We start from the raw sequence: 69,473 nt of genomic DNA on the forward strand, positions 1-69,473 counted from the left end.
GTGATGGGGACCCCTTTGGATCCTCGGTGTCGACGTCGCTGCCCACTGCGCTAACCTGAAACACAGGACTGGGCCCGCAGGCGAGCCCTTCACTGGCTCAGCGCGGCTCGGCGCCCGCGCCCCCCTCGCTCTCAGTCTTCGCTCTCTGGAGGGGCCAGAATAAGAAGAGAGATGCGGTTTTCGACGCGGATATCATGATTAGATACTTCGTCACAAGGCACAAGAGTGCTACGGGAAATTGTTTTAATTTGACCCCGAGTTAAAGGTTTGACCCGAAGAAAACTACACGAGCTGAAAATTGCATATCGGCACTGTGTCTTGTTTTTTTACCAAAGCTGAATCTATTTAGTGACTAGATTGGCGACGTGGCATTAGTATTTTACTGGCAGATTTTATCAGCAGCATTTAAAACTGTCGGATTACTTTTACCATGATTTTAAACTACGGTAGAGACATAGGCTACGTAGTTAAAAGGGGGCCCCAATATCCCCCTTGGCAACCCTCTTCGCACAGGGTACCTAGGGCAAGAGAATGTGCGGCCTCTAAGACGAGGGCAGTGCGTGTGGCCCTCGGAGGCGCACTGGGTCGCTAAAGGTTCGCGTTCGTGGGGGGTCGTTTTTTGGTCCCCGGGCAGAGCGCACCATACGCAATAGTACCCGTCCAGGGCGGACTGGGGCGTGATGGGGCCGCGTTTCGCGTACTCCGAGCGAACTAGTCCGCTCTCCCGGGTGACCAAAAGCGACCTAGTCCCTTCGCACGCGAACCTTTAGCAAACTAGTACGCCTCCGACGGGCCAACGACGCGTCCTTTCACGCCCCAGCCCCGGCAAAGCGCCCCCTTCGCGAACCAGTCCTCTTTGTTTCGATGCCCAAAAAGCGTACTAGTCTCACTGCGCGCGCACCAAAAGCGACCTAGTCGACAGGGGAGCGACCTAAAAGCGTCCCGAAAACGACCCAAAAGCGTACTGAATTTTTCTGTACGGGTAGTTATTCCCCCCTCGGTATTTTTGGAATCGGGGCGACGAGAAAAAACCAATGGTGCCAGTTTCAAGCGAATCGGAGAAGTTTGGACCCGGGTTCAAATCCCAGTGAGGTGCATAGGCTAAATTCGCAGATTTCTAAATCTACGGGACGGGCCAAAGTTGCCGATGTGTATCGCTACTTTTCCTGTTATTTTCTCTAACTTTGTTTTGCAAAATTTGTTCCATATTATTTTTCTTTTTGAACAATTGATTTGCAAATTGTAAAAAAAAAGTAACTGGTGGAAGATGTTTAATAAAGAAAAAGCTAGCTACTCACAGGATTTTTCTTATTACCCTTCTCCAAACGACAGTCTTTACACTGCAAAACCGATAAATTAGCAAACTTCAATATATCCGCAATCACTAGACACCTTTTGTCGTTTGCCCGAGAAACGGCTCTCCGTTTGTGAGAGCATGTATGCGTGTCCGAATTCCTTGACTTTATCTTGCAAATACGAAAGGTGCTAACGGGATTTATTTTAACTATTTTCCCACAACTCAAGTACACTGCAAATCGTAAACGTCTACGTGTCCTATGTTGCAAATAAGACAAATGCAAAATGAATCTTCATTTAAAAGTACTGCAAAGTGCAACTTGGTGCAACCAGGAATCATTGACACAGACAGATTAATTTGTGGTCAAAATTCAACCAGTATTAGATGAATTCATTCCCAAAGTTGGGGGCCCTTACTCCTACTAGTTTCTGAGTTATACAGGTTTACGTTAACTTTTAGTCGTTTCTCCCATTTTGGGTTTTCAGGGAAACTATGGCAGATATGAAAAAACAGCCAACGCTACCTTTTTTCCCATTCGAAAAGAAATCAGATTGCCAGAACATGAAGACTGGGTATCTTATCGTTTGTCGTGAACACAATTTGGGAGAAACAGCTCAGATAATACGCAAACCTCCATAACTCAGAAACTCAGGGAGTTGGGGCACGAGTCTCAGTGTTAGAGTTTATGTAATAAAAAAGAATTTTATTGCGACTTAGAACTAAATACAAAAAGTAACCTTGATACAAAATGAAGACCTCCATTTCATTTCTAAGTATAAAATGTTAACGGAGATTCTATAATTTTAGCGTTAACATTTGTAACTTCAGAACGAATAGGAGTTGATCAGTCATAGATGAAAATAACAAATCTTAGAACAATTAGTATTTCAATATACAATAGAGCAAAGTATATCTGATGCGTTGACATTTCCATTAGTCAAAGATCAAAATACGAAGTCACATCAAAGTACAAATAGAATTTCAATACAGAATAAAGAATAGAGAAAAGTATTTATCTGATGCGTTGACATTTCCATTAGTCAAAGATCAAAAAACGAAGGAACAACAAGATATCAAATAGAATATCAATTTGGTATAGACCTAAGTACTGTAGATCAATATCAGTCTTCGGTTTCAGATTCTTCATCGCTCTCTTCGGTTTCCTGCTCATCTTCGGAGTTTTCTTCGTCACTGGCCTGCTGATCTTCACCGGAGCCTTGGACTTCCGCGGCATCTCCGTCGTCTCCGACATGCTGAACGTCCTCCTCGTCGTCCGAGCTCTCCTCCTCCTCGTAGGTCCCGCACGTCCTGACAAGATGAAGGAGAAAACGGGTAAGTTCAAGAGAAGCATCTTTCAGATGGTCGAAAAACTTACTTTTTCTCCACATTGCATCAAATCTTTCATTCTTGATATTTACAGTTGTCTACTATTTGAAGAAAAAGTAACATTTCCAACACAACCATGACAACTAATGTATGTAATTGAAACAAGAGATGCTCTTTGCTTACTCTAGCAGCTTGTTGTACGCCGCCCGCAGCACGTCCACCTTCTGCTCTTCGTAGACGTCTGCCTCGCCTATGATGACTAGCGCTTCCAGCAGCAGGCACCTTATGACGTCCAGCGTGAACTTGAAGACGTCCTTCGACATCTTGGGCTTGAGGCGACGTGTGTGCGCCTTGAAGACACCTTTGCAAAGCACGCGTACGCCTCGGCACGAATTGTTCTCGAGGCGGACCTGGACCCCATCCATGCCGAAGCGCTCCCGATTAATTGCATCTCCGTGTTCATCCTGGATATGCTTAACTGCCTTGCTTCTCTGGGTCTCGAGAAAGAGGCAATAAGGACATCTATACGTCTGAGGGGCTCGAAACTGAAACACAATATGCAGACAGAAATAATAAATTGTGAAATCTTTTCAGCATTCACGCCGAATTTTCAAAAAGGGCATTTAAATAAATCAATGACAAAATGAAGAAAAGCGCTATTTACATTGGACGATGCGTTGATCACAGACGACAGTTTGAAGCGGCCGCCACGGCTGGACTTCTGCTTCTCAGGGCCCTTCTTGGTGGTGGTGGCCTTGGACCCGAGCGGCGCAAGAGGTTTATTGAGGGTTGAGTTTTAAAGTGCGTCCGGCGTTACCTGGCACAGAGGTTAACCGTGATCACCAAGGCGGTTCCTCCAGGCCGAGGCCCTCCCATTGCACTTCGGTTGGGCTGAATCCTGCGAGTATCTCAAATGTGGATACCTCGGGTGTATAATTTTTGATAGTCGGTAACCTGCCTCTCACTGCCCTCATCAAAGTACATGGTGTCGAGCGCTACCGGATTTTCGAATTCCCGGAGTTTACCCGGATTTCCCGGCCTATTTTCGTCCAAATTCCCGGATATTTTCAACCAAATAAAGACTTTGGGGTATAACATAAGGAAAATTAACTAAAAAACCTGATTAACTCGCTTTTATTGCAAATCAAATTTACTGGTTAACACAGTAGCAACAGCGGCGGTCACAAAATAAAAACTCTAGGAACAAAAAACACAGTTAAACATAACTGACAAGAAAATAAAACAATAAAAATATGGCACATAATAATCGTATAAATGGACTAGCGCTTAGGAAACATAAAAATTAAACTGCTAGCAACAATTTTAAGAAATACCAGATCTTAAAATACAAAGTATTAACCAAAGTCAACTAACTTTTGTTAATACTTTGTACAGTATTTTAAGATCTATTACAGATGCTTCATCTTGAGCATTTTTCATTATCTTTTCTCTTCTTTGAACCAATTCCTTTAACTCAGCAGCAGCTTTTCTCTTTGCAGCGACTTTTTCAGCTTCTTTAGCTTCCTTGAAGCGCGCGTGAGCGTTTCTTGCAGCATGAATCATTGGTTTGGTGGCTTCAACTTCAAGGACGCCGCCTGCTGCAACCACAGCATCCTGCACGACGCGATGTGCAATCAAGCTATTTTCCTTCTGATTTACCACCAAACAGTCCCTGTTTAAGGAGAAGCTCGTTACAAGGGCAGCGTTGCCGTGGAACAAAATAAGTATCATTCTGACAAAATCCAACAAGTCCTCCTTATTGGGCACAGAGGACGGTGCAGCGTCTATGATTTCTGTCCACAGGTTATCAAGTCTTGGTGGCTTTTTGGCCTTGAACTGCTCTAGGCGGACTTTAGTTGAAGGAAGGCTAATTAGAGAATTGAAGCCACTCTTCATGCGATCGGCCTTAGCTCCAGAAATCCTGCCCTTGCTGGTCAATATTTCCAGAGTCTGGTGGACCCTGTCCTTGGCCAAGACTGGGGTCTCCAAACCCACGATAGGATCTAAACAAGATATTACTCTTGTCAACTTGTAGGTTAGTGGAGACCTTTCTTGAATCTTTTCAATCATACGAACAGGGAACGTGCGAGCTTCCTTTCTGAATTTGAGCACATCTGCATCTGGTATTTTTCCAGACTTTGAGGCTTCTCTGATGGCTCCCATAGTGAAGAACCCTAAGTCATCAAGTCCTGGATCGGATTTACCAATATCTCGAAACTGACCCCTAACATTCCTTACAAGATACTTAACATCAATGAGACAGAGCACGCCCAGTATGGGCCAGGACAGCAAGAAGTGGAGGTTACAATTACCTGGAAAGTATCGTGTTCAATTGAGCGATGAGGATATCGCAGTTATGAAGAAGGATGTCCTGGATGGCAAGAACGTGTTCCTAGTGTATAGGGAAAAGATGTTAGACAACTTTTATCGCATTGATATATCTGTAAGTGAGTTCAAAGCTATTTTCATTTTCTTCCGAAGTAGTGTTGCTTGTTGTGTTTAACTTACTGTGGTGTCATATTTTCAGATGATCTCTGGGTTCATAGTTGGAAGAAGCAGCTTGAAGCTGGAAGTGTCTTTAGAAGAATCTGTAAATGATAGTAACAATGAGAAAGTTGATGCCAATGGTGGTGACAAAGAACGTAATGGAGGAAACAATGGTACTGGTAACCTGGGACAGGGCGAAGATATTGGCAATGGTAATAATGAAGGTGATGACAATTGATGGCATGCTTTCATTCTGATGCAAAACTAGACCAACTGTGGTGAACACTTAGTCGTGTATTAATGAATCTTAATTAGTTTGTTTTTTATTTTTTTTATGGCGACATTTTGTGAAAGGGAAATGTGTAAGTGTTTTTAAAGTTGTGATTGTTTTGTATTGTTTTGTCTTGTGCCATTGATATTATCTGATAAGAGAAATGAGTAAGTGTTTTCTTCATTTGTAATTGTTTCATCTTGTCTCATTGACAATTTTTAAGTATCAAGCTGTTGATTTGTCTGTTTCATGTTAGTTTCCTAGTCTTGTTTGAACCCGTAACTTAATGGAAGAACTCATGTGGTCAGTAGTCATTTGAAACCTTGATCTTTTTAAGATTCTGTATTTTTGGTTTTCACTCTCAACTTGCTGGACGAATGTATGTATAGGGGTCGTCCACATATTACGTAATCACGAGTTTTGGATTTTTCACCTCCCCCTCCCCCTTGTAATCAAACGTAATCAACGGTTAGGCCCCCTCCCCCCTCGCGTATGATTACGTAATCTGCAAAATATTCAAAAAAATGAGAGGAATCCAGATCCAGCAGTTATATGTTTCCAAACACGGTATGAGTGATAAAAAAATTATTTCAACCTATGGGTGAGACTTAGTCGTTTTCCGGGGAGATCCTGGAACAGCCAGGAACCGTTTTAACCATGCAGTAGAGGGGGTGACTATCCCGCTGAAATAATTTCCTATGATCAATGATACTACCGAGCGGTGACCTAGTTAAAGCGTCTCTGCCAGCACCCGAACTTGTGTGTACCTTGTCTCGAAACGATCACTGAGAAGAATTTCAGGAGTTTTCCATTTAATCCTCTTTTACGGCATTGACGGTTGTTCTCATTAATGTACAGATTTTCATTCATTTTATAAACCTCCTAAATCCATTTCGCCTTGACAAAGGAGCTTCTTAGTGAAATGATAAATGCTCGAAATCATCAATGTGTCTTTTCGAGGATGTGAAAGTGAGTTCGGTATCGGTGTATCTACTGCGCGATACTGCATGCAGTATTTCGTAGATGTTTAGATCAACAACATTGCATTGAGTGACCAAAAAATTTGATTACGTAATCAAGATGGTCTGGTCACCCCCCTCTCCCCTCTGTAATCAAGCGTAAGCCTCAGCTCTACCTCCCCCTCCCCCCAAGGTGATTACGTAATATGTGGACGACCCCATATTATTTGTGGATCAGTATTCAATTGTAACTTGGATCTCATTGAGTACCTGTGTGGTGAAGCTCGTATGTGGGTTTGTGACACTTGTATTTCAGCAGGGCAAGAGAGTCAGCTCGTTCACAGAGAGTCCAGCCAGTAGTCTGGTTACTAGTGTGCGGCGCGACAATCAACGGCGGCGGGGGTGGGGGGCGCCCACACTGCACTCTTTATTTTTGTTACTAAATTTTAATAATAAAATAATGTTCAACATTTCAGATTATATGCAATTGCTGTATCCTCACATCTACTTCGATACATCGATTCTCTTCTGTCGATATGGCACCTCCCCCCCCTCCTCGCTGGCCCACTCTAGACAGAATCTCGCCAGTTCCAAACCAGACTCCTTCGTGTTGACTTGTTCTTTGGCCCTACTCTCCAACTCACGTAGCGACTACAGCATTTGGCGACGAGGTGAATTCACGGCAAGACGTCAACGGCGCACCGACTTCAGCTACGAACCAGCTTGATTTAACCTCAACAAGGTACGGATTTTCAAGTGTGTGTTCCCGCTTGAATGAATTGGTCGGTGTGGGACACCGACCATTTGCGTTTGTTATTCCCTGACATGGTAATCGAAAGGGCAGCCCCCGAGGTTCTTCGGGCTTTTAAACACGATAAGTTCGATTTAAATGGAACCGTTGAGTGGGAGGTCTTCAAATGGAGTTTCGAGTTCACGCTCGACGCCGCTGGCATCGCCCATGACGATGATAAAAAGGCTTTGTTATTGCCGCGGCTCGGGCCGGAGGGAATCCAGCTTTTGCTGGCGTTGGTGTTTCCAGCCAAAGTGCAGGATTCGACTTATTCAGACCTCGTGACTAAACTCGATTCCCATTTGGCCCCAGTGGAAACTCAAGTCGTGGCAATTGAGCGGTTCCGCAATCGAAACCAAGGGGGCGATTCTGTACGCACGTGGATCGCAGACTTGCGTAGGTTAGGGTCACGCTCAGGGGCGGACTGGGACCCAAACGGCCCGAGCGGGAAATTCATCGGACGGCCCCTACCCACAAGCGCCCCCCCCCCCTCCCCGGCCGGTCTTCCCCATGTTTTCATGCCAAAGCAGCGTTCTGCTGAGAGGTGGTTTGGATGTGCCCCTTATTTTGGTATACATTATATAAATATGTATTTTAAGGGCATAAAGAGAGAGATCACACATTACAATGGTACATATTGCATATTAACCCACCCTCGCTCAGCACAGTATAATAGAGGTCCGAAAATGCAAAAAAAAAAAGAATTTTCTGTGCTTAAACTACTTTTTCTCAGATGTAACGATAAAAAATGAAGTTTCACGAAATGTGAGGTAAAGGGGGCAGCTTAAACCTTACCAAAGTTACAAAACACGGCCTTTTTTTCGGACTAGTTCGAGTTAATTTCCTTCAAATATGGATTTGGGCGGCCCAACTCTTTTCGGCACAGTTTAGAGTATTCTGTACAAAATGAGACCTCTCCGGGCCGACCTGTTTACGGTGGGGAAAAGAAAGATATGTGCCTTCAAAGATAAAAAGACAACAAAAACGTTACAGCATGTTTTTTTTTTCGACTAAATTCAATTAGGAAGTTGAATTTTTGATTTGTTGAAATTGTTTTGCCGTTTTTCGATCCATTAGCACTATATCATCAGTTCCAGGTCGGACAACGGCTCAAAACGAAAGTTTTGAAAAGAATTTTACAATATTCAAAGTTTGCCGAAAACATAGGCCTACTGAAACTATTCGAATGAAAAGTCGTCTTTTGATCTTGTCTACATTTCCTCCGTTCTGCAGGTCGGAGAGGTCTCTTTTTGTAGAGAATACTCCAAACAAAAGTGTCGATAAGAGCTTCACTGAGAATGAATGGGTCACCACCATCACCCTTTACATGGGTGATGCAACTTCGTTGCTCAATTTTGAGTGACGAAAAATTCATCACCCGAAATTTGGTAACAGGCGTTTGGTCGCCCAAATTTGGGTAACGCCGTCGACGACGCCGTGAGGTCCGCGATAGACGTCCCCGGGGCACCACGTTGACCAGAGGCCTCAACGGCACATTGGGGCATCGTGGTGGCCCCGGAAGAGCGTCATCGGGGACCTCAGCGCGTCGCCGACGACGTTACCCAAATTTGGGCGACGATTTTATGACTGCCCAAAATTTGGTCACCGTGGCCTCGTCACCCAAGGGCTACGATGCGTGCATTACCCAATGAAAGGGCGATGGTGGTGACTCTTTCATTCTCAGTGTTGGCTGCCCAAACTCATAATTGCTGGAATTAAACTCTAACAGTCGAAAAAAAGCGTGTGTTGTCTGAGGTGGCTGCCCACCTTTACTCCCTTAACCCCAAATCTTCAAAAACTTCATTTTGCATCGTTTTAAATTGATAACAGTGGTTTGAGAACTAAGTCTTTTTTCTCGCACTTTCTCGGCCTGTTTTTACACTGTGCCGCTGTCTTTACACCCTCCCAAGTGAGGCTGAAGCTAACGGCCGTGGCCCGAGCTGTTGACTAATTCCTCTGAGGAGCGAAAGCCCACTCGGAGAGACCGATGGCCTGTCATAGTGCACAGTGCGGAACCGGAATCACTCTCAGGACACGCAGGCCGAGACGCAGGCAGCCCGCGGCATGCCCTTCTCGTGCCCACGGCCGACCCGACCCTGCAGCCCTGCTTTGGCCCGCGGCGGCCCACGGCGGCCCACGACGGCCCACGGCTTGCGGCCCGCGGCCCTTCCGGGCCTGCGGCCCGGGCGGGAATACTAAACCCGCCCGCCCGGGCCAGTCCGCCCCTGCAAGGTCCCACTCGTAGTGTGACCAGTATGTGACGAGGTGTACAGCGGCCCGCTCGCGGTGCGGTCTACTTAGCCCTCCTGGAAGCATATCTGGCACCCACGTTTACTAACCTATATTTTCGGAAAGATTTCTCTTTGAGTTTGAGGAACAGATTGCTGCAATTTATTCGATAAACTGGGTCTTAGCATTCGAACGGCAAGCTTAGGAAAGACGTCATGTTGCTTAACATATCGGTCAGGTTAAGTCCACCGCAAGTCTTAAATGGTCAGCTAGATCACAAAATACAGCGAGCCTATTTTTCGCAAGACATTAAGCTTTCGGTTAAGCTTTCCGATCTGAATAATCAACGTTGAACGGTTTCACTGACTCGCAGTCACAACTGTCAAGGCAGTATGCCGGCCGCGCCGAACAAAGCAGCATAAAACCGCTTGGTTGTCCAGAAAATACAATGTTTGACCAATCTGATGAGTGGAGTCGAAAGCTTAGACTCTTGCAAAAAGTCGGCTCGCTGCTCGTTTGGGTCCATTTTGTGACTTGCGGCGGGTTTAACCTGATGGATGTTGTGTTAAACTACGCCACGACTTTCCTCAGCTTGCCTTCCCATTCCCCATGCCCATTTCCCTCCAGGATGGCATTCCCTCCATAAGAGAGGTTTAAAACATAAAAATATCGTCATACTTTAGAGCTGAGGCCCCTTGCGAGGCCAAAATCACGTGAAACGCAACGAAAACCTCATTTTGTCCACGGAAATTACAGTCCACGGAAATTACATTATTGCATAAAATGGGGTGTACAAGCCAAACCAGAAGTGCCACCGGAACCAAAATTTTACTGGAACAACTTGTCCACAAGGCAAACACACAAGGATTGGTTCGCAATCAAAATTTTGAATGGTCTGCAAGCAATGGGTGGAACGGAAATTACACTTATTGCTTGCTAGGTCAATTTTTTCGCCGCTTTGGAACTTATTTAACTTTATATTTTCCGTTCTAATGGTGCCACATTACTCCGCCACTTTGCAAATTGTGTAGAACGAATGCACCAACAATATGAGAAAAGTTTCAGAACGGTCGCACATAAGGTAGAAAAACCGTCCCAAAAAAACCGATTTTAGACTTTTTGAATTTTAGTTGTGGAAGACAATTTTCGGAATCATCTTGTGTCTGCAAATTTTACCCGAGAGATACGTTCTACACGTCAAAACGTAGCCTCACTTGCGTAGAACAAAATGCACTTAGCGAAAGTGGTTTCTCATACTCCCTTGGGCTGTAGTATAGGCGGGAAGCCCCAAATCTGGAGCGTAGGACATCAAAAAGTGTCCACGGAAATTACATTCTAGGGTAAAACTTGCAATTTAACGGTGGAAGGAGGCAAAATTTCATCTTGATGAGAGTTGTACCTTGTCCGCAAGGTCAAAAAACATAAAGGTAGGAAAAGACCCGGTTAAAATCGACTTTAGGTTGGAAGAACCAGAGAGAGGACACGAAATTATCACATCTCGCGAGAACTGCTCACGCACCAAGGGTTGTTTAAGATGAACCGAATGCCGTACGGCATTTCCAGGGCCCCGCCAATTTTCCAAAGGATTATTGACAAGCTAGTAGCATCAATAAACGGGGTCGTGGTTCTATTGGACGACATTTTGGTCGCAGGCAGCACACTAGCAGAACTACAAGCTAGGGAAAAGCAGGTCCTACACCAGCTTAGCGAAGCGGGGTTTAGGCTTAAAGCGGAAAAATGTGAATTTAATGTTCCTCAAATCCAGTATTTGGGACACACAATTTCCGCGGAGGGTTTGGCCCCACGCAACGATCGGGTCGACGCGTTGCTTTTGTGCCCTGCCCCCCAGAACGTCACCCAGCTGCAATCATTTCTGGGCAAGTTGGCGTTCTACGAACGATTCTTGCCACAGCGCGCCGAAGTGGCGGGCCCGCTGTACCACTTGTTGCGGAAAGACGTACCCTGGGTTTGGGGGGAAAAGGAGCAGAAGGCGTTCGACAAAGCGAAAGAGCTGCTATGCCGGTTTCCCGTGCTCTCGCACTACGACGCCAACCTTCCGTTGCTGTTGTGTGCAGATGCTAGTAGTTTTGGGGTTGGAGCGTTAATCGCCCATGAATACCCGGACATGACAGAGAGGCCGATAGCGTCTGCGTCCCGTACGATGAGTCCGGCCGAATGCAATTATTCACAATTGGATAAGGAAACCCTGGCTATTATTTTTGGCCTTTGTCGTTTCCATGAGTATATTGCATACCGGCCAATCACAATTTTTACGGACCATAGGCCGTTGGTGCCTCTCCTGGCGAACAAAATGCCCCCCGTGACCAGTGCACGCATGACACGCTGGATGCTGTTGCTAAGTGCTTATGATTTCACCATCAAGTACAGGCCTGGCAAAAAGCACAGTAATGTCGATGCGCTGTCGCGGCTCCCTTGCGCGGTCGGGGCTGCGCCAGACCCCCCCACTCCTCCGGAGGTTTATATGCTGACCCTGTCCGTGGCGCGGGCGGGCGCGTTGAACCACAAGGACGTGGCCACGGCCACAGCCAAAGACGCGGTTTTGAGGGATGTCCTGAAATGGACAAGGGAAGGATGGCCGGAGAAATGCCCTAGCGGTGAGCTCCAGCCATATTTCCGCCGAAAAACCGAATTGTCTGAGGTAGCCAATACACTGATTTGGGGGGATAGGTTGGTCATTCCCTCGGCGCTGCGGCCGTATGCAATTGCCAAATTGCACGAGCCCCACCAGGGAGTGACCAAAACCAAACGCTTGGCGCGATCAATCCTTTGGTGGCCGAAGATTGACGATGACATAGAGAAGGCGGTCGGCAGCTGCAACATTTGCCAAAAGGACAGGCCCATGTCGCCTTTGGTGCCATACAAGCCTTGGCCCAAAGCGGAACCGTGGGAAAGGCTCCACGCCGATTACGCCGGGCCGCTTGACGGCCAATACTTTTTTGTCGTCGTCGATTCGGCCACGAATTGGATTGAAGCTTGGCAGGTGTCCAGGCCGAGCACCAAAGTGGCGCTCGAGAAGCTCGACGAGGCCTTCGCGCAGCACGGGCTGCCGGACCTTGTCGTTACAGATAACGCCACGGCGTTTTCATCCTCGCTTTTTTCCGACCACCTTGCCAGTAGGGGCGTGCGGCACATAATGCCTGCGCCGTACTGTCCCTACAGCAACGGGCCGGCGGAAAAAGCAGTTCAAACGATTAAGGGCGTACGGGTGGCAAAAAATTTTTTTTGGCATTTGATAGTGCTGGGTGTGTTCTCTAATCCTGCAGAGCGGTTTTTCCCTGCGACGCATAGTTTAAGCGTGGCGATGCTTACAAGTTCGAAAATTTAGCGTTTTTAGCCCTTTTCGGAAAAGTATCCCGGGAGAACCAATGGAAGAAGCTCAATAAAATTTTGCACCCAGGTTAATGAAGGTTGTAGGTATGTTGCGAAGAATTTTCACGGCGATCGGGTTCAAGGGAAAGCTCCTGGAACGCCTTGAAAAAGGCCATTTTTCCAAAGTGCGCAGCGACAAAAGTGCAAGAGTGAGGAGGTTGAAAAACCTTTACCACACAGCCAGGACCTTCCTCTATTGATTGCAAAAAGTTCCGTGTCGCTAGAACAAACGGTTTATCCAGGAGGTTTTTCCGAAAGGCGGCTAGTTTTGCAGGTCCTTCAACAGAAGAGAGAGACAAGCGATGTCTTGTCTTTCTCGCGCCGAGTTGTTTCCGAAGCAGCCCCCGCTGCAGGTAGCCGGGCGAGGCCCTCGCCGGGGAACAATGCGAGCCCCAGACCCTTGCCACCGCGCGCCGTCTGGGACCGGACTGCAGCCAGTGCGGAGCCATCTCCAACTTTTGCAAAACGGAAGGTCGAAGCTTCGGTCAAAATTGTCGCAGGACTATTTTTCAAAGTATCATTGGAACCGCGATTTTGCGAGGAGACCATTTCTGTCCGATTAGACGCTGAAAAACGGGCCGTTCAAAAAATTTCTGTCTGGGGTTGAGGGGCAATAAATCCTCCTGTCACCATCCTCGCTTCAGTGCGACGAGCCGCCGGCAGTGAATGAGGCCCTCGACACAATAGACAGGGGGCGACTACCTGGCCTAGTCCAGAGAGTCAAATTTCTAACGCGTCGCTTGACATGTTTGCAACGATGACCAATGCACGCGGGACAAAATTCTGGATCTATTCATGCAAAATTTGAATTCGAGCGATCAGCAGGACAAACTGCATTTCACACCTACACTGAAATGTGAACCGTTTCGTGACAAGCATTTTGGTAGCGTTGTCAAAAATTGTCATTTTACTATGAACACGGACTTAGAAAAATTCCAGCCGATTGGCCGGACAAGCAAAACTGCTCGGCTGCTCATCGGAGCCCAGCTCCGGAGGCGAGGTGCCGTTGCCCCTCCCCGGTCGGGGGGCAATAAAAGCTATTGTGCTAGTGTCTGCGTGGCCCTGCCTGACCTGGCTGCAGTCTGGCGACGCCTGACGGGGCCAACGCTTATTCGGAAAAGCCTTCTCGAAATGGACCGCCACCCTTACGTCCTTAAGTCGCTCATGCGCAAATTTAAAGGTCCGGTAAAAAATCGCCTTCAGCAGGCACTCATTAGCCACCGTTTCACCCCAAATGACCAAGGCTTAACTCCGGCAGAACGCTTGAACAATCGCCGGGCCAGCACGGTCCTGCATAAGCTGCGACCCAAAACTCTAAACGCTCGATCTTTTGAGGTCGGGCAAAACGTATGGGTCGCGGCTTACAAGGCCGGAAAACACGCTGGGTGGGTGAAAGGGGTTGTCAAGGAGCGACGTGGGTCAGTAATTTATGTTGTCGATTTGCAGGACAATTCAGGCTGGGTCATTCGTCGCCGCAGTCAACTTCGTCGAATGGACAGTGACTCGGGGGACGAATTACTGCTCAACGACGACGAGTCCTTGCTCCTGGACGAGACAAACGCCCAGGGCAGCAGGGCGTCATGGTGGGAACTCGTCGAAGACCTGGATCCCTGGACCTCGGTGGCCGAGGACGCAGTGGAACAGGCAGCGCGCATCGCCCCACCACCCCCAGTCCAGCCAGTATGTCCGACTCCGCGAGTCGCTCAACCCACGCCGCCGCCAACGCCGACGCCGCCAGTGGACCAGCCGGAGCCGGCCAGGCCGGAGTACCCGCCCCCCGTGGCAGGGTCTCCGTCCAGTCGTCCGCCACGGCCACCGTCACCAACAGCTCGTTCGCCACCACGGCAACAACCTCAACCTCAGTTACGATCAGTGGCGACTTCGCCAATTGCCTGGCCGGCGCCGCCCCCTGTGACACCGCCGGGCCGCCGCGCGCAGGTCGACGCCGCGACCAGCCCCGTCGTCGTGGTCGCGAGCCAGCCTCCAAGGACCGCCGGGTATGCCCCCCTGCTCACGCCGGAAGGACACCCCCAGCCAGCACGGACTTCAGCCCCGCAAACAACGCCGACAGCACTGAAAAAACAAACGTGGTCTAGACCGCACCAAACGTGGCCAAACGTGGTCTAGACCACACCAACTGATGTGGTCAAAATGACACCAACTGATGTGGTCAAAATGGCATCCATTTGACCACACCAATGGTGCGGTCTGGACCACGTTTGGTTTTTCAGTGAGGGAGGCCACAGTCCATCATAATCCGGGTGCCGCAGCAGGACTCCGTGAGGTCGCGGTCCGCCCCGGGCCGAACTGTATCCACTGCCCCTGCTGCCGCGGGACAGGCTTCCAACAGTGGCAGCCGCGGCCACGGCCCCAATCACCAACAGGAGAGCGGCGCGACAGGCCGCAAGGATCGCACCCCCGAAGAGCGCAAGATAAGAAATCAGCTAAGGAATGTGAGGAGGAGGCACAAACCCTTATCCCAGCCTGGCTCTTCAAATGACAAGTCCAGTCACTCCAGGGGGGAGGAGGCGGGGACAGCCAGGGCGGGACCCCGCGGAGGGTCCGCCTGGGGCGCTTCTGCTGAACGTCAAAGAAACCTCCGTCAAGACGGCCCGGGGGGGCGTAACAGCAGGCCCGGTGGGCGGCCGAGCCAGGCGGGACCCCGCGGAGGGTCCGCCAGGACTCGGCCACCACCAGAGGCGGAACCAGAGAGAAGACCGGAACGCAAGAAGACGCTACCCGCAAAACTACGCCTGGACCACGCTCAATACCTACCTATGGACCTCAGCTTGCATTAAGCTTCATTATCTGACTTGAATCAGTTTCATATTTAGTTCTAATTACTGATTTGTAAAAAAAGTATTATTTTTGTTAAATAAACGTGGGATTTAGGGTCGTCCAGTAAAGGGGGAGGGGTGCTGTATCCTCACATCTACTTCGATACATCGATTCTCTTCTGTCGATATGGCACCTCCCCCCCCCCCTCCTCGCTGGCCCATTCTAGACAGAATCTCGCCAGTTCCAAACCAGACTCCTTCGTGTTGACTTGTTCTTTGGCCCTACTCTCCAACTCACGTAGCGACTACAGCAGCAATTTAATTTCTCCTTATCTTTCCTTGCTTTTTAGTGGTCTTGCCGATCTCAATTTCTTCTATTTATCTTGACTAGGGCTAATTGAAAAGTTAAAGGAAGTATGAGTTCAAACAACTTGAACAGAGCATTCTAGTCGTCGCCGATCGAAGAACATAAAGAAGAGCGAAAGAAGAACAAAACCGGAAGCCGGGAAGAAACGGAGTAGGTATCAAGCCCGGTTCCAACGAGAAATGTCGACAAATATTTTTATTTCCTGAGCCAAAAAGTGTTTATAACATACGAAAGTGCTTTTGAAAGAGATTCGACACAGAAAACTCAGAAACTGGCACACTCAGAGAAGTCTGGGAGGTTATGTTGCCGGGGCCAGTTCCGGCTTTGTTCTTCTTCTTGTTCTTCGATCGGCGACGACTAGAATACTCTATTAACAAGGTAGGTGTACGCCAGACCGTGCCTTGTCGTAACAGGCTTCGCGATGTTACGACTGTTTCGACAGTACACCTACCTTGACCTGCGGTGCTAGCCTGCCTTCGGCATGCTGCTTTCCAAGACCAACCGTAAAAATTGGCGTGATCCCCACAAAAAAAATAGCGTTTGGTGATCAACATCTACGCTAATGGGACTTAACTTTGGGTCAGGGGTCAGAATGGGTTGTATTTTCGGCATCAACACACTCATAAACATGGGATGAAACTTAACAAAAAGTTGAAAGAACCTAAAAAGTTGCCTTTTTTTCTGCTGTTTTTAAGTGTTATTTGGTTATTATGACCGAATGGATTGAGATAGACAGCTGAATTTTGGTGAGGGGTGAACTACGGATGTACCTAATGATCCTGCAAAATCTCAGCCGAATCGGCCGAGCCGTTCAGGAGGAGTAGTGCGGACAAACACACAGACATGAAAAATTTTCCAACCCCAGCCGAGTAACGGGCTTCGCTATCGCTGAGCTAAAAGCATTTGCAAATGCCAAGGAAACTGCTATGGGAACTGAAAAAAAAGTTTTATTTTAGTGTGAGACTCCAAACTACAATTCCATTCCTGTACACTTACCCTCATATCCCGGATAACTCGCTTCGCATTGCTGGGTGTTTGAGTGTCCACGTTGACCTCCACCACTGTGGCAAAAAGCTACGGAAAATTGACCACATCAATTTGAAGTTGGCATTCTTGAAAACAACAATAAACACAATAAGGTAGCGGTGCGGGACACTCTTGTCAATGACCGGCCGGCCGGCCGATCCAAATGGCCACGTTCGAAAACAACGTCAACGCTGTTGTTGGATCTCAGTGAAAGACAATTTTGATTTTGTCTATGGAAACAGTGATTTTGACGGCAAATTTCTCTGTACATGTCGCTACTTTTCAACCATATTTGAACATTATCACCGTTATAAGTTCTCCTAGTCTGCAAAATCCCATCAAAAAGCTATTGTATTTCAAAATGCATAAGGGGCCGCACGTGAGCGATTCTCACGTTTCGGGGTAGTTTTGGCGTCTCTGATTTGCCGAAAGTGAGAAGTATCCAATTAAGTTTTTCTGATTATTGGGGTCCTGGATGATACTAGAGTTATGGCAATGGTATTTATAGTAAAGACCTTGTACTATCTTCCTAAAAACATGAGCCATAAGGTATTCCCATACGTTTTAGTGGGTGTTTTGATCACGGAAATTACGTTATCACGGAAGTTACAAAGTGTGAAAATCGGCTTTAAAGGCTGACTCGGGCTTGCTGTGGCTTAAAAGTCGTTCCAGGGTCAAATGATACTCTAAGCCACTGTGAGAAAAAAGTACGGAACATGTCTGGTCAATAATTTGCCTGGACCGTCCGTACTTCCAAACTACGGAACGTTCCGTACCTATTTTCCGTACCTATTTTCCGTACCTATTTACATGGGTTTATATGGAGCTAGTACGGAACGTTCCGTACTTTTCTCCGTACCTCCGTACTATATTTTTCTGCACCATTTCCGTACAAAAGTACGGAATTTTTTACAGTGGCCCGACATTTAAGCGGAAATTTTTTTCACGTAGTGCTGCTGCAACATTGGGTAAAGGGTGCCACGGAAGTTACAGGTAATTGTTGATACACGCCATTTTATAATGCTCTAGCCCGCTTTGAGACCGTGTACAGCATCTTAGATTTCCGCGACCCATGCAATTATATCCCAGGGACTCCACTTTGATGGCTTGTGTCATGGAAAGTTAAAAGTTTGGCTTAGGGAGAAGTCCAGAGCTGCCTTTTCGAAATTTGTGTAGTGAAATTGAATATACGGTGGACATTTTTCGTTGCAGCATAAGTACCTTTGAAAGAAGTCTGGCCTATTGGTCTTCGGTTGAAATTAGCTCGAGACATGCCAAGCTTCGAATCCCCATCGACAGTTGGCAGCATTTTCGAACCACACCGCCACACTAGGGGCGGAAAGTTCGAGTATGTTCTCTTTGGACAATCACGGAAGTTACATTTAGGGCATTCCAAACGCTACGTAGACCAATCCAACGAACGTGAACTATTCGAAATGTGTGCGTTTAGTGGACAATGGCCCTCCTTAACATCAGAAACAAACCCCATGTCGATATCTGCACTCGTTTGGGCACAGGAGTCAGAAGAAACGAAACTACCCCGAAACGTGAGAATCGCTCACGAATTGAATATCGGTCCCGCTGAATCTTGGGCATACTATAAGGCTACTTCGTGCTTAATAATTGGGGGCCAAATCTGCAGGGGTCGGGATGAAGCCGGGACGATTCGGCCTGGATCCGCCCTTTGCACGTGTCCAGGCACGTGAACGGGGGGCAGTGAAGGGTTTAGTGTGTACGTACATTTTCTAAACGTCTCGTCTCTGGGGGGACAAGACCGAAAAATGTTCGTTTATGGTCAAAACTCTGAAATTGATTTTCCATGAAAACGCCTTTGAAGATTGGTGGGCTATCCGGCACAACTCACGTTTCCCCTAAAATAAATGTTTTAAGACTAGTCGATGCGGGAGGAAAGCAGCGGGGACAGGTTCTCGGGCCAGTTTTCGACGCGGGTGAGCCGAAGTGCTGACGCCTGCCTAAATCCACCATGCGTCCCGAGCTTCGTATGTTGTTGGCCTTGCTGGCAGGCGGGTGCCCTAATCCGTCCCCCTTTCTGGGACCAGCCCAGGCGGACCCGTGCCGCCACCGAGTCACTCTACACCGCGATGGGCACGGTAACAAGATAAGCGAGAATCGGCGTTACCTCAGCGCAATCTTTGGTAAGCCATGGCGTGCTATTTGAGCCGCGATCCACGCTATGGCGCGCCACTTTCGCGCAGCGCCTTCTCGACGGAAGATCTGTGGGCTGTGCTGAAAGTCACAGCGATCAGCTGTTGTCAGCGTCTTCTCAGCAGGTAGGTGTTTGAGACTTTCCATCCTCGTTTTCACTGTTTTCTTACACGGACTCTCTCATACTTCATGATTGGGTTCATCTTTGCTACGAAATATTTTAACAACTTTACTCAGCCTTTTTGCCCCAAGAAACCACAACAAAATTGAACTTAGAAATTTCAACTTTTGGTCTATGGTTGGACTTGTTCCGGATTGTAGTATTATCTCACAGAAGAAGAAATTGACGGCACCATAATATTTCATTCAGGCACTTACCGGCGAAAGGCATATTTCAATGGTGGACCACCCACTTATTACTGTTTCTCATTTAAAAGATCGTTCCGTGGCGAAGTATATTTTTCTATCTGTTCGTTTCCGAGTAAATGCACTGCACCTCGCATGCGAGTGAATTTCTCAAAGTTTGATGGTTTGAGGCAGCTTGGAGACATATCAAATCCACTTGCACTCCACTCCGACCTGACGAGGAAACGATCAGAGGAAACCAGTCGTGCCTTTAGAAAAGGTTATGTCCGTTGTCTCTCCAATCGATGCCAAATGAACGCACATTGGAAAATTCGCCTTCATTTGACATCCTAGGAAACAACAAGATTAGAGTTTGAACCGTGAAATGCCACCAATTCAAGCGTGACTTGCTGCTGGTCTCGGGTTAGTTTTACTAGAGACTAAAGCGAGATATTTAAGGCACAGCACACTATGTGACCGTCGTTGAGCCGAACTGAATGTAATTTGATCGGTCGGCCCCACAGACGATGCAGCTCACCGGTTCCGTCACCCACCCCGCGGTGCCGTACCCGGCGGCATGCGTGGGCACGCCCCTGGTGACGTTCCTCACGCTGCTGGTGAACGTGACGAACCAGCGCCTGGAGAAGGAGTTCCGGCAGCGGTAGGGCTCTGCGACGTCCAATCAACCGTATATTGAACGAGGTCAACGACAATAGACCCTTTGACCCCTTGATAACCGCCTGCGAGGTAGAAAACGGCAACATTTTGTCCCTGCAAGTAGGCAGCAAGTGCTACTTTGTGCCCCCTCCTCCCCTCAGGCTGCCGCTTAGGGTGATATTGACTTCGATATGTCGTGATATTGTTTTGGTATTGGATTATTCGATATATCGCGATACCGATCTCGATATATGGTGGTGGACCTCCACACAGTAGTGTTGGCCTCTATACATCGTAAGATCAACCTCGATACAGGCATCGCGATATTGGTATCTTGATATCGGCTTTATTGACATACCGTTAGACCTCGATATATCATGCACTCTCAGCACGTTACTGACTTTTTGCTCACTTATGCATGTAATTTGTGCAACCATAATACGTGTTTTATCTTTTTCAAGGAACTACTTAAGAAATGTCAAACACTATATACTGACTAAATACTGACATTATGGTTTTGTACATAATTTTACAAACGAAATTAGTCAAACCTTCTCAGAAAATGCCAAGTATAATTGTAACTTAAACGAATACGTAATTAATGAGAAACAAGTCAGTAACGTGCTGAGAGTGTGATATCAACCTCGATACATCGTGATGTCGACCTTGATACATCTTGTTGACCTCGATATACCGTGATATCAACCTCGAGATATCGTGATATCGACCTATATACTATATCATGATATTGACCTCGATGTATCGTTATATCAACCTCGATATATCGAACAACCCCAGGCAGCGACAAGCCGAGCAGCTCACAGTCACGGGCGACGAGGAGTACGACTTCGTGTTGGTCGGCGGCGGCTCCTCGGGCTGCGTCCTGGCGGAGCGTCTGTCCCAGAACCCCGACGTCAAGGTGCTGCTGCTGGAGCGCGGTGGCACGGAGCCCTTCGCTTCCAGAGTGCCCGCCTTCATGACCGCCAACATCAGAGCGAACATCGCGGAGTACATCACGGTAAGAAAACGCTGTTCCTTGACGTGTTGGTAACTCCGATTCACTTCAAGATAAAATACTTTAAAATACCAATACTCCTGTCAGTTGAAATCCTTTTCTGGAGCTTGCATAACTGATACTGAAACCATATCACAGTATCGAAGGAAAAGGAACCAGCCGCGTGGCCTGAGAAGCACTTCGAAGTGGGACAGTATCCCCCTCCCCCCTCCCTTTCTTCCCCGCACTTTTGCACGCCCCTGACCCAAGACTACATAATAGTCCGCGATTCTGTTTCAATGCAATGTTTCAACATAGCACCCAAATTTGCTGCAGCCTGGTCTGTGGGCAAACAACACGAAACACTTAACCTGCCGTTTCGACGCTACCAGTAGTGCTTTTTGTGCAATGAATAATGGTCGCATGCGGGTTGGCACCTCGTTCCAGGGAGTGCCGGAAGCCGCGAACTGCAACGGGACGGGCTGTCAGCTCACAGTGCCGCAGGTGCTCGGTGGCGGCAGCACCATCAACGCCGTCATGTACGTGCGTGGAAGCTCAGTGGACTATGACGATTGGGCCACCATGGTAGGGGACCCAAGCTGGAACTACGAGAACGTGCTGCCGTACTTCAAGAGAGCCGAGAAAAACATGGACGCGAGCATCGCCGCAGATACAAGTGAGTTGTTCAGGTCGCAAGATAGTTACGCTGCTTGTTTGCGGTCCAGAAAAAATATTTAAAACGGTTCCAACCGTGCACGTTAGCGTTAGGTGCCATAACTTCCTGATAATCAAATAACACTTTTGCTTTTGGAATGTTAAAAACGTGTTATTCCGTAACTGTAACCACGCCAAAAAGAAACCTTTCTTTTATATGCATCTACAACTTTGAATTTGTTTTAAGGAAATCTCCTGTGCTGTAAACCGTTTATTAGAATACACAACATTGTTTCTTTGGTGCGCACAGTTCCTACGACAACCACGATGTGCTTCGTTAAATACCACAATTTGTTTATTGAATACTCTTCCTTTTTTGTGAGGGCCACAATTTGTTTTTACAGTTCCACAATTTGCTTTTTAGAGTACCACTCAACCAGCGGCCACCTGCGCGTGTCCTGGCAGCCGTACCGACACCCGGTCATCCCGCTGCTGGCCGAGGCCATGGAAGCCGCCGGTGAGCCTAAAGATTACAATTTTCCGGGAACTTGCCGGGAGACTGTCTGAAAATAAGGACAAGCTGGGGTCCGCCCTTCCGTCAAACACAGAAAAACCCTGTTGCTTTTATCCAATTTAATCGGAAACTATATCCCGGCATTTCCATCCCTAGGTGAGCCGTTCCGGTTGGATATCAACGCGGAGGGGCAGTTGGGCTACTCCTTGATCCAGACCACCACCTCGGGCGGCGAACGGTGGAGCGCGTACCGAGGCTACCTCCAGCCCGCCCTGGGTCGCCCCAACCTGAAAGTCCTCACCTACGCCACCGCCACCAGGGTCGTGCTGGAAGGGCCGGAGCGGAGGGCTGCGGGGGTGGAGTACCGGGACGCCGCGGGCAAAGTGAGGAACGGGCGCCACAAACGGTTCCTAGTTTTCCCACACTGTGCCAAAGCTACGGAAAATTCTGTAAACAGCTTGTGGTAATTCTCCGTAGCCCCCTTGTCAGTATTCTCCGTAGGACTGTGCAGTCTTCCAGGTCGGTCCTACACTGTGGGAAAAAATTCACAATAAATCCTGTAGTACAGCTGTCACTGTAGTTCAGAGTACAGGATTTACTGTACTTTTTAACGAGATCTACTCTAGTTTGTACGGGAGGGGAGTACGGAATATCCTGTACCAGGTACAGTAAATACTGTGGCCAGGCACAGTAAATCCTGTGTTCTGAACTACAGTAAACACTGAAAATCAAATAGTGATACATCTCACTCTCTGAGGAATGAGACATAACTGTCTCACCGAAAAAATGGTGATACTAACATGTATCACCGAAAAAATAGTCGTACACGCATGTATCACCGAAAAACAGGTCGTACACGCATGTATCACCGAAAAAAAGGTCGTACACTAATGTGTCACCGAAAAAAGGTTGATACTTCCCCAGGAAAACAAGGTCCAATCTCGCTGATGTCTCACCGTTTTTTCGGTGATACTATTTTGTACGACCCTTTTTTCGGTGATGCATGCGTGTACGACCATTTTTTCGGTGATACATTCGTGTACGACCTTTTTTTCGGTGATACATTTTGTATCGCCGAAACTTGGTGAGATGTCTCACCCTTTGAATTTCAGTGAATCCCGGCAAAAAAAATAACGGGATTCACTGTTTTTTTCGCACAGTGTACGGAGAGGACTGTGCGGTCCTACGGAGAAAGCTGTAAGAGCCTGCGGAGAATATTGATAAGAGGGCTACGGAGAATCCTGGCAAAAAAATTTACAGAATTTTCCGTACCTTTTTGCCAGTGGCAGGAACACCGCAAATGTGTGAGACAAACTCACACTGTTAAGTGCGAACCAGGGTAATCCTGAAAAATAATTTGATCGTAACCGGAGCCAACTGGTTTCAACCACTGGCATTCTAGGTATAATCCGTAATCCAGCTGTCACGAAATCAGTCTCTTGCCCCTCGGCGAAAATGCAATCATTCACCCGCCGCTTCCTCACACGAAGCCGAACTGACGTGCTTTGTTTTAATGTTCGATCGTGGGCACCAAGTAGAGCCGCACAGCACACACTAATGCTTATGGACTTCATGTCCATAACTATGGCCGTTTTTGTGCATACTGAAGTTAGGAACAAATTTGTTCATAACTTAGGTACAATTTTTAAAATACTTGCGTACTATATAGAAATATTGTCCCTAATTGTGAAAACTTGTACAAAACTTCCGTATGCACAAAAACGGCCATAGCTATGGACAATAAAAGTACATAAGTAGTTTTTTCGATTGATGCGTGCTCTGTTTTGACTCTATGATAAACTGATACACTGTCGCACACCAGGTCCGTTTCGCGAGAGCCAACAGGGAGGTCATCTTGACGGCCGGAGCCATCGGCACACCTCACCTGCTGATGTTGTCCGGCATCGGGCCGGCAGACGAACTGAAAGTGAGTAATCGATAACCACCCTCTTAGCGACCCTCATCACCTTGCCTGGCAAGATTTATGCACCATTTAAAGAAAGAACCAACACGTGCTAGGAATTATGAGTGCTCATTTTGTCAGTACTTGTGCAAGTAATTTGTATGCAGCCCTAATACGTACATCTACGCGTCCTAGTAGAATAATCCTAACTGCGAGAAAAGATCCAAGACAATCCTAACTATAAGAGCATATCCAAGAGAATCCTAACTGTTAGTGTCAATGCAAAACTATCCAAACTATACATCACGTGAAAAGAGACCTTTTCTGAAAGTCCGTGACGGCAACGTACTCCATAAAATTACTCTCCGACCGACTTGTCACAAAGTTTCGTCCTTATATAAATACGAGGACATGGTGTATATCAAAGATATCGAGATTCACTGATTTGCAGTGAAGATAGTTCATGGATGGACACGGTTAGGCACCTCTGCAGTTAGGTAGGATTGTCTTGGATCTGCTCTGAGAATTAGGATTATTCTATTTGGAATGCGTCGACATGTCGTTCCTTGAATAACAACCTACGACTTATTGAACATTGTACTAAAAATTCGTTTTTCGGAAAAATTTTACAAAGGAAATCATACTTACTTACAAAATACTAAGTATTATCCTGGCTTATACGAATACGTACTTCGACAAAAAGAACGAAAAGAAGTCAGTTACGTGCTGAGAGCGTGTTGAGTGCCAACTCTATGAAAACGGTACCTGGTTTTCCCACGAACCTCCTGAAAATTGCCTAGGTCTTTACCATAAGCTCTCTGGGAAAACCAGGTACCGTATCGTGAGCGCGTCGGTTCCAGGCTGCCAACATCCCGGTCCTCGTGGACCTGCCGGTCGGCGAGGGGCTCCAGGACCACCCCCGCGTGCCCGGCCTCGAGTTCGAGTGCGCCCCTCCGCTCTGCGAGGTGGACTGGAAGCTGCGGCGCAGGGACCTCTTGCAGTACGCTGCGCTGCGGCAGGGACCGCTCTCCGAGACCAGCTTGGTGCAGATCGGGGCCTTCCTCCGGACGGGGCTGGACCCGCCGCCACCGGAAGGCACAGGGAAGCCCGCCAAACAGCCCGACGTGCAGGTCGTCTTCATGGGCGTCGACGAGGATAGCAACGGGACACGGTGAGGACTAGGACTCTCTACCCGTACGGCGCTTCGCGCGGGTGTAGCTCAAAAGGGAACGGTGGTAGCATAGTTCGCATTCGTAACAAACGGCCACATTGACGGAACGGGGGCCCAGTGACATTCTATTTCGATGATAGTTACAAATCTGAAGGCAAGGCGATACTTGAGTATCTTTTTCGGAGATTCAATTGTGTATTCGGACGAGTGGCCGTACCGAAAGCCTATCCTTCCAAACGTCGATTCCCAAACGCATCGCAAAAACTTAGCAATTAACAATGAACAAGTCCCTTTGGATTGTACAAAGTTTAATACCCAATTTTGGCAGTACTACAAAGATTTTCTGCACTGCCCTCGGGCGTTTCTTAGTCGGACCCGAAACAGGAACTGAAATAACACCTTTTCATTTGAAGTGAGTATGTTGGTCTGCAAAAATGGCTGGCTATTTGTGGGTGAAAACTCCAAATTCTGTTACGAACTGCCCCACCCTTCTGAATTTTCGGTGAATCTGTTGATTACACTCCCAATATCGTACTGAGCTTTTTCTTCGTAATAAAAAAGCTTAGTGTTATGATTGTGCAGCGAGCGAAGGTAGTAACCCACCGTGAAAGGTTCTCATTAACTTACGACCAATTTCTTCATTGGCTGAGCGATAGCGAAGCCTGTTACTCCAGTGGGGTTGAAAAACTTTTTCTGTCTGTCTGTCTGTCTGTGTGTGTACACTACTCCTCCTGAACGGCTCGGCCGATCTGGCTGAGATTTTGCAGGCTCATTAGGTATGTTCTTGGCTCGGCACACGCGAAATTTCACTTTCCTAACTCAACTGGCTCAGTTTTTATAGCCGAAAAACACCTAAAAAATTGCGAAAAATCGAGTTTTCAGGTGGTAGACTCCTCCTGTCTTGATAAAAGGGGGGTCTGGGGGGCGGAGCCCCCAACCTGACAAGTTGAAAAGTTACAAGGGTGAAGGTCGTGTAATTTGTAGATGAAGCAAGTCTATAAAGAGTAAAGGGGGGTCTGGGGGCGGGGCCCCCCAGCATGCAACAAATCAGAAGTAACTGATGATGGGCAAGCATTGCCTGCCGAAGGCAGGCTAGCGCCGCAGGCCAAGGTAGGTACGCCAGGCGCGGATTGGAGGAACAGGCCGCGAGACATCGCGAAGCCTGTTACGACAAGACGCGGTCTGGCGTAAACCTACCTTGTACTACGAATAAATTTCTCTGTATTGTGATAGATTTGTGTCGCAAATTACTGAGTATTAGCTCAGTATAATGACTGATGCATTTCTCGATGGGAAATTTGAAGTGTACACTGAAAGTGTTTCAAGTACCTTGTGCCAACTCGCCTTGATCCGTGCCCTCAGCTGCTTGGCAAACGACCCGTGGCGCTTCAACCGCGTCGTCTACATGCCCGTCCTGCTACACCCCCGCAGCAGGGGCAGCGTGCGCCTCAACGCCACCAACCCCAGCGGCCCCCCTGTGGTGCGGCTGGGCTACTTCACGGACGAGGGCGACCGGGACATAGCCGTACTCGTGGACTCGTTCAAACTGGGACTGCGCATGGAGGCTCCGCTACAGAAGCTGGGTCTTCGACTGGACCGTTCGACCAAATATGCGCCCAAGTGCAGGTAATTGACAAAGTCGGCCTTTCAGAAAATCTGGGCAAGCTTCCGCACAACGAGTACCTGTTCATTCGAAAGTTATACGTTTCGTCCTTGGCAGCATAAGTACTATGTTCCTCGGGAAATGTTCACAAAGCCAAGTACTAGTGAATTGATGTTTCGGAAAAAATGCTTTGTGGTTTTTGGCAAGTCAAGATGGGAAGTTGCGGGAGATGCTCAAAAGTGCTATGCAAAAACATTAGTTCGATATTAAAAATCTTAACGTTCAGTTGTTTTATCAGCAGAAAACAGCGACTGTTAAGAGAGGGTCGGGCACATGCTGGCGCTTCTTCTTAGCACCTCGCACACGCTAGGGAAGTAAAGTTACAGGGGACGTTTCAGCCCAAAAGATTTTTGGATACTTTACGAAGGCCTAGGCCATCACCTTGACCAGTTCTCGAAACTCTTTGAACGGTTTACTGGTTTTAACCTACACGGTCAAAACGGAACCTGGTTTTCCCAGGAACTCCCTGGAAATCGCCTATGTCTCTACCATAGGCTTCCTGGGAAAACCAGGTACCGTTTTTACCGTGTATTGGTACACCTCGTTTTTCGTATGAAGGCTTATGAAGGCCGGTTCGCAGTCTGCGGGTTACATGTAACCACTTGCAAAGGAATCCGACCACCCCGGCCGTCTCCAGCAGATGCCTTGGTCCGTGGTCCGGGGTGGTCAAATTCCCTCTGCCAGTGGCAGTACTTTACTCTGTAAGCTTTTCAACTTCATCCCATTGGCCATTCCAGAGCACTCGAGTTCGGCTCGGACGAGCACCTGCGCTGCATCGCGCGCTCCACCACGGCCACCATCTGGCACTGGGTGAGCACGTGCCGCATGGGCCGCGACGACGACGACGAGGCCGTCGTGGACGCCAGGCTGCGCGTCAAGGGCGTGCGCGGACTGCGGCTGGCCGACGCGTCCGTGTTCCCGACCCTCACCAGCGGCAACACCAACGCGCCCACCATCATGGTGGCGGAGCGCGCCGCCGACCTGCTCCGGGAGGCACACGGACTGGCCTGAACCGCCAGGCAGCAATGGCGGATCCCGCATGCCTCGCGGTGGGGGCGAAGTGGCACTTTTAGCCTACTTACAGTGGCCAAGCGTCGCTTTTTTCCTACCTTGAAGGCAACTTTCAAGGGGTCCGGGGGTCAAGCGTCCTTATGCCCGTCCTTCTTTCCCCCTTCCTCTGAATCCGCGCTTGCAGCGGCGGGGCCCTCAATTTGTATTGTAGACGTAATAAAAATGCAATAAAAAGTTATCGCAGGAAAAATTGTGATAAAAGTTACTACAAAACGCTCTTTTATCGCAAAAATTCTGGGCTCGTTTTTATCGCAAAAATTTGTAGTAGAAGTATCGCAAGATGAATGACAGTGTACTCATTACATTCATACTCATCACAATACACAGGCGTTCCATTCCCGCATGACCTGAACCAATAGAAAGAAAACTCTCTACCATCTTATTGTTGATTTGAAATGGAGGCGTTTTAGAGTTTGTGCCTGCCAGGCGTGCACTAGAAAAAACCAAGTAATGCCTGCTAATTTCAACACAAGTTATTTATGCATTTTCCTGATCTCCTTCTACTGTGAATATTTAAAACAAGAGGATGACACTTGAGAAAATGAAATAAATAGATACACACAATACAAAAGGACAAAATAAAAACATCCTTGTTTGCAATGCTCAAAGTGCACTGAACTGAAGATGATTCCCTGACGGGGGAGGGGGCAGAGGGGAACGAAGGACGTAAATCATTATCACTTACATTCTCCATATTTCGCAGCGTTGATACTCCAAAAGGTTTTTAATCATTCTAGAATGTTGAAAAACAAAGGCCTATCTCGTTTCCAAATCCTTCTGCTCTTTATTTTATTTGCTTACACGCTCAGACCTATATGGACTTTTTTCTCTCTTGCTTATAGCGGTTTTTGAGCAAACGTAAAATGAACTATTTCCTTCTTAACTAAGCACAATTTTGATCGTTTTAGGGATATAATTGTCAATAGAGCATATAGAAATTGAAAAGTACATTGCAAATGACATTAACAAGGGAACCTATTCAGGGGGTACACTCAGATTTCGACCGAACTTTTTTTTTCGTAAGAATTACATATAAGATTAAGAATGCACCTCAAAGTTGGTGCCAAGATATATATCTACACCCTTTACCAATTTTCTAAAACCTAAAAAAGGGGTAAAATAAGCTTTTTTGCAGTGTATGGGTCATTTTCGGACATCGAATCGGAAAATTTGAAGTCGAGTTTTTTGTCATTTCCTTCAATGTTTGGTCCCCTTGTGACGAAAATGAGAGAAAATTTTGGTCTGTTTCATATATTATCATATTTTGCACAAATTTAGTGCGACTGCCCAATTTACGACCGAAAATCTGCTCGTTGCATGTAAAAACATGGGCCATTTTACCCCTTTTTTCGGTTTAAAAAAGTCAGGAGGGGTGTGGACATGTATCTTGGCACCAACTTTGGGGTGCATTCTTAATCTTATATGTCATTCTTTCGAAAAAAAAAAGTTTGGTCGAAATCTGAGTGTACCCCCTGAATAGGTTCCCTTGTAAGTCCGGTTTAATGGACTATAAACATTATACAACGAACAAAATAGTGAATAGCCAATTGGCTTTTAAAGAGAAAATAGTACATATTACGTTTGCACAAAAACCTTTATGGCAAAAGATAAAAAGTCAATACGAGTCTGAGAGTGTATTTGCTTATGTCTCGTCTATGAGAGCCGCGGCCGCAGGTATGAGAAATTGGTGAACGCTGCCAACCTAACCATGCTAATGACCTGATTCAAAAATATGTTTTGAATATTTCAAACAATACTAAACCACGATTTGAAACAAACTCGTGTTAGGGGGAATTAAGGCGAAATTTATTACGAAATGTAGGAACTATAGCCACTGTAGTTGCTGAGAATCGTTGGTGAGTACAAAGTCACAGACAGACAGACGCACGACCAGTTACTTTTCAGCGCGCCCAAACACGGCAAGAGCTTCGTTGTCGCTCAGCCAAAAATTTAAAAATAAGAGTTATTTCTGAATCATTTTATGTGTAATAAGACAGCCTACTTATTTTCCATTTTGTGTCTATCAAATGTTATTTGTGTTCACTGAGAATTCAAACGCTATGAGAACGATTCTCACGTTTCGGGGTAGTTTTGACGTCTCTGATTTGCCGAAAGTGAGAAATATCCAATTTAGTTTTTCTCATTATTGGTGTCCTTAGTGATGCTAGAGTAATGGCAATGATATTTTTAGTAAAGACCTTGTACTACCTTCCTAAAAACATTAGCCCTAATGTATTCCCATACGGTTAAGTGGGTGTTTTGATCACGGAAATAACGTTATCACGGAAGTTACAAAGTGTGAAAATCGGCTTAAACGGCTGTCTCGGGCTGGCTGTGGCTTATTAGTCGTTCCAGGGTCAAATGATACTCTAAGACCGACATTTAAGCGGAAATTTTTTTCACGTAGTGCTGCTGCAACATTGGGTAAAGGGTGCCACGGACAGGTAATTGTTGATACACGCCATTTTATAATGCTCTAGCCCGCTTTGAGACCGTGTTGAGCATCTTAGATTTCCGCGACCCAAGCAATTATATCCCAGGGACTCCACTTTAATGACTAATGTCATGGAAAGTTAAAAGTTTGGCGTGGGGAGAGGTCCAGAGCTGCCTTTTCAAAATTTGTTTAGTAAAATTGAATATACGGTGGACATTTTTCGTCGCAGCATAAGTACCTTTGAAAGAAGTCTGGCGTATTGTTTTTGGTTAAAATTAGCTCGAGACATGCCAGGCTTCGAATTTCCATCGACAGTTGGCAGCATTTTCGAACCACTCCGCCACACTGGGGGCTGAAAGTGCGAGTGTGTTCTCTTGGGACAGTCACGGAAGTTACATTTAGGGTATTCCTAACGCTAGGGAGACCAATCCAACGTACGTGAACTTTTCGAAATGTGTGCGTTTAGTGGGTAATGGCCCTCCCTAACATCAGAAACAAACCCCATGTCGATATCTGCGCTCGTTTGGGCACAGGAGTCAGAAGAAACGAAACTACCCCCAAACGTGAGAATCGCTCATGAGTATAGCGTCTGCTATGACCCATAAATTTCTCATAGTTCTACTCCTCTCTCCCCCGCGTGTCTTCCATTTGCGACCACCTTCTCGACGCCAGACCAGATTGGGCCCGATGGGACCCCCTGTGCGAGACTACGCAAAGTCCTGGCAACGCCCTTCAGAGTGCGCTGTGATGCACGCCCACGCTCCCGCTCAATTTTGTAAGCGCGTACCTGTTTCTTGGCCGAAAGCCTGTATTTTCTAAGGTTGTACGGTTTATTTCTGTTCTCTTCCATTGTGTTATTTAATGTGGTTATGAGCCATGGCCGGATCAAAGAATAAATCCAAGGAAAGCACTACGCCTGATGATGGGTATGTTTAAATCAGTTGCAATACGCCAAAACAAGCTCTTTCTTTTGTAATATGTTACAATTTCTTGTCCTTAGATTTATGATTCAATGTGATTCATGTGATTTATGGTTGTACGGCTCTTGTGCTGGCATTTCAAAACAGGAAGGTTAGTTGCACACAATTTTTTCCTTTCCAAATTTCTTGAAAATCTCTTTTTGTGATAATGCCTTCTTATACAACAATTGCTGTTCACATTGTTTGTTCTTGTAGCGGAGGATATGGATGATTGGTTCTGTGTTGAGTGTATTAGAAAAAGAAATGATTAATTGTCAAAATCAAACACTCTTTTATCCTCTCAGATCCATAAAATTGAACTGGAAAAGCAAGCCTTACTCATTGACATCCATAATAGTAGGAAAGTGATTTTGGATCAACGCATTAAAGATCTTGGGGTGCTGCAAGGAGAGGTGATAAAATCTCGTTCTGTTTTTAGAAGATTACATTTTTGTCCCAAATTCATTATATTTTCTGCCTTTTGTGTTTGACAGAAAGATCGTCTAGAGGCGTTGGCAGAACTTGAAAACAACAATGTGCTTCTCTAAATGGTAATGGATTGTGGTTTTTTTTCTCATTCTTATTTTAGAGGTCTAATTGTTTACACATTTCCCTTTCTTGTAGAATTCTGATCAATTGCCAAAGGAAAATGAGGCTCTGGCACTGAAGTTGCAACAGGAACTTAATCAGAAAGAGGCTCTGCAGAATGAATTAAATGAGAAAATTGCTCATCTAACTGAGAAACTTATGACTGAACAAGCTTTAAAGGAAGATCAAAAGATTTCAGAGGCGTTGGCAGATCTGAGACTGAACAAGCTTTAAAGGAAGATCAAAAGATTTCAGAGGCGTTGGCAGATCTGGAAAACAACAATGTGCTTCTCAAAATGGTAATGGATGGTGTATTTTTTTCAGTCTTATTTTAGATGTCTAATTGTTTACACATTTGTTCTGCCTTTCTTGCAGAATTCTGATCAAGTGGTAAAGGAAAATCAGGCTCTGGCACTGAAGTTGCAACAGCGGATGTTGTTGCGCGCGGGCAGCAGCGCGTGGAGCTTGCTGCAGCTCCGTCGCGGGCACAGCACTTGGATGGGGTCGAGCCCTGCACAAACATACTGATAAGTAAAGGACCGAGCTCTGGCTTCGCAGTGCCCCCCCCCCTCCCCCACGGACCTTCCACACTGACGGTGAGGCGAAGGTCGGTGATCTTCTTGTAGAGGTCGCTGATGGTGTCGGGCGGAAATTTCATGACGGGGGAGAACAGGTCCTGGTCCTGGTGGGACGCGTCGCAGTAGAACACGTCGGCCTCGGCGCCGTCACCCGAGTACAGGTTGATGTCGTAGTCCAGGTACTTGTGGTGGTGCGGCGACGCGTGGGGGCTGCCGGGGAGGGAGTCGGACTCATCGTCGGGGGCCTTGGCCAGCACCTTGTCGGCGCCGTCCGGGCCCTTCTGTTGACGGAAAGGTGGCCTTTAGAACAGTCCCGCCTGCATGTCGGCGCCGTGCCGTCGGCGCGCTGCCGCGCTGCGTACCTCAGCTTTGGTGGTGAGCACGGCCGTGCTGCCGAGCCCCAGGTTGTTGTTGAGGCTGAGCGGCGGGTAGGGCGAGCCCAGGTTGTTGTTGACGGGGTCCACGTTGAAGGAGGCACGCAGCCGGTCCAGCACCCGCAGCGCCGCCGGGGTGACGGTCAGCTCCAGGTGGTCCTTGGCCTGCACCAGCAGGTAGTTGGAGTGCCGCTCGACCGGCTCGGCCTCCAGGCCCGAGTCCACAGAGTCACCTGCAAAACCGAGCAATATTTAAGGCAGTTGCAAGGGCAGTTGTCTTGAGGGCAGTTGTCTTGAAGGCAGTAATCTCCAAGGCGGTTATCTTTCTGACGTGCGGTAAAGGCCCACTCACTGTGCTTGGTGAGGAACACAGCCCTCTCCTGGTTGCCGATGACGGTGCTGCCGCCCGCGCTGGGCGTCTCCATCTCGGAGGCCTCCTCCGTGGCGCCGGAGGGCTCCGCGATGCTGGACTCGTCCGACTCGCTCGCCTCGCCCTCGCTGCTGTCCCTGGAGGTTGCACCGCACATTTTATACTCATTCCGTCGTTGCCTTTCGTCGACGGCTTTGAGGCAAGCTTCTTACCCTGAGAAGAGGTAGCCGATGGCCCCTGCCAGCTTCTCCATGACGCCGTCCTCGTCTTCCGAGTCCGAGTCGTCGGGGTGGCTCGCCATGCTCATAGTTTCTGCAAGCACACAGGTCCGTCATCGCGTATCTGCTTATTTCCGATTCGTTTCTTAAAAAAAAAAGGTTTTGGCCCGTACCCTTGATCTGGCCCTCCTGGCCGCAGTCGGAGCGCGGCCTCCTGATGAAGGTCATGCTGTGCTCCGGCTCGGTCTCCTCGCCGGAGGTCTGCGAGTGCTGGCTGGCGTTGCTGCGCTTGCGGCTGCTGGCCCTGCGCGGGCCGTCGCCCTCCCCCTCCCCCTCGGTCACCGAGTCCAGGCGGCTGCTGATCGGGAAGGCCTTGGCGCGGAACAGCCGCACCTGCAGCTCCCACGGCCGGAACACGTTCTCGGCCTCGACGACGGGCTCGACGAGCGGCTCCCACGCGCCCAGGTCGCCGTTGAAGTAGGACGCCTGCAGCTGCAGCTCGGTGCGCAGGTGCAGCTGCGTGGACCAGTCCTTGACGTGCGTCTCGGCCGCCGCGCGCACCAGCACCAGCGGCGTGCACTTCATGTCCGCCTCCAGCTCCAGCACGACGCGCACCTTGGGCACGGTCAGCGTCATGGACTCGGGCACGTACTCCTGACAACCAACTTAGGTGTCCCGCCTGTCCCGCCCGGCCGATCTAGAAAAGCTGTTGCTTCTCCAAACAAAATCCCAGGCTGGGCGTCCCACGACGGAGCAACGCGATGCAGGCGGCTTTCAAGTACACCGACAGGATACACGAGTATCTGGTAGAGATGCTGGCGGTTTCAGTCGTTGATTGGGTGGCCATATTGAAGAAAGTGGTAACTATGTCATTTATGTATTGTTTATGTGTTGCAAATTTTTACTAACTCCAATTTTATGTTCCAGCCTGTAATTAAACGTGACCTCCGAAAACATGTGAGGATTTACGTAGAGCCTGTTGAAGACCTCGTAGCCAAGCTGGATAATCATCAGCGAGAGTTACTCCAGTAAGCAAATTCTTACAGCAGCAACAGGTCCACTCCAATTTTATGTTCCAGCCTGTAATTAAACGTGACCTCCGAAAACATGTGAGGATTTACGTAGAGCCTGTTGAAGACCTCGTAGCCAAGCTGGATAATCATCAGCGAGAGTTACTCCAGTAAGCAAATTCTTACAGCAGCAACAGGTCCACTCCAATTTTATGTTCCAGCCTGTAATTAAACGTGACCTCCGAAAACATGTGAGGATTTACGTTGAGCCTGTTGAAGACCTCGTAGCCAAGCTGGATAATCATCAGCGAGAGTTACTCCAGTAAGCAAATTCTTACAGCAGCAACAGGTCCACTCCAATTTTATGTTCCAGCCTGTAATTAAACGTGACCTCCGAAAACATATGAGGATTTACGTAGAGCCTGTTGAAGACCTCGTAGCCAAGCTGGATAATCATCAGCGAGAGTTACTCCAGTAAGCAAATTCTTACAGCAGCAACAGGTCCTTTAACGGAGAACACATTCTGGCTATATCTCCGAACAGATAAGGGCTGTCTGGTGATAGAAGAACCCTGAGAAGAGGCAACACAGAGAATGAACCAGGGGTGGGTGCAAATGAGACAAGGGTAAAATGTACTTAGGCATTCTTACAGCTGTCGTTGTCCGTGCACCTTCTTTGAGGGGCAACCCATTCTTCCCAGTGCGAAGGATAATAATTTTCTTAGCATTGCTTTGGACAATCTGAAACACAATAACCATACATAAATGATAAAAATACTGTTTAACTCTACTCCCATGAGAAACTACAGAAATTTGAGGTTTTCATTGCCAGTGACTCGCGAAAGACCGAGAAGAACGAACTAAAATTAGTGTAATGGAGGCAACCCATTTAAAATGATGAAACCGATCCATTAAAATGTTGAAAAATGAAACTTACTTGACGATCTTGCGTAATGTTTTCCATTTTAAAGCCTAAATTCAGAATCAGAAGTAAAAGCCATAGTGAAGCGCGGGAACGAAGGCGTCAGTTATTCCTCTGCAACCTGGCGCACCGCCTTCTGCTATATGCGGCGGTGCGCCGCGCGGCGTAGTAGTCTCGCACAGGGGGTCCCATCGGGCCCAATCTGGTCTGGCGCCGGGTCGCAAATGGAAGACACGCCTCTCCCCCCTCCACTCTTGCTTTGCTGCGGTGTTCTGGAGCCAGTCTCACGCAAACCGTTGTACGAGTTATTTCCCTCTCCTAATCAACACCAGAGTTAGACTACAGCAATTGGCGACGAGGAAGTTCATCGTAGTGCATCGAATCCACGTGCCTACAGATTTTCAAGCCGGCCATCCCGTCTGTTCAAGTAAGTGGCGCTCGTTTCTTCCCCGGTAAACAAACCTTGTTTACCTGCGTTTTATGGCCTGGGAACTTAGCGAATATTCTCTGGCGTTGTTGTTTCCTAACGTAATAATGACACGAGCAGCCCCGGAAGATATGCGTGCCTTTCGGCACGACAAATTCCCAACGGACGGGTCTATTGAATGGGCCACCTACAAGATGTCTTTCGAGTTCGCTTTTGACGCGGCGGGCATCGAACACGCGGAGGACAAACAGGCGTTACTCCTTGCTAAAATAGGGCCCGAGCCGAGGTGCAGATCTCCATCTCCTTGTTCCTGTGATTGAGAGCGTATTAGCGTGTGTTTTTATATCAGCCCTTATGCCCTGCCGAGGCGCTTCGCTCCGGCGTGCCCTGTGCGCCGCCTGAGCGTTGCACAATGCAAAATGTCAGTGGACACTTTCTTATATTTGCATTGTCAAGTTGACATATTTTTAAATTTTCTCAAGGCGGTGAGATCTCCAAACGTGCAACTTGACAATGCCAAAAAAGGAAGTAGATGTCACCGAATTTCGGTCTTCGAGGTTTGTCACCTGACAGAACAAATGAGTACTGTTGATTGCTATTTGGCGACGGGTTCAAAAAACACGAGAGGTGCCTAACGTTCCAAGCCAGTCAAATAAGATGTATTTCAACACTAGTTTCGTCATAGATCAAGAGGTTGTAACAAGATACTACTCTGTATTAATGAATTAAGTAAACAATTCAGAAACAAGAGCGGCAGCCATCAAAATGTGTTGGAATTAATTACATATCTAATGGTTAATGCATTGGACCTAAGTGACGTCTTGCCTGGTGAAATTTCGTCCAGTGAGAGATACCGGGCAGCCGTTGCCCTTGACTTCTTGAACTCTTTGAGTCCCGAAGAAACCTGTGGTATCGGGGCCTGGTGCCATGATACAGATATGTTAGTGACACCTAAAAGGAACCCCATGGAGCACCAGTTTCTAATTGGAACTTACCTCAAAATAACTTCCAGATTGGTAAGAAATACTTACAAATTATAAGGTACAATATTAATGAACGTGAAATGGTGGTACAGCTGGTTTAACTTGTCCACAGGATGACTCCGGAATCCTCACAACTTCAGGGATAAGCCACAGCGACGACGAAGAGCCCATAAATGAAAACGCAGAAGAGGTCATTCCTTCCCAAACATTTACGTCAGTGATGGTCAGTATAATTGATAAGATCAGCGGGTGGAAACTCCCGGGCGGGGGGTGAAACCAGGTCGGCACGGCCGGTCCGGCCGGCAGACGAACCCGTAGCCCCGAATTGGTAACTTCTTTTTATCAGAACTATCATAAAACTAAGAGTTAGGAGGAAAACCGGGTACCGTCGTGAAGCCAAGAGTCTGCAGAATGCTCTCGTTTCATTGTTTTGATCTAAAAATGTCAATACTATCAATATTCATGATTATAACGAGATGGCCGGGTAGCGGAAAACGCTACACCCGAAATTTGTTCACTTTCGTTCTCAGTTCTGAGCGATGCTAGACCCTACATGTCCGCGAGCCGATTTTTCCATATAAAATTTGACGTGGCGTAGGGTACATTATTTGGCGATAAAACTAACCTCAACGTTGTAGCCGAGTCCAAATGTGATGTGTCGAAATGGCGTCTGCCGGCACTTCTCACTTTAACCTCATAAATAAGATACAGACAATACAATTAACCAAAGCATATATAGCCTACGCCACGTGAAATTTTATGAGGATTCCAAATCTCTCCTTGGTTTTTGAAATAAACCTACGATTACTGAAGGCGAGACAGATTAAAATCGGCCGACGCAAAGACGCCAAAACGACAGGTTTACTGTGTGCACTAATGTGAGAGAACTGCTTAGTCTAAACACTGTTGCGTTCCTGATAATTTATCTTCAACCATGTCTTCGTGCAGATTCGTTGAGTTTCGTTGCACAGAACTTGATATGAATTTACAAATTCAATGGGAAAATATTGTGTCAACAAACACCGTTTGAAAGAAAACAAGCCCGTGTCAACTGGACCAGTTTATGAAAAATTCTCCGGTCAGCATCGGTTAGCGGTGTACGCTGCTCATCGAAATGTATGCCGCTCCGAAAGCGTACAGTTAATGTCTAATCACAGATTGTTTATGAAATATTTTGAACATTGTATTGAACGCGTCTAGTGGCAATCGGCTTCCATACACACCGAAACTGCGAGGCCGAGCCGAGCGGTGAATTTCTCATAGGTTAGTTCAGACGACACGGGCTTGTTTTCTTTCAAACGGTGTTTGTTGACACAATATTTTCCCATTGAATTTGTAAATTCATATCAAGTTCTCAACGAATCTGCACGAAGACATGGTTGAAGATAAATTATCAGGAACGCAACAGTGTTTAGACTAAGCAGTTCTCTCACATTAGTGCACACAGTAAACCTGTCGTTTTGGCGTCTTTGCGTCGGCTGATTTTAATCTGTCTCGCCTTCAGTAATCGTAGGTTTATTTCAAAAACCAAGGAGAGATTTGGAATCCTCATAAAATTTCACGTGGCGTAGGCTATATATGCTTTGGTTAATTGTATTGTCTGTATCTTATTTATGAGGTTAAAGTGAGAAGTGCCGGCAGACGCCATTTCGACACATCACATTTGGACTCGGCTACAACGTTGAGGTTAGTTTTATCGCCAAATAATGTACCCTACGCCACGTTAAATTTTATATGGAAAAATCGGCTCGCGGACATGTAGGGTCTAGCATCGCTCAGAACTGAGAACGAAAGTGAACAAATTTCGGGTGTAGCGTTTTCCGCTACCCGGCCATCTCGTTATAATCATGAATATTGATAGTATTGACATTTTTAGATCAAAACAATGAAACGAGAGCATTCTGCAGACTCTTGGCTTCACGACGGTACCCGGTTTTCCTCCTAACTCTTAGTTTTATGATAGTTCTGATAAAAAGAAGTTACCAATTCGGGGCTACGGGTTCGTCTGCCGGCCGGACCGGCCGTGCCGACCTGGTTTCACCCCCCGCCCGGAGTTTCCACCCGCTGATAAGATGTGTAAGCATAAAAAAGTCACCCAGTTGGCCTAGAAAACTTACCCACTTACTTTCAGGGGCGTGTCTACGGGGGGCTCAAGGGGGGCTCAGCCCCCCCAGTTCGATCCGACCCCCCTTACAAAACGTCCAGATCCGAGGAGTTTTGGTTAATAGGGGGGGGGGGGGGCCGGGGCCGTGCAGGCCTGGAGAGAACAATGTTTATCTGTTCAGAGTGGCGACATGGTGGCGACTATTTCGTCAAACCGAAGGGTTACTGACGCTGCAGACTTAACTGCACTGCCAGATACTGATGTTTGGTTGCTAAGTTTGCTGCCAAACACAGCAGGTGGTTGAGCGCGGTTGAGTTTAGGCTAAAACGTCAATAAATAATCACTGTTTGAGCCCCTAAAGACAGGCAAATGGTGTTGCGCGCCTGGAGGGTAGGCAATTTGAGGTACACGCCCCTGCAAGTTAGGCAATAGCCCCCCCCCCCAGTAAAACGTTCTGCACACGCCCCTGCTTACTTTGGATATTTTATAATTAATATCTTTGGAAACTGTCCCACTCACTCAAGAAAACTCAACTGTAGACCCTACAATGTTCCCAACTTCTTCCTTTTGCAGGATCTTTCTGCGGAATCCGTAGGAGAGGATAAGAGGAATGACCATCAGGACGCTTGTAGTCTGTCAGAGGATGACGACTTGATGCGTAGAGCAGTTGATGTGGCAAATCAAATCGAAAACACCCTTAATAGCGAAACAGAACGGGAAAAACGGTCGTTCCTGGACCTCACACTTCGAAGCAGAGAGGTAAACATTCCTGCAGACCTCAACCGCCACCAGCAGCAGGCCCTTAAGAGGGCCATCACCCTCTTCGGCACCCCTAGCGTAGAAAATTGGGGGATCTACGTGAACGACATAATTAGAGGATTCACCAGGGACTACAAGCACTGCAATCCGGACAGAGTAAAGGCAATGGCCTTTGGGGTAATAAACGAAAAGCCAAAGAAGATTTTCCTATCTATTTACAGCCCCATTTACACTCTTCGTGAACTACAGAAGGCTGAGAAAGAGTATGGTTACTTTGTGAAGAGAAGCTCTTCCCCAGAAACCTGCCACTTCGTCTTCGGATACCACCAGATAACTAGGACAATAGTCGATGGAAGTGGAAAGTACAAGAAGTTAAGTTAAATTAGAGCATGTTTTAAGCATTTGAAATTAGTTGTGGATGGAAGAGGAAATTGCAACGGGTTAACTTAAATTACAGCATGTTTTTAACACTTGAAATTAGTTGTGGATTGGTTGTGTTAACAAAAGGTTAACTTAAATTAGAGCATGTTTTTAACATGTGAAATGAGTTAAAGGAATTAATTGCTGCTTCGCCAGTGTCCAGGCTGTCGTGCCTCGATAGCCTAACCCTACTGCCGCCTCGCCCCCAGGACAACAACAACACCCTAATCACAACAACAACAGCAGCCTGGCTCGCCGTCTGCTATCGCGCGGTCCTCAGCCGCCCTCCGGCTGTGCGCCTCTGCGCTGGCCGGCTGCCCTGCCGTCCGTCCTGCAATCATTGCTGACTTACCATGCGCCGTCCTCTGAACCTTCTGTGTCGTCTGCTCCTGTCCTTGCACGGCAAAACCAACGTCCGGGTTTCCCAGGCGCACCCTGGAAAAATGCCCTGTTTTTCCAGGGTGCGCCTGGGAAACCCGGACGTTGGTTTTGCCGTGTGCGTCTGGCCTAGGCTCTCTCTCTGTGGCCGTCCCGTGTAGCCTGGCCGTCTACCGTGCCTCTGTCGCTGGCCGCTCCGTCGCTCCCTCGGCCGGAGCGCTGCCTGCGACCGGCTGGAGGGGGCGGGGGGGGGGGGGGGAGCCCCATGAGGCGAGGGGAGGTGGGGGGAGGGGGGAGGACCCGTGGTCCGGCTGACCCATTCGCTCACCTGTGTTTGGACACTGTACACCTTCCTGTGCAATGGCCCCCTCGTTGGACGAGATCGTCTCCGCCATCCTCGTGTGTCTGGAAGTCACTCCCTGCCTGGTGCCGGTAAGTCTTGCTCTCCGTCCTCCCCTTTTCCCGAGCCCCTGTCCACTGACCTGTTTTTGTTGTGTTTCCAGGCCTGGGGCCCACGCTTCCATCAGGACTCCGTCCTTGGGCGCTGGGGCATTATTATGCCTCGTTGAATGTTACCGGCAAGCCCCATCCAATGATCTTGCTCCTGAACGGCGATGCCGACTGGACATCGTCCCTAATGTTCTAGCTGATCTCCAATTTCGGCCTGCTTAGTGAGTAGTCCGTCCACTACCTTTTGTACCCCTACCCCCACCCTGTTGTTGTAGCTTACCTGTCTTGTAGGTACCCTGACCGTCGACGACGTCCTATTCAACTGGAGCACGGGCCGTATCGCCGAACTTCGAGTGGACTCCGGTGCCGTCCGGGGTACTGGTCCTGTCGGAGGCCCCGCCGCCCCCCCGTACCTATCTTGGCCTGCGGCGCTAGCCTGCCTTCGGCAGGCAATGGCTTGTCCATCGTCGGTTACTTCTAACTTGTTTCTTCATTCACCCCCTTCATTCCAGATAGAGTTGCTTCATCTACAGATAACACGATCTTGACCCTTGGAACTTTTTAACTTGTTGAGGCTGGGGGCCTCGGCCCCCCAGACCCTCTTTCTTCAAGACCGAAGTGATCTGCCTGCGAAAAACTCGATTTTTCGCCGTTTTTTTTAATGTGTTTTTCGGCTATAAAAACTGAACCAGTTGAGCTAGGATGGTGAAATTTCGCGTGTGCCGAGCCAAGGATATACCCAAAAAGTGTGCAAAATCTCACCGAGATCGGCCGAGCCGGTCAGGAGGAGTAGTGCGGACACACACGCACGCACGCACGCAGACAGGAAAAACTTTTCAACCCCGTCTGAGTAACTGGGTCTATGAAGCTGATATTAGTAAAAATCTAATTGGATATGATTTCATGGAGCATTTTGAGGTAAGAGTCCATGCTTAAGGTGAGAGTCCCGTTCAGAGTCAGAAAGTCACCAACAAAAGGAAAGTTTGATGAATGCACCATGAATGTACCTTGTACTATGTGGTCAGAGCCAATCAAAGGACTCTACAAGGTAGGTGTACGCCAGACTGTGTCTTGTCGTAACAGGCTTCGCGATGCTGCGCGTTGGAAACCAGCCTGGCGAATACACCTACCTTGGCCTGCGGCGCTAACCTGCCTTCGGCAGGCTGCCTTCCTTGGCAGACCGTGGAAATGGGCGTGATCCCCTCAAAAAAAGCATGGGGCTAAACTTTCGGTCGGAGGTCTGAATGGGTTCTATTTTCGTCATCAGCAGCCTCAAAAACAATTATAACGACATTGAATTTCAGGCATGGGCGGTAAAGTAAAGTAAAGTACCGCGGTACTGGTACCGCGGTACTTTTTTGGGTAAAGTACCGGTACCGCGGTACCAATGTCGCGAAAAGGACCGTAAAGTACCGCGGTACCGATTCCCGAGTAAAGTAACGCACAGTACCGAGTCGGTCTTTCCTTGGAGAGTAGAGAAAAGAGCGAGAAAAATGGATTAGCCGTGGCCGTCGCCTTGTCCTATCTCGCCTGCATACTTGTTTGTCCGTCTGTCTTTATTGTTTCTTTGAGTTCCCGCAGTCCTCCTCGGGGTCCCGGAAAGGGCCGGTGCAGAGAAGGGGGGAGGGGAGGAGTGGTGCGGGGAGCCGATGGCCACCACGTGCGGATTCCGAAAGGGTCTCCTCGTTGCCCTGTCTCTCTCGCACCCCCATGTGACGCCCCGTGAGCGCGAGAGGCAGGGAAGAAACAGACCCTCGGAATCAGGTAGCAGGCCTGTGCAGGTCACCGGCCCTGCCGGCGGCCGCCGGGGTGCGCTATGAATGACGCGCAATAAACATGCCCTTCGTCGCCGCTCAGAAAGAACTGGAGACCAATAAATGGCAATGTTGGCGTTCGCGTGGCGGACACTTCTGTTGCCGTTCCGGCACTTTTACTATCTGAAATTATCTTCGATTTTCTAATTTTTTTTTAAAGTACCGCGTCAAGTACCGTCGGTACTTTTGAAAGTCCGGTAAAGTACCGCGGTACTGAAAATTTCCATAGTACCGGTTAAGTACCGCGGTACCGTGCTTATCGATAGTACCGGTAAAGTACCGCGGTACCAATTTCAGAGTACCGTGCCCATGTCTGTTGAATTTGACAAAAAGTTATAAGTTCCAAAAAAGTTGTCTTTTTCCTGCCGTTTTTAAAGTGTGTTTTGGCTAATATGACCGAATGGATTGAGATAGAAAGCTGAATTTTGGTGTGTGGCGAGCCAAGGATATGCCCAATGACCCTGCAAAATCTCACCAGAATCGGCCGAGCCGTTAAGGAGTGTCTGCGAAAAGCACACAGACAGACATACATGAAAAACTTTTCAACCCCACTGGAGTAACAGGCTTCGCTATCGCTCAGCCAATTAAGACCATTTGAGACAAAGAAGTAGGAGACAAAGCTGGATGCAGATTTGGAGGCTGATGAGCTGGGAGAGGCCAGCGCATAGGTGAGACAGAAAGACGTAGTGGCTATGGAGCAGGATGAGGTGGAGGTGCTGTCCACACCGACACAATGTTCTGAGCCTTCGATCATTTCGCCTCTTGTTGGACTCAACATGAAACTGAAAGAGAAAGAGAACAATGGAAATGAGACAGAGAAAGGGAACAGTGGCAAAGTGAAAGAGAAAAGTGAGAAAGTGAAAGTCGACACAAAGAAAAAGCAAAGTACAAGGTAGGTTTACGCCAGACCGCGTCTTGTCGTAAAAGGCTTCGCGATGTCTCGCTGCCTGTTCCTCTAATCCGCGCCTGGCGTACCTACCTTGGCCTACGGCGCTAGCCTGCCTGCGGCAGGCAATGGCTCGTCCATCGTCGGTTATTTGTAACTTGATGCATGTAACTTCATTCTAGATCCCTTGTAACTTTTTAACTTGTCGGGACTGGGGGGCTCCGCCCTTCTTCAAGGCAGAAGTGATCTGTCTGCAGAAAACTCGATTTTTCGCCGTTTTTTAGGTGTTTTTCGGCTATAAAAACTGAACCAGTTGAGCTAGGATAGTGAAATTTCGCGTGTGCAGAGCCAAGCACATGCCTATAAAGTGTGCAAAATCTCACCGAGATCGGCCGAGCCATTCAGGAAGAGTTGTGCGGACACACGGACAGACAGACAGACAGGAAAAACTTTTCAACCCTAATGGAGTAACAGGCTTCGCTATCGCTCAGCCAATTATGCATCACTGTTTACATTTTATGCAGGAAGATGCATAAAATGTACACAGTGATACATAATTTTATACATACCTTATGGACGTTTCTGCGCATGCGTAACTATGCATAAACAAGGTAGGTTTACGCCAGACTGCGTCTTGTCGTATCAAGCTTCGCGATGTCTCGCTGCCTGTTCCTCCAATCCGCGCCTGGCGTACCTACCTTGGCCTGCGGCGCTAGCCTGCCTTCGGCAGGCATTGGCTTGTCCATCGTCGGTTATTTCTACCTTGTTGCATGCTGGGGTCTCCAGACCCCCCTTCATTCTAGATAGAGTTGCCTCATCTACAGATAACACGATCTTGACCCTTGTTACTGTTTAACTTGTCGAAGCTGGGGTGCTCCGTCCCCCCAGACCCCCCCTCCATCAAGACAGAGGTGACCAGCCTGCAGAAAACTCGATTTTTTGCCGTTTTTTAGGTGTTTTTCGGCTACAAGGTAGGTGTACGCCAGACTGTGTCTTGTCGTAACAGGCTTCGCGATGCTGCGCCAGTTTCGACAATCCACGCCTGGCGTACACACCTACCTTGGCCTGCGGCGCTAACCTGCCTTTGGCAGGCTGCCTTCGGCAGGCTGCCTTCCTTGGCAGACCGTGGAAATGGGCGTGATTCCCTCAAAAAGAGCATTTGGTCATCAAAATCTTCACTAATGGGGCTAAACTTTCGGTCGGAGGTCTGAATGGGTTCTATTTTCGTCATCAGCAGCCTCAAAAATATTTATAACGACATTGAATTTGACAAAAAGTTGAAAGTTCCAAAAAACTGGGCTTTTTCCTGCCGTTTTTAAAGTGTTTTTCGGCTAATATGACCGAATGGATTGAGATAGAAAGCTGAATTTTGGTGTGTGGTGAGCCAAGGATATGCCCAATGACCCTGCAAAATCTCATCAGAATCGGCCGAGCCGTTTAGGAGGAGTAGTGCGGACACACAGACACACACACACACAGACAGACAGACATGAAAAACTTTTCAACCCCACTGGAGTAACAGGCTTCGCTATCGCTCAGCCAATAAAAACTGAACCAGTTGAGCTAGGATAGTGAAATTTCGCGTGTGCCGAGCTAAGGACATACCCAAAAAGTGTGCAAAATCTCACCGAGATCGGCCGAGCCGTTCAGGAGGAGTAGTGCGGACACACAGACAGACCGACAGACAGACAGGAAAAACTTTTCGACCCCACTGGAGTAACAAACAGGTTTCGCTATCGCTCAGCCAAAAATAGTTCATTGGAATCTCTCATTGGTCATTGTTTGCCGGACTTTTTAGGTTTCGGCTGGCAGCATTTACATGCAAGCTGCAAAGAGGCGACCTCAGACGCAAACCGCAGTGCCCTCGAAGTTTCTTCCAGGGAAGAAAAATGCGTTCTTATGCATTTAAAAAGTCCATAAGAATTAAGTGTGTAGTACAATCAGAACGGGACTCTTAACCAACAAGGTAGGTGTACGCCAGACTGTGTCTTGTCGTAACAGGCTTCGCGACGCTGCGCCAGTTTCGACAATCCACGCCACACCTACCTTGGCCTGCGGCGCTAACCTGCCTTCGGCAAGCTGCCTTCCTTGGCAGACCGTGGAAATGGGCGTGATCCCCTCAAAAAGAGCATTGAGCATGGGGCTAAACTTTCGGTCGGAGGTCTGAATGGGTTCTATTTTCGTCACCAGCAGCCTCGAAAACATTTAAAACGACATGGAACTTGATTAAAAGTTGAAAGTTCCAAAAAAGTTGTCTTTTTCCTGCCGTTTTAGAGTGTTTTTTGGCTAATATGACCGAATGGATTGAGATAGAAAGCTGAATTTTGGTGTGTGGTGAGCCAAGGATATGCCTAATGACCCTGCAAAATCTCAGCAGAATCGGCTGAGCCGTTAAGGAGGAGTAGTGCGGACACACAGACAGACACACATGATAAACTTTTCAACCCGACTGGAGTAACAGGCTTCGCTATCGCTCAGCCAATAATAAATTTGCAGAAAATAAAGTCTCAAAATTACCTGCAACAGTTTTGGTCCAGACCGGGATGGTTCCATGTGTAAGTGCACCAATTACTGTGACAATGGAAAACTTGGGAGCAAAGTGCATTGAGATCCCAAAGTATACCACACTGTCAGAAATTTTGTCGTAAATTAGTGACGAAAATGTCGCTAATTTTGATAGCGACGGAAATCGTTCTCAAACTACTTCGTCGTTACTGAACGACAAAAAAATCGTTTTTCTACGACAATGTCGTAATCGCGATTAAATATTTTGGAATCTGAAATCCCCGAAAAGTTGGTCAAAAGTTACAATTTTGCTCGTTTTTTTACGATTTGTGTCGTTTATTTACGATTCATGTCCCAAATTTACGACAAGAGTCGTAAATGTACAACTGAAGTCATAACTGCACGACATATTCCATAAATCAATTACGATCGTTCGTAAACTTACGACTAAGTCGTAAACTTAGGACTTATTCGTTTCAGAACGGAACGTCTCGCTATCAAAATTAGCGACAGATAAGTCGTAAATTTATGACTCGAGTCGTATATTTACGACTTGAGTCGTAACAAAATATGTCGTTTAAAGACGACATAATTGTTCTACAAAATGTCGTAAATTTACGATTATTTTTAACAGTGCATCATTGGAGAAGTATTCCTAGTCCATCCATTGAAGTACAGTGGTTTAACTGAAGATGACGATGACCTCAACCCCAATTGGCGAAATGGAGCCTGATGAGGACCCTGTCCTTCTTGAGGGGACTGTCCACAAGCTGGCCACCCCGCTCCAGGGCGCTATCGTTCGTTTCGAAAGCCATCATTTTCCCACATACGAAATTCATGTTTTTTTTTTTACTTTCTTGTCCATGCAGGTACGGCAGATGAAGGATGCGTATCAGGCACTGCCCAAATTGGATGTCTGTACTCGCTAGGGCAGTCTCTATGATATGCTAGCCAGTTTGTCCCGCCTGCAGACATTCATTACGGACAAGTTGGCGTGGACTCATGCCGACGAGGTCGAGTACTACCTCAGCCCAGAGCAATGGACCCAAGTCAGCGAAATCCTGGAAGACCTGCTGCCTGCTCGGAAGGCCACCGCTCAACTCCAGAGGCAAGACATGACCCTTGGGGAATTCTTCGCCATCTGGAGCGGCGTGGTCATGGTTCTGAAGCAGACAAAGAATAAGGGTTCTGCTCTAGCCGGCAAGCTCCTTTTGGCCATGGAGAAGAGGGCAAAAGGGGTCATGTACAAAGATAGGTCAAAGGGGCATAAGGTATCGCCGCTCTTAGATTATCCTGGCTTCCAGGTCGCCGTGTTCCTCGATCCAAGGTTTTTCTCCCTGCTGAAGCCGGACCAGGGGCAGGAAGCCAAGGAATATCTTCTGGACCTGGCGGACCGGATGGAGGCCGTGGAGGGACCCGCGGTCGATGGTACTCGGGAACGGACAGCAGCGAGGAGGACGAACCTACAGGGATGCTGAGCGACGAAGACGACACTGTTAAAAAATGGTTGTACAGAAACAATCAGATGAGTGAAAATTTAGTCGTTCCAAAACATAGAATTTCATCATGAACCAAAGCGAAACAAATGTCGTTGACTCAAGTCAGCGACAATTTGTCGTTGAAGAACAATATTCTTGTTATCACCCTAAACGATACAATTTGTGTGGAAACAATATGTTTTGCAATTATCTGCTCAATGAAAGCGAATTATGAAAATTCATCTATTTTGTTCGCCAAGTCATAGTGAAATTACTATTGATTAAAAAAGAACCATTCAAAATAAATTTAGCGACAAAAGTTCTCCATGAGTACTTGTCGCAGACATAACAAAATCTACGACTTACAATACTTGTCGTTGACTTACAACATTTGTTGTTGGTCAACGACTTGTTTTTGAAAGTGGACTGTTGATGTGTTATTACAAGTTAGTCGTTGTGAAACTATCCTTTAGTTCCTGTACGACTATGGTTTAACAAGCTATTCGTTGCACTACAAATCTTGTTGTTAAAAATATTAGCGACAAATGTGTCGCTAAGTTAGTACAAAATTTTTATCAGTGGAGGGTCCATCCCTGTTCAGCGCGCTGCTGGACCGCGCCAACAAGGCGAAGCTTGAAGCCACAGGCGCTGCTCAGACCACAACCTCTGGAGAACGGAACGGCCGAACTGGAAGACGGGCTTTGTTGCGGGCACTGTTGGACGAGCACGATAGGACGACGGTGCCCCTCTCCCCGACGGAGAACGTCTTCCAGTGGTGGCACAAGAAGCAGTTCACCAGCCCAGAGTTATACAAACTGGCCCTTGTAGTCCTCTCCATCCCTGCCACGCAGGTGTCTGTGGAACGGCTGTTTTCGTGCCCAAGATTTATTCTCAGGCCACAGCGGTTAGGCCTGTCGTCAAGCCACGTCGACGACGTGGCATTCCTTCATGCCAACAAGGATGTTGTCAAGGGACTCCTTGATGAACTTCTAAAGATAGGAAGCCACGGGCAAAATCAAGAGTCATTGATGGCGCTAGCCAAGATCCTGACCCAAAGCAGACCTAGGAAACGTTATGAACTCATCAATGAAATCTTACGTTTCAGCGATTTTGCGTCAACTATTGACATAAGTTTTGTTACTTTGAATTGAACTGCATAACTATGAGGCATAAAGACTGTTAAATTTAAAATAAGTTTTGAAGTCATAGATGTTTAAGTAATTGTTGACTTTTGACTATTGTTTATTTTTGTTATTACAATAATATGTCAATTTATTTTTGTTAACCATTGTCATTGTGCTATAAAATATAAACAGCATTGACGTGAACGCTCTTGATTTTCAATTGCTCATTGAACACTACATTTAATATATCCTCTCAGGCTGTTGACATGATGTATTGCCTCAAATTATAAGAATACTATCTTCCACTGATTTAAAGCTTGAAAATGTAGGGAAATTTGTCTTGACTCTTCCTCTAAGCACTGGATCATTAACACACAGTTCCATAAATGACTCCCGGAGCTGTTCCACACTGTCTCCATCAACCCACAGGACTTTAGCCCTTCCCTCTACTTCTAGGATTACCCTCTTCATTGTATCAAAACTAAAGTCACAGCCAGAACACTAAGCACAATGCGATCAAAATCCTAACGATCAGCTGATTGTCTCATTGGAACGTTTCGCGCAATTTGAATGTTTCAGGCTGACCCATCAACCCACAGGACTTTAGCCCTTCCCTCTACTTCTAGGATTACCCTCTTCATTTTATCAAAACTAAAGTCACAGCCAGAACACTAAGCACAATGCGATCAAAATCCTAACGATCAGCTGATTGTCTCATTGGAACGTTTCGCGCAATTTGAATGTTTCAGGCTGACCAACATAGCAAATAATCACAAAAAGAAACAAAGGAAAACTGTGCCATATGCTGGGGTGTAGTAGACTAGAAATAATTTTGAGTACTGTTTTTATGTATTTAAAGACAGCATGCGTACGTTGACGGTGCTTTTCCGGGTTATCCTTGTTGTGGGTTGACATTAGAAGGGTGGCAACACTTTTCGCACACGGGCGACGGGAGGGGGGGGGGAGGGGACGGTTTGTTTGGTTTTTGTCCCTTTAGTTATGACAAAAATGGCCGGTCTCTTGATTTCGTGTCGGGTCTGTGCAGCGTGTTTGAGTATTTTGAACGGTTCTTACTCTGCCTCAACGCAGTCTTCCTTATTTATTCCTCGCCTGGAGGTGATGCTTCGGTTTGCAATGTATGTTAGTGAGCTGTCAAGAAAAGACAAGGACTTTAAGAGACTGTTTGTGTTGACACTGCACCTGTCAGGAGGTTAGGTGCATAGAAAGTGTCAGTGATTTGGTATTCTGCCACCCCTTGTCATCACACAGAAGATGACAACTTCAGTGATTTTGTGGATAAGCCAGCTGCTGCCTGTCTGGTGAGTACTATTATTGACTGCTTTGTCACATCTCACATGGAGTGAATCGGAAACAAGAAACAGAATGTGATCAGTGTATCGCAGTTGGTCAAGAGGGGCAGAGGGTCCCATCCTTGATTAAATTCCATTTGAGATGTGCTGTTATATAGCATCAAGCAGTTAAATAACTACTGCGTGCTCATGATTGGCCCAGTACGCTATGATGGGAGAGTGCCTAATCAGTACGCTATAGTGATAGCGTGCTGAGATGAGAACGCTATAATAAGAGCGTACTGAGATGAGTACGCTTTGATGAGAGTGTACTGATTTCAGTACGCTTTAACCAAAGCGTGCTCATCTCAGTACGCTCTTATCAAAGCGTACTTATCAGCACACTCTGATCAAAGCGTACTGAGTACGCATCTGAGTTTGAAGAGTAGGTTTTCGATGATTTCCAATCGATTGAGCCACACACATTTCTCTAATCTTCACTCCTTGCACCTTTTTCAGCACTTCTCAACAAAAATTTCTGAAAAAAATTAATGTTTTTGGCTATTTTAAAAGGGCTTTTGGGGTCGGCAAGGGTCGGGTTGGTGCTGGAATGTTACGCGAGGGTACTAAGAGTCCAACCGAGTCGCGAGGGACGGCCGGGAAGCGCCGTGGCTGTGAAGAAAACGTGAAATTTGCCAAAAAGCGGTTGGTTTCACTTTGGGAGCGATGCGCGACCTCTTAATTCTGTCCGAATGCTTGGGCCAAAAGAATTATTCCTTTTTTTACATTTACAACTTATTTTTCAAGTGCCCCGTGCGTTCACAGAACATGTAATTTTTCGTGGGACAGTCTAACCTTTGTCAGTCAATAATTTTAAGACTCATCACTTCAATCGGTAAAACCTGTCACAGCACATTTTATTGTTATTCCTAATAGGAACTGCCTACCAAGGCTGTCGTGGAGGCGGCGGCGAACGGGCAGTCCGTCCGGGACCAGGTGATGTGCCCGCTTTGCGTCCTGGCCACCCCCTCTGCTGCGCCTTGCCGCCTCCGCGCGCAGGTAACAACTCGAAGCCATTTTGCCCTCCCTGTACCGTTCCCAAGGAGCAGGCCGCCCTGGAGGCCGAAAGGCTCCTCTCTCTGGCGAGGAGTACGTGTGTCGTAGCGGAACGCTTTCACGTTCGTGCGGTGTGCGCGTCCGTGTGAGCAGTCTGCAGTGTGTGCCGAAGGTATGCAACTACCCAGGAACCTGCTGGAAGTTTCCACGGCTACTCTGCAAGCAATTCAGCAACCAGCTGCCCCAGTAGCTGCGGCTCTTCAATCAACTGCCCCTCAACCTCCTGCTCAAGTCAACGGATTGGGCTCAATTTCGGCACTCTTGTTCGTCACAGTCATGGTACACTCCACTAATTTTTAGCAGACGATGCATTATGCATGGAGACCTACACAAATTATAAATCGAACCGGGAGGCATAGTTGCTGCGACATTCCGCGTAGACTGCACCTCGTTGCCTGCCACACGCACCATCCCGTCCCGGCAGCCAACCCCTATTATTGTTGGGATAGACACTTGGTTTCTGGACTTCAGAGTAGAAGCTAGCTGACACCTTGAGTCTTGTATTGTTCTAGATATGTTTTGAAGTAGTAAAGGTATCATCTGCTAAAAATTGGGAGCCGGATCTGAACAAGTACGTTTTGGACATTATGGTTTAACGTGGAATGCCCCATGCGTTCTTTGCCCATCCAGAGAACATTCTTCTTGGAATGCTGTTTGACGAAAGGTATGTTAATTTCCGCTTAAAAACTGTTGTTTTTTTGGCGACTTTTTCTAAAAGGTTTTGTGTTTTATGGTTTGTAGGGAAAATGTTCGCCAGCGCGCGGTCAACGTCATTCTGCAAGGGACCCAAAGGTGGTGCGGCGATTCGTCGTCCCTTCACTTCGCCTCGAGGCCAAAGACTATACAGAACTGGTCCAGTGGACGGGCCGAACTCCTGTGGCCGTGACCGAGCCCCCGCTGGTCGCACACCTAACCACCGAGTAGCTGAAAGACCTTGGCACGACCGGGGACACCATGTTTTGAGAGACTTACCGTGCCACAGCCAGGCTGTCGGACGTAATGCACGCACAGTTTCCCAGACAGCTTTAGTAAAGTGTGGTGAGAAAAGAGACACGAGAGTATTCTTGCTACTAGAAAATTTAGAGAGAGAACTCCAAAGTCCAAAACATAGGCTCATTACAATCAATTTATTCTTGTAAAGTGTTATAATTTTTTAAAATTCTCAATGATTTTAAGAGACACATGTTTCATGTTTGCTCACTTTCAATGGGTTGGCATTTAGACTGTTTCTACGCATTTTCGAGAGAAAAACATTTTAAGGAAGTTTCCCAATAGAAATTTAATTATGTTTTTGACATGTGACTTTGATTTAGGCACCGCCGACGTACTTCGCTACCGTGTGGCTCACTGAGAACAAAATTCACCAATTTCATTGACATTTTGGGTGACATGTTATTCGTTCAACGCCTGTACAGGCGCGGATCTGGCCGTCCGTCCTAGGGGGGGCAAACATGGTGGGTTGCCTACTTTCAGGGGCCGCCGGACAAAGACAAACACGGCAATGAGGGTTGCCTCAGGGGGTTCAGGGGGTCTCAGGGGGTTCTGCAGGTGCTTTTTTCAATTTTTAACACACGATTGAATGTATTAAAGGAGTGGTAAATGTAAATTGTGTGCGAGCGAAGCAAGCTCAGAAAATTTGCAGTTTTGGTACTAAACGTGTGCGAGCGAAGCGAGCTCAGAAAATTTGCGGTTCTTAGGGCTTTAAAGGGTGGCAAACGTTATTTGTTTGCGAGCGAAGCGAGCTCAGAAAATTTGCACCTCTTAGGACTTTTTAGAGTGGTAAACGTGTCATTTGTTTAAGCGAAGTGAGCACTGAAAAAATTTGCGGTTCTTACGACTTTCGAGGGTGGTCAGCGTTTGTTTGCGAGCCGAGAAAATTTGCGGTTCTCAGAGTTATTCAGGTTGGTAAAAGTGAATCGTTTGCGAGCGAAGCGAGCTGAGAAAATTTTCAGTTCTTGTCTAGTTCCACTAGTCAATGACAGGGCAAATGCGTGATTTTTTTATCAGCATGCCTTAGCTTCTGGGGGGGGGGGGGCAAAACACCCTTTGCCCCCCCCGTGTATCCGCGCCTGCGCCTGTATCTTCTTAACGAAAGGTCGTAGAGCATTTCTCGATGCGGCATTCGAAAGCTGAGACTTTTCTCTAAAATGACGTTTAGGACTATTTGCTTGGTGCAGACTCGAAACCGATCAAGAAAATTCCAAACTTTCAAAACGCTAAAAAAGGCTTTTTTTTCACCAAAACGACGTTACTAATTTTCCCAAACATGTCCGATCAAACCCCACGAGCTAACATTGTCGAAATTGAACATTAAAAAAACATTGGCGACCCCTACGTCCTGTTCGACCGGTCTCAGTTTTGGCGTAGGCTAATTAAATAGATGAAAAACATTTTTCCGGGTGCGCCGGTATGAAAATAAAAAAAGCGTGCATGTCAATACCCTTAATGTTGAATAAGCCAACGCATTTTCCATGATACCATTGAAGGCATGAGTCACAAGAAATCAAAAATCTATGGAAAAAAATAAGTCACCAAAGAACAGAGCAACAAAACCAAATCAAATAAACAACGAGTTGGAACACTGTTGGGGAGTTCCTTACACCGAGTCCTTCTGTTCACCACAAGGACAGCTTTCAAGATCCATGGCTGGCAGCCCAAAGATATTCACAACTGTATCAAGACAAGTTAATAATGCAATGGACTAAGGAGAACTAAACAATATAAATTGCTGCAGCACTGTAAATCCAAAGGCAATACTTTTAGTACCTCTTTGGCCTTACGGCCTTACGGAAAAGTATTGCCTTCAAAACACAAAAGTATCGCCTAAATTTGGCGCTTGACCACTTGACTGCCGCGCTCTTTTCGCATTTGCCTGTGCTAGTGTGTCCAGGTGATCTAGTCTGCACTTTCGTGTGCGTGTGGTCCCAGTGGGTAAAAAGGGTTTGGCAAGCCCGAGAAGAAAAGAATGTCACTCCCAGGTTGGATTATGCCAGCAATGTGGTGACGAGCAAGCAACCGTAGATCATAAATGACTTGGGATAGGCCCATAATTTCACGGGCAATATCACAGTCAATGAACTGAAACCAAAGAATAAAAAGAAAAAGTAATTGAAAGTAAGTTAAGACAAAATGCAAGTGTCAAAAGCAGAAGACCACCAAAGCTTACATGCACTACACAAGAATCTCACGGTCTGAAGGAAGTTGATGAAGTGAGGCTGCAAACAAGAATGAAGCATTTAGTAATACTTTGTTACCCCAAAAACCATCATATTAGGAAACAAAGACTCACCCCATAGGAAAAAAATTGGCAAGTTTTCGAACCTGACCCAGGGCGAGTCGAGTACTTCTGGCTCTGTTAGAAGTTTTATTTCCAATTCATGTCTATCATATTCTGTCTTATTCAACAAGTTTTTCATTACAAAAGCGATCATAGGAGTAACAAACTGAAAACAGAAACACACCCATTAATAACCATTTAATTAATACAGTATATACCTCAGAAACATTAAGTAGACACCCAACTCCACACAGCAGTGTCGCTCTAGAACATTATGGTTCATTACTCTCTTGATCACGATTTCAGGATTATCCGCCACTGAATTGTCCACTGCAATTTGGTTAGTAAAATTTTTGAAGTGGTCCTGAAAAGAGACAGAGAGCAAATTCATGCTTGTAACAAATGTTGCAATTGCTCACAAAATTGAAGGGTTTGACTATGTGAAGTTGAGGAAATTCACACTTCACATTTAACTATTCGCAGATAGGGTGAGGGGTGAATTGTGAAGCCTCACCCTTAGTCCTATCTGTGCATTGTGAATTATGAATTTCCTTAACTTGATGCTTTTACCTCAAATAGTTTTGGTGGCAAATTTGATACTTGGATGACTGCAGAGCTGCCAGTGTTGACGTCCAAATCAGTTGGTGATTCCACTCGGACTCGCTCTTGAGCCATCCAGAATAGGTCGTCCTTACATTGAATGGGGCTCAAGGAGCAAAAGAGTCTAGCAACATGTTTACTGATGAACTGAAAAAAAGGAAGAATGTAGAACAGTGGATAAACCACAAACCAGACAAAACAATCGAGGAAAACTACCTCGACATCATAGCTGTTTTCCTGCACAGGGGACACACTGACAGATGTAACATCTGGTCGGGGGGGGGGGTCAAAAAGCCCAAAAGTGCGCAAACGTTATTGATGGACGACCCTACAGCAGTAAGAAGACTCACTTTCACTAGCTGGCTCGTCCAGATTCCTACTTTGAACAACAACGCTACCTGGCTGCTCAGCCACTGGCTCCGGCGTGCTCTGAGCCTGAGGCCGCCAAGTGGCCGTGTGTGGGGCCTTGTTCTTAATAAGCGTGTCTAAAACTTTGGTAAGGGCTTGAGGATCTAAGACAATAAAACAGGACCAGTTCAGACTAACCCAGATACAACCTAAACCATAGAAATGCCCGCACGAACACCCACGCGACACAATCGTTACGATCGTTACGTACCCTTCATCAGAATTTCGTACTCGTGGCGAGTAATGATATCATACACTTTTTGGTTCCGACCAAAAACAGCCTCATGGAAACTAGCTCCATGCTTCGGGATCAAAAACGCATGCACCTACCTGGACCGAAGCTCGCTGTCAGAAAGAAGTGGAGTGGACCGGCTGACAAATCGGCCAGTGGGCATTCCATGCTCAGTGACACTTGGCAACGCTGTTCCCGGCACCGCCTTGCATGACTGCCACCGTAACAGCCCGCACAAGGTGCAGCGTGATTGAATGATTGCTCGGTGAGCAGAGTCCCTTGGCGAGACACGGCTCAGCGTCGCGAAGCCTGTTACGACAAGACACGGTCTGGCGTGCATCTACCTTGAAGAATAACCCTAACTGTTAGAGCAGATTTAGAGATAGTGATAGATATAGATTTCGAATTATCTTATAACTATCCTAACTGCACTGCAGCGTTCGTGAAGTATCTTCACTGCAAATCAGAGAATCTCAATATATCTGAAATACAATGACCACGTATTTATTGGCTGAGCGATAGCGAAGCCCGTTACTCGGAAGGGGTTGGAAAGTTTTGTCTGTCTGTGTGTGTCCGCACTACTCCTGAACGGCTCGGCCGATTCGGCTGAGATTTTGCAGGGTCATTAGGTATATCCTTGGCTCGCCACTACCTGTCGTAGGGTTTCCCTTCACTTTAACAGCGCCGCTGAGACTGTGCGGCCATATAGGACTGATACATTGCGTTTCACTCGAATTTTGGGCGAGGGAAACCTTTTTAAAACAAAAGGTTAATGCCTTTCGCCTTGTATTCACCATTATACTCTTACTATACACCGGCCATGGGGGTGCATTGCGTTTTCGGGAAAAATATTGGTTTCAGGCCCTTAATTGCAAAGGGTTCCACCTTGTAGGTGCGAATTATACCTCTTACCCAAACAGGTGGCCACGATCCTTGTGGTTGTGAATCAGAGTTGTGCCCGGCCCCAGGTTGATAGTGATCACATTTGTAGGTGCGAAGTGTCGACCGCCAACAGCAAGGGGGACTATCTATTTCGGATTCGATATGCCTTCCGCTTTCAGCCTCTGCACCATGAACGCCAAACTCGTGGTCCTGTTTGCTCTCGCTTCTCTGACTAACAGTGCTGAATTACGAAAGGTATACTGAAAAATTCCGTACGTGTGTATGGGAAGTATTCCAACAATACAATCCGTAAAACGTACGGAACTTCCGTCTCGCGTTGATTATGAGTGCCGTACGCTTAAACCTCACGAAGTATTTTGAGCATACAAAATTCCAACTAATATACTTCGTTACTTCGTTAGCCCTATACGAAGAAATAATTCGGAAATTATGAAGTATTTTGTTTGAAAGCTTATGTATGATCAAAATGCTCTGTTATAACAAGCTGCTTTTCTTTTGCAAGGCCTAAAATAGTTTATAAGGTTTTCTCAATGCGCGGAGGCACGTGCGCGTCTGAGGCGTTCACCTTTGTGCAGCGGGCAGTGCCTCTGTGACAACACTCTCGACATTTTAGCTGCACATTCTTACACTTCAGGGACGTGCAGGCGCGCACCACACCCTGCTCGTGCCCCGCGTCCTGTACATGGAGCACTGCAAGGACCACGAGCACGCGCTTCTCATGAGCAACTACTCGTCGCTCGTCGACAGCCGCGGGGTCGTCTACCTCAATGCGGTCATGGAGTTCCAGAGGACGGCCAAGGCGCTCACCAAGGTAAGTGCACCGAGGGCTAAAGATTTAGAGAATATCAGTTTCGTAAGTACAGAATAGTGTTTACTGCAAAGGGGGAAGGGGGCGGGGGGTTTGCACCATTTTGCTAGAGTAGGCTCCGCCGCGTCGGGGTTCATAGGAGAAAGTGCTTGGGCTTGGGCCCAGTGCTTATAAGGAAGAGCTTCAGTTCTAGGGACGGCCGATACCGATTCGATACTTGGAGGTATGGATACTTTTGCCTAAAGTATCGATACTTTTTACTCGATACTTTTAGGTATCGATACTTTTGGGTCGATTTCCCTCGATACCTCGATACTCTGGCCCCCCCGGGTGGAAGGATCAGTAGTACAACTACAGTTTAAACTCAGTGCCAAAACTGCAGTTACAGAACTGCAGTCTTTATTGACAGATAGCTGTCTTTAAAGTGCATTCTGGATGTGAAGGTAGCTCTGCGGTTGGAACGTAGTCCTAACTGCAGTCAAACTGTTTTATGACACGACAGTCTTGACTGTAGTCTCAAACTACACTGCGCATGCGCGGTCTGAAGACTGGCAACTTTTCGTCGCGCAACCAAAATTTCCAGTTTTTCTTATGTTTTGATATGTTAGATTATAAATTCACTTAAAAAACTGGCAATTTTTACGGAGGAAATACTTACTGAGGTTCATTTAAAGTATCGACTCGATACTCGGGGGTATCGATACTTTTGAGGTTGAGGATCGATACTCCGATACCTTCGGCTGCTGGAAGTATCGATACCCAAGTATCGATACTTTTAGAGGTATCGGCCGTCCCTATTCAGTTCGAAGAAAATGTGCAGAATGACTATAGAACGCCTGCAGTGAATAATAAGAAAAGAGTCATTGCGCCAAGATATAGCGAGACAAGAAGTATTGCCAAGTTTTCATCAAACGTGAAAGTCTCGCTAAAATTTGGCCTCACTGAAAATCGAAGTGTGCGGCACGCAGGCACTAGATAACGTGGGACAAAATGTCCCACGCTTGTGAGCGTGGGACACAGATTTGTCACACGTTTGCAAGCGTGGGACAGTTTGTCCTACGTTATCTAGTGCATGCCTGTCCCACACTTGGATTTTCAGTGCTGTCAATCGGTGAGACTTTTATTGTCTGTCCACGGTACAGGGCACATGAACTGCACGTATACGTCCTCCGTCCGCCAAAAAGTTCGCGAAGGCAGTTCTCTTTGACCTTGCGTCGAGTTATTAATTACGCTTGAAAACGGAGGGTAGAGCAACGCTCTCGTTTTGCACTGTTTCCACTTGTGTTACGCAGATGAAAGTCGTGCTGCACAAGTGCCGTGATGCTGTGTCGTCCAACACGTGCGAGTACTTTGCCACTTGGCCGTTCACCGCGAACATCTGCAGCATGTTGACCGCGAAGGGCATGATGTGGAGCGGCTTCACGAGTGCCTTCCACCCGACCTTCAAGTGCCCCGTCGCCAAGGTCAGCAGCACACTGGTGCAACAAAGCCATGCATGTCATACCCCCCATGTCGGTGTTCGTCTGTCGGTAACACGACATACCTGTAATTGCTGTAACAATACCTGGTGAAATACCTGTATTCGCCCCGCAATAGGCGTAATAGGTGGGTCACTGATGTGTTACAGGCATAATAGCTCTACACAAAAATCGTTTTCAAATGCCAGGAATGACCATTGTAAGGGCAGTAATTTCTATCTTATAGCTAGAATTCCTGTTCGCGCTGTTATTGGCAGTATTTGCTTAGCACTCTTATAGGCCTGTGCCGGCCGATTCTCTTTGGTGTAACATAGTCTGTAAATGCTTATTCGTATGTCGACCATTTTGAGGGTTGCATACACCCTTGGTACGCTCTCCTGGAACAGGGTGGATCTGGTCTCTAAAACCAAATGCTGTCACTGCAAATCCAATCGCAATACTTTTGGTACGTTTTTTGCCGATACAATTAAGTATTGCCAATAAACAGCCTTACAGAAAAGTATTGCCGTCAAAACGGCAATACACAAATGTATCGCCAAAATTAAGCGATACTTTGGAGTATTGCCACAATTTGGCAATAAACGTTGATCAAATCAAGGGGACAAGTTCTTAGTTTAACGCCGTGGTTTCGGCAGTACCGTCAACGGGAGTAACTTGGGACACTTTTTCACGTTTTTTGAACGACAGAGGCAAGATTCTCAATCCAGACCAATGGATCCTAACTATGTTAAAGTTTGACCCTTTTCCCATGATTTCATGCTTGTCTGGTTCATTTGCCTCGATTACATCGTTTCCAAGCGGTCCCGAAAGAGTGTCCCAAGTTACACGGAAAAAAAGCCGTTGGTCGTCACGATCGGATGTACTCAGTTGTCGTTGCAGTGATTGTGGGCATCGAACGGCTTGATTCAGACAACCAACTAGCGTATTTATCCTCTTACAAGTCACTTGGTCGGCCCGAGCCGATCGTCACAACCGACCGCTCTGCTCAAGGAAATTCGGTTCTGAGAGTCGAGGTTTCACGGACCTGCCGCTTGGTGACGGCGTGCCCGTTCGCCTATTAGTATTTCCGATTTATGTTACTCAAGTAAATAATTTTCGCAAATAATGTTGTCTGTTGCCTCGGTAAATATGTTCTCTTGCCGTCAGCTAAAAGTTCTGAACAAAATATTACACTGAAGTCGAGAAGAACGCATTTTCATGTTGCCTCTCGCTGGCGTCTACGTTCGGTCATTAGGATAGGTTCAGGCATGATCCCCCGCCACTTGTCTTCTGCTCTCTCGGGCAGAGAACGACGATGCGGCGTCTTCGCCGTGCCGCACAGTGGGCCACGAAGCCGGTTTAGGCGGACATAATTCCATTTTTTCAACTCTCAAATCTTTAAGTTATTTTTCGTGATATCTCTCCCCAATACTCCAAGGAACCAGGATTGGGCAGAATTTCAACACCGGGACACGTTTTAGCCAACCTACAGGTTGTCAAACACGCACCAAACGATTTGCGCTACTTTGGTGTAGTAAATATGTATGATTTCAAACGCATAAAACACTTGTTAATTTTTGTCCAACATACTTTTTATTGACACCACGTGAAAGGGCATTTCTTTACAAAAATTTACATACATTTGCATTTGATTTTGGACTATTTTTGTGGTGTCCGCTTCATTTTTACTACACTTTGACAAAATTGTCAAAATTAATCTTTGCAGAGGCGGCACTTTTTTGTTTAACGTTGTTTAACGGCCTCCTTTAGTCCTTGCGGAAGCCAACATGCCAAGGAACAAAACCCAAAAGAATTTAGCTGCACCTACTTGCACCTCTGAGTTGTAGGGTCTCCTAAACATCGCCGAAAAGGTGAAAAACAGCCCCGCGCAGCGCAACGCTTCCCCGCGCAACGGAGGCGCTGCTGCATAGTAGTTGCTTGTAATGATTAGAGTTGTGCATGTCAGAGTTTGTCTTTAACGCGAGTATGCTTGTTTAGGTTTTTGCGTTGTTTAATTCATGAAAACGTAGAAAAGATGTCAGACCATGTCTTGGCGTAACAGGTCCCTTCCTATCAGATAATGTCAAATTTCGCACTGGGGGTCTGATACTGTCTAAATCGGATTCCTCGCCCATCAAAACCCCCGACTACGAAGTTACACGCCAAACTAACCATTAGTACGGCCTGGGATAATTATGTCCGCCTAAACCGGCTTCGTGGCCCACTGTGTGCCGTCTCGTTCATTTTTGATTGTGATGCCAGTTTCGGATCACAGTGTAAGAAATACTACCTTTACGAGGACCACAGACCAAGTTGAAACCGAGTCTGCTGAGCGTTGCCTAGAAATTCCCCACGAACGAGATATCGGCTGAAGAGTCAGATGAGTTGGTTCTCTCAACCAACTTTCTGGTCGTCTGGAAGAGGCACTAAGATCATACCTTCCCTGCAACTGATGGACGACGGTTCTAGGATACCTCGTTCTTGGTTGTCACAATCTACACAGTCGTTCTGATGGCCAGCTTGCCTCAGCTCGGTGACATGGTTCTCACGATCAGAAATCCGGTAGTCCCCCAAGCTATCGAAGAAGATGGTCGTGGCGATCGAGATTCGGTCGCCAGGACCACGGATTTTTTTCCGTGTACCCCATGACCGGGGGTAACTTGGGACAGTAGGTAATTAGCTACGTTCCCATGCATCTATTGATGTTAATGGACGTAATAAATTCAAGTCACAACATATAGACCAAAAATTCAGGCCTAGGAACTCTTGTAGGACCGATGTTGGAGTATATCTAGGGCTCTACGCGGAACGCTCTTTTCTACTAGTATTTTCCAGGCATTTTCTGAAAATTTCAAAATATGGATTACCGGAAGACAAAACTGCAGAGCAAGGCATCTCTTTCCATCATGAGCGTCAAATCCTAAGTTTAAGTTATGTCAGGGACCAGGTAAGTCAACTCCTAGGAGGCTACGACTGCTGGAAACATGAGGAAAAGACTGTCCCAAGTTACCCCGTAAAATTTCGATTTTTGAGAAAATGAAGTCTGGACCGAAGATGGGAAAACTATAATCAACGCCCTTTTGCGAACTTTATTGTCTGTGTATGATCTAACAACCCAGAGAGACTAATCGGCCAAATCTGCATATCACTCCTTGCACTAGGGTCAACTTGTCAATGTTTGACAAATTTTGTCAAAAACCCTATTATGTAGTTTCCCGTTTCTCAAATACTAATTGTTATGTTATGCACCTTTTCTACCTTTCCGCTAATGCCCTGAGGCCTCTGAAACAAAACTCTGCCGCGGGTTTGACGCTAGGAACCCCCGTCGCGGAATGGCAGCACCAACAAGCTGTACAGGACAGACTGTCCCAAGTTACCCCCGTCGACGGTACCAAAAAGTATCGCCAAATTTTGGCGATACGCCTATGTATCGCCGTTCTGAAGGCAAAACTTTTCCGTAAGGCCGATTATTGGCAATACTCAATTGTATCGCCGAAAAATGTACTTCAGTATCGCCTTTGCATTTGCAGTGGTCTCGCCTAATGATCACGTCGATTTGTGTGCCAATGTGTGGATAGAGTACTCGAAAGAAGCTCTGGCCCGGAAGAAGAACATAAACGGAAGTAATTAATTGCAGTTTCTATGAGAAATATACGCTGCGGACCTCATGCGCAGCGTATATTTCTCATAGTATCAGCAATTAATTACTTCCGTTTATGTTCTTCTTCCGGGCCAGAGCTTCGTGCTTCTTTGGAGTACTCTATTAGGTTGTATCTGACGCAACATCACGAAGTCTGGTACGACAAGCCACGGTCTGGCCACTTACCTTGATGTAATACCTGAAGCAACTTCTAGCCAATATTCGAATGTCATTAGAAAGCTGTTACCTTATTACGCCCTGTAATGCCGTGAACGACTAAGGGGTGTGTGAAACTAAGGAACTGACCCTTTTTCATTCCTTTGTTTAAGAAGTGCATCTGGCATTTTATATCTAAAGATTAATTCGTTGAGTCAATACGGAACTTCGGAAAAGGGCTGGAACCGAATCTGAGAAGATATCAAGACGAACAAAGGCCGGACTTGTATGGGAATGCTACTCTGCGGAGCAGATGCTCATTCTTTCAAATTTCGCAAACTTCGATTTTATTGATTTCTTCTCAATTCCTGTTCCAGCTTTTCTCCGAAGTACCTTACTGTCAGTCAGATGACAAACTCGACAAGTGTAGAAACAGTACCGTGCTTTAAAAACGATCCTGTGCGAGGGGGGGCTCACTGAGAAAAATCATTGTACAAGGCCAAGAAAATCATATTTATAATCAAAAATAATCAAAAATCAAATGGTATAAAAGTCATCTCTTTTTTAAAAAAGTATTCCTATCTCGGTTTACAGCTCGTTTATGTCATTTCTTTATTATGAGCAATTATTTGGTTTCATAGTAAGTCAAAAACTCACGTCCCTTCGTCTGTCACACTTACGACTGCAAAAGCCCCTTAAAGTTAGGCAATTGTACTAAATAGAGATGAAAAAAATCAATTTGATAAAATCAAATAATTAAAAAAAATCAAAAATCAAAAAAACATTGTACGTTTCGGACCTCAGTGATCACCCCCTCGATCCTGTGCCTTCCAGGGGATATACCACCTGCAAAACGGAACGGTGGACGTGTCCTTGGGAGAGGCTATGTCACACATCAATATTGCCGGCAACGTGTGGACAGCAGAAGTGAGCCTCATGGACGAGAATAAGGAGCTTTTCACGTGCATCAACACTGCTGTCGCCATCAGCAGGGTTAACGTCAAGGACTGACGACTTAAGCGAAGCACACTATCAGCAAGTTTATCACTCTCGTTCGAGAAGTAAACACGTGACATCACGTTGAATCAAATGGGATAAAATGTCACGTTCTTTTGACCCGAGTTTTGACCATAGTATTGCATCCCAAAACAGTACAGTCAGTGATGCATGTTTTGCAAGTTGAATTATGGGTGGAAGTTGCAGCTTGATCCAGCTTTGGAGCAAATTCAGAGGCGGAATAGTCACATCCAGGCTGAAATCAAATTTGGAAGACAAATTGGTACACATTACGCATCTGAGAAAGGGAAGGAACGCAACATACCACAGGAAAATGCTGGTCGTTTGACATTGAAGTGCAACAGCACTTCTAACTTCACCTAATGTCTGATCAAACGAAAGAATACCCGGCTTTGGCATGATTTGCAAGTTAAGTTATGGGTGGAAGTTGCTGTGATCAAGTTCTGCCCAATGATACTACTGCCATTATCCAAAATATTTACTTTATGTACGTTCAAAAATTCTAAATCCATTGCTTCAACAGAAATTAAGCTTGGCCACCAACTAAATATAATAATATCTTTATTGCATCTTAAAGGGATGTGGTCACAGATACAGTTTAGACAGAAACGATTTATACAGAGTCACTACAAAGACCTTACACCGGATTAGGCAAGAAACTCTTTAATGGAGTACAATTCTTTATCTATCAAGTATTTTTTTATCAATTTTTTTTTTTTTTTTTGGATTTCCCGTGACCAGTTTCTTAATATCCAAAGGCAATCGATTGAAGAACCTAGTTCCGCTATAAATTGGATTTTTTTCTGCAAATTTTCCATTATAGGTCTCCAGAACGAGGTCATAGGGCCGTCTCAGGTTATATTTATTTTTGTTATTCTGTCTAAGTTCTGAGTATCTATCAATTATTAGATTAATACAGCAGAAAATATACAAGGCTGGGACGGTTAGCAGGTTAAGATCCTTAAATTTACCTCTACATGACTCCATTCTTTTGAGATCCGGAAGATACCGCAGGCCAAGTATGACCCTAATTGCAGTCTTTTGGAGAACGAATAGTTTTTGTACATTAGCTTCACCTGAACCGCCCCATATTATACTACTACAACTAAGGTGGGAGAGGATAAAGGCATAGTACGCTTTTAGTAGAGTTTTCCTACTTACGACCTGTGCTAGCTGTTTCAGTACATATATGCCGCTTCTCAATTTTTTTGCCGTATAATCCACTTGTTCAGCACCTGACAGGTGTTCATCAATTAACATACCTAAGAATTTTATACTATGCACTTCCTCTATTCTCTTTTCTTCACAGATAATATCAATGAAGTCCTTCTCTCTTTTTTAAGTTGAATGCACATATAGTTTGTTTTTGAAATATTACAAATAAGATTCAGACTACGGAGGAATTATACAATATCTTCTAGTATAGAGTTAGAGATTATCTCTAGTTCTTCGAAATTTTTTGCCATGATTATGAGATTTGAATCATCTGCATACAGTACAGTCTTACATTTACCTTGAGTTTTACATTCAATGAATTCAACCAAATCATTGATATATAAAAGAAACAATATAGGGCCTAGAATAGAACCCTGAGGGACTCCAAATTTCACATCTAGAAAGCCAGACCTTATTAGACTGCCATTTGCATAAATTTTTACACATTGTTTTCTTTCTCTAAGATAGGATTCAATCCATTTTAGGGCAGGTCCCCTTACTCCATTGGTCTCCAGTTTCACTATTAGAGTACTATGATCTACACAATCAAAGGCCTTCGAAAGGTCGAGAAAGATTCCATTTACTTTTAGTTTATTTTTAAATGCTACTGTTATCATATTTAGAACGTCGGCTACCGCTCCTAGGGTGGATCTCCCTTTTTGAAAACCGTGTTGCTCTTTTGCAATGATTTTAAATTTCTTAAGAAAACTCGTCAGTCTTTTTTCAAATAACTTTTCAAGAATCTTAGAGATACTTGAGAGGAGGGTAACTGGCCTGTAGTTCCCTATATCAAAAATGGAATCTTTCTTGTAAATAGGTTTAATTACACCAATTTTAAATCCAATAAATATCCATTAAATATCCATTCCGAATGACTGCCTCGGTGGGCTATCGCAATGGATTTTTCATTGAGTGGCTTGAAGTAATTGATCTTGTATGTGTAGTGTAGGGCACTAATAGTGATGAGGAACGGATAAGTGACGAGAGAGAGTAGGGATTCACTGGGATTCACTGGTTTATTAGGGAGGTGCGCACAGACCGAGACTAGGCTACAGACTGTTGACCGGCGCTGAGGCGCGATCCAATTTATAGTCTGGGCAACAGTGACACCTTGCTTGGTGGGTGAGTTCAGAAAGAGGAGTATTGTAGGGCCTTGGTCAAGAGTGAGGGAAGCAAGCCAGAGAGGGGAAGAAGACAAGAATAAAAAAACTGACTCCTGACACTTGTTTAGCTCTGTTTTAAACCGTCAAATCTCTACCCACTCCCACCTTTAAAAGAATTTTCTCAAATTGCTCCCTTTCCTTCAAAGTTATCACTTCTCCTCCTTTTAAAGTTATCACTTCTCCTCCTTTTAAAGTTATCACTCCACTCCTTCTTTCAAAGAAAATTATAAGTTGCCCAAACTTTGACATTCAATTAAATTTTTCTGCGTCATCTTGAGTGTTGAGCTGAAAACAATATCACGTATAGGCCCATCTGACTCAAGGTAAGGGTGTCCCGTCCTTCCTTGACACGCCATCAACGATCAAACAAAAATTCATGATCCTCTTAAAGAGTGGTTCAACAGCGACTCCCATGGCACGTCCAAAAACTAGTTAGGGACGCCATCCTGGGGTGCAACCATTTAGCCTGATCATTTTAAAATAAAGGAATTTTACAGAAATGGATTATTCTTGCTGTGTTGGTCTTGTTGACTCTAGAAGACAGTTCTAGAAGAGTTCTCGTAGACTCTCCTGTAACACACATAACACTGCGCACAGAATTTTGTAACCTAATCCCCTCTAACTAACAGTTGGGGATGATGCCTTGGTGTTGCAAATCCTGACTAGCTAGCTAAATCCTATCTAAAACACCAGTTTTGATCTAAGAAGACTAAATTAACACCAATGTTTTACCACACTTAACTTGGTAATTGTCCCAAGGCCTCAATAACTTGTTGTTGCACAGTCTCTGGAGATCCTGTGGCATCCACAACTGCATGAAGTCCTGGTTCGTTCTCCATCCAGTTGTCCAGAATCAGATGAAGCTGTTGGATGTAATCCTTGGACAGTGTGTTCTCTTCATCCCTTGCCCTTTGTTGGATCCTTTGGTAGGCTGTCGTGGCACTGCCTCGAAGATATATGAAGTATTCCTTTCTCTTGTACTGAGATACCATAGTCTTGGCTGTGTTGTCAAGCAATACATACTGCTCTTCGTTCATAAATCCAGCGTCTTTCTGCGTTTTAGCGAACATCTTGACCACACTATGTAGAGATCGCTCTGCGATGATGACAGGATTTTCTTGTTGTATAGCTTCTAATTGAGTCTGCCACAATGTACTGAGCACCATTGATTGAAAGGTAAACGCCCACTTTTGCATATCTTGAGAGTACAATTCCAGGAAATTAATCCCATGATAGTTTGTCCACTGGGAAACTGGTTCTTGCACTACAAGGTATCCTTTTTCTTCCAATTTCTTCAGTAACGTTGACTTGCCAACTCCTATGTTTCCTTCAATGTAAACAATCACTGGCTGTTTGACAGCTGCCTGCTTGAATTTGTTGGCTGAGCGATAGCAAAGCCTGTTACTCGGGTGCGGTTGAAAAGTTTTTCCTGTCTGTCTGTCTGTCTGTGTGTGTGTCTGTCCGCACTACTCCTCCTGAACGGCTCGGCCGATCTCGGTGAGATTTTGCACACTTCTTGGGTATGTCCTTGGCTCGGCACACGCGAAATTTCACTATCCTAGCTCAACTGGTTCGGTTTTTATTGCCGAAAAACACCTAAAAAACGGCGAAAAATAGAGCTTTCTGCAGATAGACCACATCTGTCTTGGAGAAAGGGGGGTCTGCGGGGCGGAGCCCCCCAGCCCCGACAAGTTAAAAAGTGACAAGGGTCACGATCGTGTTATCTGTAGATAAAACAACTCTATTTAAAATGTAGGGGGGAGCCCCCCAGCATTCAACAAGTTAAAAAATAACCGACAACGGACAAGCCATTGCCTGCCGCAGGCAGGCTAGCGCCGCAGGCCAAGGTAGGTACGCCAGGCGTGGATTGGAGGAACAGGCAGCGAGACATCGCGAAGCCTGTTACGACAAGACGCGGTCTGGCGTAAACCTACCTTGTTGTACCATGGCTGCCGACTTAACCAAGCAAGCGCCATGTCTGCGTCTCTTGGCTGTCAAGTGCCGACTGACCATAAGGCTTGACCGGGCAACGGCCCGCGTGTTATGCATTCCAGCACGCATTGCCTCGGTGCGTTCATATCGAGTGCGATTGATCCGCATGAATGGCTATTGTTTTCACTGGGTTGGCTACCCTGTCCGCACTGTTGCTCCGTCGTGCGCGTCGCTTCGTGCCGCTGGTGGGGACGAGTCGCTCCGCTGATTGGCCCGAGGTTTCGTCGACGCTCGTGTCAGTGGTGGGGGCAGAGCGGCTCTTCAGGACTAGTGCTCCGCTCCGTCCGATGTATTGCAATGGTCTAGTCTTTACCGAGCACTTCAAGTTTTTTAACCGTTTCTCAATTATGTTCAAACATCAAGATAGTAACAAGAAGAAATGAAGTACCTGAGCTTACAATATGTATTTATTTTATTTATTATTTTTATATTATTGTTAATGAAATATATTGATGTTTTCAAAAAAAAAAAAAAAAAAGTGGGTAGCGTGTGTGGCCCAGAAGGGTAACAGCCGGTATCGGCAGTTCGAATCCCCCTGAAGCAGATCTTCACACCGATATCTCAGAAAGGCAATTCGTAGAGGATCATGTTGGATCCCCTCTTGGGTTCCACTTGGCCCTACTGAATGGCCTCTGCTGGGAGTGACTGGTGCTGGTGCTGTTGGTTGGGGTCGTACAGGAGTGCGCCGCCTTGAGCCGTCCAGTTGGTACATGGTACTCTGGAACATGGCCATGAGCATCGCGCCGCTCTGCAAGAGGAACGCCTGAGGTGCTGCTTGGTGACGATGCCGATGATGTGGCCTTCACTTCAGATACCGTGTGGTGTTCTCCATCTGGCTCACCCCTGTCACAGACCATAGTAATATTTTGCCTCTGACTCTTACAACTCTTTACTGTGTCCGACATTCCAAAGAGCCTCTGCTCGTTGATACTTGACTCCGGCTTTCCTGCCATTCCATTGCAGCCTGTCTGGCGTGGTGGTGGTCACAGACGTCAGTCGTACCAACTGTGTCTTCTTAACGGTCGAACTTCTTTTGCTTCGTTCTCTGTGACTTCTTTGTTTTTGAACGTTGACTCCCTTATTGTCTTTTCTTGTCCGTCATTGAAGCTTTCTTCTCGTATAATTCTGGCCTTTGATTTTGCCTTGTAATTTTAGCGCGCGTTCTTTTTAAACACTTCCTGTAACTTTCCAATGTTGGTCAATTTGCTTGTTCTCTTCTCGTGCGTTGTGGTTGCCATACCGATTCTCTCCTTTTGCCCGTTTCATTCAGTATTCGGTTCAGTTTCCCGTTTCATTCTTGTGCCTCAAGTTGTCAATTACTTAATCATGGTTACCTCGAACTGGGTCCCTGACCGAGTTAACA

At 46.6% G+C, this 69,473-nt stretch overlaps 6 protein-coding genes, 1 long non-coding RNA gene and 1 other non-coding gene across 8 annotated transcripts; 6 read left to right on the plus strand and 2 right to left on the minus strand.

Moving 5' to 3' along the window:
- Positions 1-3,432: 3,432 nt before the first annotated feature.
- Positions 3,433-3,591, plus strand: LOC117646671. The gene has a single exon (XR_004587793.1). It is a non-coding gene; the product is annotated as a U1 spliceosomal RNA (small nuclear RNA).
- Positions 3,592-19,052: 15,461 nt separating this feature from the next.
- Positions 19,053-28,247, plus strand: LOC117646112 (glucose dehydrogenase [FAD, quinone]-like). Its single transcript, XM_034386826.1, has 10 exons — positions 19,053-19,210; positions 19,955-20,091; positions 20,886-21,105; positions 21,529-21,757; positions 22,160-22,252; positions 22,406-22,632; positions 24,072-24,176; positions 25,013-25,323; positions 26,686-26,949; positions 27,724-28,247. Exons 2-10 carry the CDS (start codon positions 19,958-19,960, stop codon positions 27,995-27,997), a joined length of 1,857 nt encoding a protein of 618 aa, XP_034242717.1. The 5' UTR covers positions 19,053-19,210; positions 19,955-19,957; the 3' UTR covers positions 27,998-28,247.
- A 4,076-nt stretch (positions 28,248-32,323) lies between these two features.
- Positions 32,324-33,871, minus strand: LOC117645896. The gene is made up of 6 exons (XM_034386443.1): positions 33,752-33,871; positions 33,573-33,672; positions 33,343-33,497; positions 32,979-33,223; positions 32,621-32,897; positions 32,324-32,549 (listed from the first exon to the last, which is right to left on the minus strand). The coding sequence occupies exons 1-6, from the start codon at positions 33,804-33,806 to the stop codon at positions 32,440-32,442; spliced, it is 942 nt and encodes a 313-aa protein (XP_034242334.1). The 5' UTR covers positions 33,807-33,871; the 3' UTR covers positions 32,324-32,439.
- A 2,838-nt stretch (positions 33,872-36,709) lies between these two features.
- On the plus strand, positions 36,710-40,398 carry LOC117645946. Its single transcript, XM_034386518.1, has 3 exons — positions 36,710-36,952; positions 37,032-37,142; positions 39,597-40,398. Exons 1-3 carry the CDS (start codon positions 36,728-36,730, stop codon positions 40,161-40,163), a joined length of 903 nt encoding a protein of 300 aa, XP_034242409.1. The 5' UTR covers positions 36,710-36,727; the 3' UTR covers positions 40,164-40,398.
- A 481-nt stretch (positions 40,399-40,879) lies between these two features.
- On the plus strand, positions 40,880-41,390 carry LOC117646437. The gene is made up of 3 exons (XR_004587784.1): positions 40,880-41,012; positions 41,084-41,251; positions 41,322-41,390. It is a non-coding gene; the product is annotated as an uncharacterized LOC117646437 (long non-coding RNA).
- Positions 41,391-47,179: 5,789 nt separating this feature from the next.
- LOC117646569 lies at positions 47,180-48,874 on the plus strand. Its single transcript, XM_034387611.1, has 2 exons — positions 47,180-47,663; positions 48,272-48,874. Exons 1-2 carry the CDS (start codon positions 47,180-47,182, stop codon positions 48,862-48,864), a joined length of 1,077 nt encoding a protein of 358 aa, XP_034243502.1. The 3' UTR covers positions 48,865-48,874.
- Positions 48,875-56,814: 7,940 nt separating this feature from the next.
- Positions 56,815-63,734, plus strand: LOC117645897. The gene is made up of 4 exons (XM_034386445.1): positions 56,815-56,896; positions 57,297-57,473; positions 58,763-58,933; positions 63,558-63,734. Exons 1-4 carry the CDS (start codon positions 56,831-56,833, stop codon positions 63,732-63,734), a joined length of 591 nt encoding a protein of 196 aa, XP_034242336.1. The 5' UTR covers positions 56,815-56,830.
- A 3,121-nt stretch (positions 63,735-66,855) lies between these two features.
- On the minus strand, positions 66,856-68,094 carry LOC117646570 (deoxynucleoside kinase-like). The gene is made up of 2 exons (XM_034387612.1): positions 68,053-68,094; positions 66,856-67,482 (listed from the first exon to the last, which is right to left on the minus strand). Exons 1-2 carry the CDS (start codon positions 68,092-68,094, stop codon positions 66,856-66,858), a joined length of 669 nt encoding a protein of 222 aa, XP_034243503.1.
- Between the last annotated feature and the right edge of the window lie 1,379 nt (positions 68,095-69,473).

The sequence above is a fragment of the Thrips palmi genome, unplaced genomic scaffold, assembly GCF_012932325.1.
Source record: "Thrips palmi isolate BJ-2018 unplaced genomic scaffold, TpBJ-2018v1 HiC_scaffold_19, whole genome shotgun sequence".
Taxonomy (NCBI): Eukaryota; Metazoa; Arthropoda; class Insecta; order Thysanoptera; family Thripidae; genus Thrips; species Thrips palmi.

Bases quoted from the DNA above. Each gene is read 5' to 3' on its own strand.
- LOC117645896 (XM_034386443.1), bottom strand. From the start codon at position 33,806: ATGACCTTCATCAGGAGGCCGCGCTCCGACTGCGGCCAGGAGGGCCAG. The intron at 33,224-33,342 runs GTGAGTGGGCCT...TCGGTTTTGCAG, and splicing joins TGTGTTCCTCACCAAGCACA to GTGACTCTGTGGACTCGGGC. The intron at 32,898-32,978 runs GTACGCAGCGCG...TTCCGTCAACAG, and splicing joins TGCTCACCACCAAAGCTGAG to AAGGGCCCGGACGGCGCCGA.
- LOC117646112 (XM_034386826.1), top strand. From the start codon at position 19,958: ATGCAGCTCACCGGTTCCGTCACCCACCCCGCGGTGCCGTACCCGGCG. The intron at 20,092-20,885 runs GTAGGGCTCTGC...GAACAACCCCAG, and splicing joins GAGAAGGAGTTCCGGCAGCG to GCAGCGACAAGCCGAGCAGC. The intron at 26,950-27,723 runs GTAATTGACAAA...TGGCCATTCCAG, and splicing joins AAATATGCGCCCAAGTGCAG to AGCACTCGAGTTCGGCTCGG.
- LOC117646569 (XM_034387611.1), top strand. From the start codon at position 47,180: ATGCTAGCCAGTTTGTCCCGCCTGCAGACATTCATTACGGACAAGTTG. The intron at 47,664-48,271 runs GTACTCGGGAAC...TGTGTCGCTAAG, and splicing joins GGAGGGACCCGCGGTCGATG to TTAGTACAAAATTTTTATCA.
- LOC117645897 (XM_034386445.1), top strand. From the start codon at position 56,831: ATGAACGCCAAACTCGTGGTCCTGTTTGCTCTCGCTTCTCTGACTAAC. The intron at 56,897-57,296 runs GTATACTGAAAA...CTTACACTTCAG, and splicing joins ACAGTGCTGAATTACGAAAG to GGACGTGCAGGCGCGCACCA. The intron at 58,934-63,557 runs GTCAGCAGCACA...TGTGCCTTCCAG, and splicing joins TCAAGTGCCCCGTCGCCAAG to GGGATATACCACCTGCAAAA.
- LOC117646570 (XM_034387612.1), bottom strand. From the start codon at position 68,094: ATGGCGCTTGCTTGGTTAAGTCGGCAGCCATGGTACAACAAG. The intron at 67,483-68,052 runs GTAGGTTTACGC...AAATTCAAGCAG, and splicing joins GGCAGCCATGGTACAACAAG to GCAGCTGTCAAACAGCCAGT.
- LOC117645946 (XM_034386518.1), top strand. From the start codon at position 36,728: ATGGTTAATGCATTGGACCTAAGTGACGTCTTGCCTGGTGAAATTTCG. The intron at 36,953-37,031 runs GTAAGAAATACT...ACTTGTCCACAG, and splicing joins TCAAAATAACTTCCAGATTG to GATGACTCCGGAATCCTCAC. The intron at 37,143-39,596 runs GTCAGTATAATT...TTCCTTTTGCAG, and splicing joins AAACATTTACGTCAGTGATG to GATCTTTCTGCGGAATCCGT.